Source organism: Mytilus trossulus, chromosome 3 (assembly GCF_036588685.1).
Source record: "Mytilus trossulus isolate FHL-02 chromosome 3, PNRI_Mtr1.1.1.hap1, whole genome shotgun sequence".
Classification (NCBI taxonomy): Eukaryota; Metazoa; Mollusca; class Bivalvia; order Mytilida; family Mytilidae; genus Mytilus; species Mytilus trossulus.
In genome coordinates, this window is record NC_086375.1 from 33115432 (window position 1) to 33181968 (window position 66537).

The following is a 66537-nucleotide window of genomic DNA, read 5'->3' on the forward strand; positions in this document are numbered from 1 at the left end:
AGCTACTGTTTTTGCGACTTGATAATAAAAAGCACAAAGTATTATACATGTACGTCTGTCAAATAACTTAAAATATTTGTACGAATTGTTCTTGAAGAAGAAGTGAATCAAATACTTTTTCAGATAAGACTTTTGCTAATATTTTATTATAAAAACTAATATTTAATTGTCAAATACATAATATGTCTTGAGATATACCCATTTATTATGTGGCAGGGTTTGATATGTTTGAAGGCGCCAGATTGCCCCATAACCTGGGTCGAAAGTGTAACGACACAACACAAAAACAAACTTCAAGATTGCATGAATGACGACTTCAACATGTTGAACATAAATGTTGTCCTCTGTCATAACGGACAACCAAAAACGTAAAATTTTAGAGAGATGATTTCTCGTTTATCATTAAGAAAAAAGTAAAATCACAAACATACTGAACTCCGAGACAATTCAAAACGGAAAGTCCCTAATCAAATGCCAAAATCAAAATCAAGTGATACACATCAGACGGATGGACAACAAATGTCATATTCCTGATTTGGTACGCGCATTTTCAAATGTAGAAAATGGTGGATTGAACCTGGTTTTATAGTGCTAAAATCATGGATTAGTTAAGATTTTTTTGTATTGAAGAATCCTCGCTAAACGAAATCCTGAAATCCTGATAGGAAACGACAGTTCAAGCGTAGCTTATTAAATTGGAGGCACATATTCAATATCTTGGATATGTACGAATATGTTTGCATGAAAAATGAAAAAAGAACATAGGATGAGAAAATTTAATGGATAGAACGAATACGGTGGATTAATTCATTACACAAATTCACTTTATGTAATTAAAAATTACAAACGTAAAGGACTAACGCTGCTTTCGTAGCTATTATTTTTCTAAGTTATCTCTTTTGACGTTGAGCTTCATTTGTGTTATAATATGTTTCGAGTTAAATTGCTTTAATGTCATCAAAATGATTGCTAAACATAAATATTTAGTTAAGAGGCATCAATTTGTGAATTCAGCGGATAATGTTAACTTATGTGTTAGAATGTCTGCTAAAAGAAACGATTTTATTTTCCGTACGAATGTCAGATATAAGTTTTTTAACCAAAATATTCCGCATAAGTTGAATTGTAAGCCGCATAAATCTAGTATTATCATATTTATCATCTAGATGATGTCAGTTTTCACTATTTTAATTAAATGAATTATTGGGGAAAGGAAAATAGCAAAAATACCGAACTCCAACGAAAATTCTATATCAAATCGAAAAATCACAAGCTCAGACACATCAGACGAATGGAAAACAACTGCCATATTCCTGACTTGCTACATGAATTTTCTTATGTAGAAAATGGTGGTTTTATTGCTGGTTATACCTCTCACTTGTAAGACAGTCGCATGAAATTCCATAATATTGACAACAATGTGTGAAAAACACGCATATTAGGTAGAATGTACAGTAGTCAAAACTGTGTTATAAGCTTAATCACTGTAAAACATACAACAATGTAAAAAAAAATGGTAATCAATGTCAGTACATAGAATCTACACTTCAATACCAACGTCGATTATTTCTGAATTTGATACGGACTATTTATCAACAAAGTATTTGTATGTTTGGGCAGCAGAGACCGGTGAGATTTACTTAGCATGATAAGTAGCTGCAAGCTCTTTAATTCCGATTGAGTTAGAAAATGTATATCCCATATGCAGGTGGAGACGGCATATTTCTACTTAGGTAGGGGCAATTGATAATTTCACAATAAATAGTCTCGTTTGTCATAGAGTCTGTACTGAGATGACCGCTTATGGTAAACAAGAGGCATTAATTTTGGTAAACATCCAGGATAGTTTATGAATCAAATAAATGTTTTGAAAACTTTAACTGCAGACTGTATAACATGTTAACTTGTAGAAAAATAAGTCCATTTATAAGTCAAACACAGATAAACATGTTCGAAATTTTGACAAAATTTCCTACTAGATACTATATCATGACCATAAACAAGCTTCTATCTAAGTTTGGTAGATATCCAGGATAGTTCACGAGATTTATTAAAATTTGAAAATCTTTAACCACAGAGTAAATATTTGTGGACGCCGACAACGAAATGTAGAATCGCTATGTCACGCCTTTTCGACTAAAATCGAAGGATCGACATAAATGGGGCAAAGGAAGCCATGTCTCAATCTCCGGCGCAGAGATCACATATCCGTTCCGTTCAATACTTTGTAACACTACACTCAAATTGGATTGGTAATGAAAAGAACATCAATTCATCAACATATCTGAATGTGCAATTAAATAAATTGGCCTCTGATTTTCTTGTGAATGTGAAATTATATGATCTGGCTTGTTGATCTTCTTATTTTTGACAAGTATCTGAAGGAACTCTGATTTATATAAAAATAAGGAGAGGTCGACAAGAAGAAATACACAGTTTGTTTACATAGGAAACTATAGCTCTTGATTATCGTATCGACTAGGAAATGTATGTTCCATACGCAAGTGCTGCTAAGATGTTGATACATAGAAATTGAAAGTTTACAGAGGAAGATGAGATCATCTCTTTTGTCATAATGCAGTAGTTGAAGACTCCTATTATAAATTTTTAGGTGCAAGTCAAGGGTGAATCAGGCTTATCGATATCTATTTTATCCTTTATTTCAAGTTCGATGAGATACCTTCAACATTGTCAAAAAACTTTGAATTGTTTAGTGAGAGGCATTATCAACATTTCGGAACGTGAAGTTGAAGTATAAGGCTGACTTCTTTTAATTATTCATAAGAAACGTCATATGAATGAAAGAAAATTATGCAGGGAGAGAGGATCAAAGTTGTTTTTTCCTGAAGATATCGATTATTTTTTAATACACGTCCTCCAAATGAAAGAAACACTAACGCTACACCCATGAACGACCATGAAGACAGATCGATCGAAAAACTTAACAGTATAGCTGAGAGTTTGTCTATTAAGAAAACAACGTATGCACCAAAGAGATTGCAACAAAAGGACCGAATCAACACAACGGAATCAAGATTAAAATGTGTTATCTTCAACATAAGATACTTTTGCATGAAAAAATCATAATGAATCCGTATTTCTTACTGTATTTATTACGCTATAAGATAAACAGAGAACATACTGTAGTGTTCAGAACTGCTGAACAGAGCAGTATTACCACCACCACCACCTTTAACTGTTACTTTGTCCCCTTTCTTTAAATGTAACACCATGTTAGCAGTAGCCTCGCTGTAGCCAGTACCAGGATACAATCCAACTGTCTTATTCCCATTATGCCAAATGCGAACATGCACAGTTTTTCCATGCGTAGACATGACTGTAGTTGAAACATGGTATAGGCCTTCTCTTGGAGCTTTGAAAATTCCCGTTTTAGGATTGTAGTGGTTACCATTGTTCGTCCAAATTTTATCAAACTTTACTACATCATTAGCATTGATTGTCTGAGAAGCTGATAAAGATGCAGTAAAGGCAGGAATATCTCTCCATTTTCTGTAGTTTCTAAATTCTATTGAAATATAAACTTTTAATTTAAATTATTCGCGTGTTTCTTTCCTAATTTGAAAATTACAATTCCGCATGTTTAATAGAGTAATACTTTCCAACATATCTGAATACCTGTATGGGTTGTGAAGTTTTGCAAATTTGCAGATTTGCAGATGTCTTTACCTTCTTTGAATATATTTAATTTGGGTTTCAAATTAAGAAGTTTGATTTGAATTATAAACAAGTGATATTTCATATGTTTTGAATAAATATGGCCAAACAAAAAGAGTTATCAATCAGTAAAAACTATAATGAGCATCAACACTAAAGAAACACTTCAAACATGTATCGAACTGTTCGTCTAAAACGAATACTTTTCGGACAAAAGTAATCATTTAAAAAGACAGTACCACCTTCATAAAAAATTGACAGAAAGTTTGATAAATTATATAAACAAGTGAAATATCACAAGCTGATTAAGTAAAAACTACTTTAACACATGTGTTCACTTCCCCTATACTTTTTTAGATCTACTAGAACACACCCGTGAAATCGCAGGTCCGTAACTGAATTAAAGTATATAACTATGTGTAAGCTTTATTTTAGTATTGGTATTGTCATTTGATAAAGTCATGCCGATTATAAGATACACAGTTTTCTCTGCTTTCAAACTCTTTCTGTGTGAACCCGGCGGCCTGGAACTTATCAATTATTGGTAATATTAATTATTTGGAAAACAAAAGGTCATGGAATGGAATATTCTTTAATCAACAGCATTGTCCTATATTAGTTATAAATACAGTTGATTCTTTGATTCGCTGCTTTACGTCATGCCCGCTAACAAATTGAGAACTACCTTAGTCTATAAGCATTATTTTAAGTCCAGATGTTTAGTATTCGAAATGTTATCATAGAAAGTCTTACTAATTATAAAACTACAAAAGGGAACAATTTGACAATGATTGAATTTAGTAGTGTCAACCCTGTGATTATGACCCGTGTATAAAGCAAAATCCTAAATACACCGTTTGGTGGTGAACCTGTCAGATGCGGAACGTACAGATAAGATAAAAAAATAACAGTTGATATACTTTTGGTATCGGTATCGGAATCGACCCGGAACTTGTTAAGTATTGCCAATATTACGAAAGGGTCTGGAGTGGTGTAATTTTTAATCTACACCATTGTCCGATAATAGCTTTATAAAATTCTTCGATTTGTCGTTTTTACCCGATGACGGCTGACAAATTGGACCTAGTTATTTTAGTATTATAGATAATCCATTCTACTGTAAAATTATCGTTTAAAAATAAATAACTTACCAGATCCTCCTTTATATTTAACTAGCATTGTAAAAAGGTCTTCAACTACTGCATTATCTGTAAAGATAAATTTTATGATATGAAAATACTATTGATTGGCAACTGGTAACTGAAAATGTTTCCTTACAGCAGACAGGTTTTATTTTGAAAATAAAATGTCTTAAAATTAATGAAATCATAATGACATGTGAAACGTTCATTTACAAAAAAATGTTGATCATGTGTATTGTTTGAAATGTGGTATCTTTGAAGTTGGATAATAAACCTACCAAGTTTTGGACTGCAGTCTGATGTAGCCATCATCATAAGTTGAAAGAAAACAAGTCCAAAAATAAAGATCATCTTCTTTGTTTACAGGGAAAAACTTAGTTGATACATTGAAACACATATCACTTATTTTGTATGAATTCTTGAAACTGTTGTCACCTGTTTTTAGATTTCATGACAACGTTTCATTTGTAATTCAATATGGTAAATTGCCTTTTATCACGAAGGATATTAGTTACCAGACAGATTGGGCTAAAACCTTTTTCTTGACAAGTAATGTTTCCATGATAGTTTTACTCTGTAATATGATGATATCTGAGCTTAATTATGAAAAAATATGCAAATGAGGTTGTTGCAGGAAAAATTTGAGATCTGTGTTTACCGTCAATAGTTTAAATGATAAAGATACCAAGGGGGCATAATTCACTATCATAATAAACTCTATACATCATATGACTCTTCAGCTTCACTTCAATTCAATGCGTTAACAGGTAAATATAAGGGTCAATTATCTGTACACTGCACACAGTACGAAAACATTTCTAACAGCACATACAGCAACAAACTCTAATCGGACCACTGAATTATATAAGTTCAAAGTCGGAGTATAACTCGTTGCACACAAACACACTTCGAATAATCAATTTACACATCATTATTGTAGAGCAGTTAAAGAATATATTGAATAAAAACTTTGACCTGGCCACTTATGGATATAAAGGAAGTCAATGTCTGCTACCATGAAATGAATGGAATTCTTGTTTGAAAAAAGTAACATACCAAATTTTGAACACTCTGATATGTCTCGCCTGTTTTACTGTGTATGATTAAATTTAAGCTTTTTTTCGTAGTCCGAAAAACGATAGCCATTTACCAATTTCAATTGATTTGTCTTTATACTCTGTGCTTAGCGTACATTATAACAGACTTGATTTTCCTCCACCAATACTGAGCCAGATGGAAACGACAAAAATCAGGAGAAAGGAGTTATATCCATGTTATAATTGACAATTCATGTTTACATATGTACTTCTGGCGAACAGAAGAGGTCAGTTGTGATGATAAATAAAAAAATAATTTAACTTTAATTTACCTTTTCACAATTGGCGCAAATAAAAAAATCAAATTGGCGCAAATGAAAAATCGAAAATTTTAAAAATCGGCGCAAAGTTCATACGCTCGAAACTCCTTTTATATAATTAAATTTATTCAAAATCTTCAATTACAATATGTCTATGTCTGATATTTGATATGTTTTGCACTTTGAATGCAATAACAAATTATCTTCAATAGAGTCAGTAAAAATATGAATGAAATGAAACATGTATAAATAAACTCATCATAGATACCAGGACTTAATTTTGTTAATACGCCAGACGTGCGTTTCGTCTACAAACTAATTGTTTTATATGTGTCGGAGAAAACCAATTCAGTGACACTTAGTAAATGATATAACGTCAAGTATTTTATAAATACATCAGACTTTGGAAAGGAGATAATATTTGTTATCTACAACACTTCCGTTATAACTGCCATATCCTTAAAAACCACAGTTCATAATAGTTTCTTCCCAAAGTATCTTTGCTGGAAATTCTAATATATTTATTAAGGTAAGTGTCCTAATTTTACCGTGTCAAAGATGGCAGGCCCCCTGAAAAGATGTTTTGCTAATATTTGAGGTGTTTCTGCAATGTACCAATGTCTTTCCTCATTCACATATAGTAGTTTATATTAATTCAAATCAACTTCTTTTTAATATAAAAAAAAAGAAGATGTGGTAGAATTGCCAATGAGACAACTCTCAACAAGAGACCAAAATGACACAGCAATTAACAACTATATGTCACTGTATGGCCTTCAAAAATTTGCAAAGCCCATACCACATAGTCAGCTATAAAAGGACCCGAAATGACAATGTTAACAATTTATACGAGAAAACTAACTGCTTTATGTATGATCAAGACTCATTTAAATGAAAACAAAATGGCTTTGCTTGAATATTTTTCGGCTAGAAAATAAGAAACTTTCTGAATATGATGCGTGTGTTGGACGCTAAATCAGGAACATGACCGTTGTTTTTCTTACGTTTGATGTGTTTAAGCTTCTGATTTTGCCGTTTGATAAGGAACTTTCCGCTTTGAATTGTCCTTGATTTTCATTATCTTTATTATTTTACTTTTCTGACGCTTCAAAAGGCGTCCAAATAATGTAAAATGAAATTTTTTCACTTAATTGTATTGTCAAAGGAATTGTAATTTTTGTTGATCCCTCGATGGAAATACCTAATGTAGTTTACAACTTATTTAGCTAATTAAGACGACCTAACTAAGTGACAAGTAGGGACAGATAGATGCAACCATAGTAATAATTAAATTAGGGTCATCATACGGCTTGGCTGCTGAAGACAATGTATTTGATACGGAAGATTTCCTTTAGTTGTTCCTATTTGATTCAAATATTTAATATTTTTTCAAATTCCATCCCTAGAATATTGAACAAAATTAACGGTACCAATTTTCTTGCACCAGATGCGCATTTCTACAATTCATGTCTCTTCAGTGATGCTCGTGGCCAAAATATTTGAAAGCCAAAGCTTATATAAAAGATGAAGAGCTATAATTCAAAAGGTCCAAAAAGTATAGCCAAATCCGTGAAAGTAATCAGAGCTTTTGCATGAGGGATATACATTCCTTAATTTATAATAATTTCTAATATTTTGTAACAGCAAATTTTAATAACACAAAAAAATCCGTATTTTCATGCCAGTACCGAAGTACTGGCTACTGGGCTGGTGATACCCTCGGGGACTAATAGTCCACCAGCAGAGGCATCGACCCAGTGGTAGTAATAAAATTAACGGTACCAATTTTCTTGCACCAGATGCGCATTTCGACAATTCATGTCTATTCAGTGATGCTCGTGGCCAAAATATTTGAAATCCAAAGCTTATATAAAAGATGAAGAGCTATAATCTAAAAGGTCCAAAAAGTATAGCCGAATCCGTGAAAGGAATCAGAGCGTTGACCTTATATCAATTATCAACGAGAAATACGAGCTGGTGGATCCAGCCTTTTTTTTAAAGGGGGCTCCCAACCAAGGAGAAGGTGTGAGTCCGACCCTCGGACCTTCCTCTCCCTAATCCGCCTCTGAGTTGGACATGATTCCTGAATCGAGGTTTAGGAATTAGTGGAAACTTTTATATAAATTTCAGTAATTTCATCTTCTGGTTTATCAAAGTACATAAGCATATGTTTATATTTTGTCTATCGTTTCAGGATGGCATCTAAGGCGCTGATGTGTGACCCATGTTCTAGACTGAATAAATCCTCTGGCGTCGTAAAGTTTTGTACAGATTGCGACGATGCGCTATGTATAGATTGCACTGCTGCTCATAGTGCTCTGCAAGTTACAATTTCGCATAATGTAGTTGAAGCGTCTGCTTTAACCGGTCGTTCATTCAATTTGAAAAAAAGCTGCACCGATCATCAAGATATGCCTTTAGAGTTTTTCTGTACAGATCATGATTGCTTAGTATGCCGATCATGTATGGCTGATACTCATCGTACTTGTTCAAAGATTCTACCTATAGATGTCGCGGCTAAAGGGATAAAGTCTTCAGTCATGTTTGATGATATTAGTAAAGATATTGCAGCTATACGGAAGTCGGCAAAGGAATTAGTAGAGGATAGGCAGAAAAACAAGAACCGAGTCGGACAGACCAAAGAATTGTCACAACAAAAGATTACAAAAATCAGACACGAGATTAATAAGCATCTCGACAAATTGGAAAATAAACTTTCTTCTGATATGGATACTATGGAAAGAGAACTTGATGAAAAAGCGTCCACAGGTCTGTCTAAAGCGAAAACAACAGAAAAAGATATAGAAGATATATGGGAACATATCAATTTTCTTACCAAGCATGGTTCCGAACGTCAGATGCTTATCATACTCAACTCAGTCAGATCAGAAGTTACTAAACATTCCACAAATCTTCAGGAACTTATTTTGTCCCAAGTAAAGAATGGCTTAGATTTTGAACAGGTAGATATGATATCTGCCTTTAGCTCCATGGGGTTAGTGAAACAGACATCTACACCATGTTCTGTGTCATACCAGCCTCCTAAACAAATGCAAGCCCAGATACAACAAACACAAAGGAAGGTACCAACAAAGTTCGAGTTTGAAAAGAAAGTTACCATACCCTTGGGTAGAATCTCCTGTATAGCTGTAACTGATGACAATAGATTCCTTCTTTGTAATGACATGGTCAGTCCCTTTAAAAATAATATAATAGCATGCAATGATACAGGTGAGCAAATTCAAGCGCGCACTATTTCCAAAAGGGTATATGGTATAGCTATAATTCCACAAACAGAAGAAGCAGTTGTTAGTTTGCCTGATGTCAAGATTATTCAATTCGTTAATATAGTAAGCCTGGTTCCTGGAAGACAACTTCGAGTTTTTATTGAGGACAGTTCCATTTATGGTATTGCAGTAGTTCGTGATTCAATAATTGTCGGTGGCAGCTGTGGTAATGTGCATTTCATCGAGAAAATGAAAGGGAAATGTCTAAAAACGATTAAAATCGGTACACGTACTATATCTTCCCTCGTGCCATTTATTAGCGCTAAAGATGACGTAATATACTGCTGTGAATATAGAGGTAGCAAGAAAGTTTACTGTATGAAACTGGATGGAACATTAATTTCCAGTTATGAACTAGACGATCCAATGGGTATTTCACTAGACTCAAAAAGAAATATGTACGTCACATGTCACAATTCTCATGATCTGCATCGACTATCATCAGATTGTAAAATCGATAATATCTTGCTAAAAAAATCAAATGGACTGGACCAACCAATGAGTATTGCTTTCAACAAGACATATAGTAAGCTGTACATTTCAAACAGTGGGTACGATACCAGTCTTCTGGTTTTCAATTGTAAATGAAACAGATGACAAAATATGTATATGTAACATTTCTTATTAGTTAGCTATTATCAATTAAATGTAACGCGAAGTCACAAAAGGTTGAAAGAAGGTTACAAAACATGAAATCCAGCGTTAACTTGTCAATCAGTTTTCAGACTAGAACTTCTTTTTATTACGTAGGCTGTTAATACATACTCTGGCATTTCCTTCTTTAAATCTGTTCTAAATGTCAAATAGTATTGAGATGACCCATGTTGTCACTTGTCAAAGACTTAAAGTATTTGCCAATGGTTTGCGCTTCTTTTCTCTCGTAACAATCCCTTTGTTTCTATTTTAAACTATAACAATAAGTCTTTTTTTCGAAACTACAGCCGTGCACATTATCAGGATTTTGATATTTGTCACTGTTTAAAATTGACAAGATGGTGAACTTTGTCGTATGTATGTGTAGAGTACATGGTTAGTTCGTCTTACTCATCTTATAATTTTCAGGTTACAACTGATATACTAATGCAGACTCTTTGTACATTACATATGCTAATAATAATATGTTATTAGATTTTCGATTTGTTTTTTATTTCAGATTTTTTATTTTTTGTTTTTGTTTATTTGTGCATGGAGGGAACATGCTTTGTCCAGTAAATATATACTTTTCAAGCTATTTTATGCAGTGTTTCTACATATATTAAAGGTGTTTATATGACGAACGATTTTCCAAATTTAACGCAAATGACAGCATGTTGAACTCAGTCATAACCAATTAAACATGCACTTATGGCAAATTTTAATGTTCAGTCCATCCCACATCAACCAAATGCGTTTTGTTTTGCTGACTATGGCATTTGCTGTTAACTTTGCAAATATTTAAGTTTGAAAGGAATATAATCAATACATTTGAGGGAAGGGGGGGGTTGAATCTCATTGAATCAAATTCAAACTAGGCCTTTTTTTGAAAATCTTAAACATTCACTTACCAGAATTTCGCAGTGTTTCGGCATTAAGTAAGTATTCTACATCACATTGGATTGATTTGGTTACCTCCTTTGGCCTGGCTCGGAATATATACATCCCACCATTACTTTTTGGTGCAATCATAAAGGAACAATTTATATTCTTGTCTTTCATTTTAGAATATGTACTTAAATATTGTGTCTATAGAATGTCTAATATGCCATTTTGTTTGCTGTTGCTCAAAATTAACAGTTACAGCTTAAAGATTTCTTACTGTAAATTACAAAATACCGATATACTAGAAAAAAATTTAACAAAGGGCAAAATCAAAAGCTCAAACACATCAAACGAATAGATCAACAGTAAGATCCCCAACATAAACAGGCATTTCTTTATTACGAAAATGGTGGATTAAACCTTGTATTGTAGCTAGCTTTACTACCTACTTGTTTGATAGTGGCAAACAATTCCATTGTATAAGCGAGATATGCAGAATATTTGACATTTCAATAAATAATGTTCAAAAAGTTAATTTTTTGGAAACAAGCAAATTACAGACTTGATTTTAATATGACGTGCTTCTTTTGCTTTGTAAATAAACCCATGCTCGAAATAAAATAAAAAATGTTTGCACATGCGTTTATTGACTACTGCAGAAACATGTTTTTTTTTCAAATTTGCATGCATTAAATATATTTCATTAACTTAAAACACTTTCAAATTCGCAATTAAAATATTTGACCTAGATACGACAACGATTAGGCTGGCTATCCTTCCCTCTGATAAATCACATATATAATTATGACCAATTGTTTCGTTGTTTACAAACAAAAAAAGTGAGGTTCTTGGAAGAGCCTACACAAACGCAGTTGACAGGGGGTATAGGAATTTGGCTGTAACTATGATTACTGTATTGTGGTAATTTTGGGTAATTGAACCCTTGCTAAAGAAGGAACAAGTTAGGCAGAGCCAGTACTCATGAGATGAATTATGGAAAAAAGAATGTAAATCACGCGAATTCAGGAAGAATCATGAGCACCTCTCTACATTATTTGACTCTTAAGTTTGAGTCCATTTCAATGCATTACCGAGTATAGGTGTCAATTATCTGTTAACTGCACACACTTAAAATATGTCCAATAGTATATACAGCTCTTAAATAAGATGTCAGCAACAATCTTATTTTAGACCACTGAATTATACGTGTTTAAAGTCGGTATAATAACTGGCTACACATATTCACACGTCCAACCAGTACTTTACACATCATTATTGTAGAGAGATTAAAGAATATGTTGAAACGAAACCAAACATTTAAGCTGGCCACTAATGGGTAAAAATTAAGTCAAGGTATGTTACCAAGGAATGAATAAATTCCTTGTTAAAAAAAAAGACATTCCTTTTGTAGATTGATCTCCTATAAAAATGTTTTACAGCGAAAGAGAAATTAGAGTTCAAACGCTGACATGTTTCGCCTGCTTCACTGTTACCAAATAGTTCGTTTCTATGTTGCATTGTCGTTTGATTTTATTACACTTCGATGTTATGCCGTTGTTTTCCTCTAATAGTTGATGTGTTTTCCTCGGTTTTGGTTTGTAACCCGGATTTGTTTCCTCTAAATCGATTTATTACTTTTGAATAGCGATATACTACTGTTGCATTTATTCACTGATCGATCGTGATTGATTTTTTTTGCGACAGCCTATCCAAAATATATTTTAATGCTTCTAGTATCGCATAAACTTATCGTTATACATTATTCTTGAACACGAGGTACAGGGCAGATTAGTCCATACATAAAATAAAGTTAACTTATTAATCAAAGTGTCTGAGTAACTTACCCAAATACGGAATTAAACGTTGACAGAGGAACCATGAAAATGAGGTCAAAGCCAAATGATTGTGCCAGGCAATCATGCATACCTTGTACACCTTGCAATCATTCCTCACACTGGATATAGTTGACTTATTTATATATATATAGTACATGAGAAATATTCATCGACCAATAAGCTATGAAAATGTGTCAATATGGGATGAACTCTGCCATACAGATATGTAGACTTCTTTAATAAAAAAAATTCACCAATTATAATTTACATATTTCGTTAAACATCTTTTAATGTTCAGCTGAAGTGTACTACTACGCAATATAATAAATCCTAATAAAGCTTGACAAGGGCCTTACCATTTTTTTTAACTTCTAAAAAACAATGAATTAATCGTTTAAAGGTCATCAGAAATGGTGTTTTTTAGAAATTATAAAAACTCGCAGTCACAGTTGACCTAATTCGTACCTATTTATCTGCATACTTTGTTTTATTTGTTTGTTGTCGCATATTTATATGTATTCGGTGAGAAACCCACAAAAACTTGCCCAAATATTTGTCAATTTGCCGAATCAAAACAAAGTTTTACCTACTTACTTCTAGAAAGAGCTGTCAAATGAGGACCTTCAAAAGTTTTAAAGCAGGGCAAAAATAGATTAAATACATTTGATGTTTCCAGGAATTGGATATTCCTATATGAAACTTGCAGAACTTGGTTAGAATAATAGAATTAAGGCGACAGTAGGTCAATTGTGTGTCGAATTTCGCAGATCGATTCAAACACCTAAATCATATTTGATACGCTTCACCCATTCCTCCATATCAATCAATACTAAACAATTTATTATAACAAGATAGAAAATTTTCAACATCGTCCAAACTAACCTTGGAACAACCTGTGAGAATAGAAGAGGTTTATCTCAAAATACAGAATTTTGTTTCTATTTCATGAAATATAAAATGCACAAATTTATTTATTCAGTTTTTGACATACCTTAAGACTTTTCCATGTTCACAGGTTTGTCTATACTCAAATTAAATTAAGTTGAAAAAAATCGTATTTGTAAATTTCTTCTGATATTCTAGATTCCGCTGCTTGGGAAAAATCATTTTATTTATCCTCTTTAATTTGAAAATTAAAATATAAATTGGGTTAAAATATACATTAAAATCAAGTATTTTGTATTTTCAAAACGTAAACAAACGCATATTTTTCATGGTCCTTTTTATCAATAATACTAGAGGGTTTGGATGGGGTTAAATGATTAAAGAATAATGCCCTTAAAAAATGAAGATTAGAGAATAATGAGCCAAAAAATAGAAGATTAGAGAATAAAAGGGTTAATTTTTGGAAGTTTAGAGAAAAAAGGGGTTAATTTTTTAAAGATTAGAGAAAAATGGGGTGAAAATTAAATGTTTACAGAATAACAGACCCCCCCCCCCCATCCATACCCTCATACTAATTCTCGTAAATGCCAGTGAAAATGTGAAAATGTAAACACTGATTTTTAACTTTTTTAATGGAATGTTTTGCGACATATCAATGAAGTAATTAATATCCGGAATCATAACATTGTTTGTCTGATTTGTTTCCCCCCCCATATAAACGCAAAAATAAATTACCTGTTTAACGGTCAGTTTAACGCATAACAATTGATAATATAAAGTTATTTGTTTTAACAACTGTCAGGTTAAACTATGGAAGGGAGATAATTTGGTCCGTCAACAATACTTCCGTTATACCTTTCTAAATATATCCGTGATTTAACCAGGTAGATATCACTTTATATATCTTCAGTCCAACGTAGCTTTGCAGAATATTTACATATACATAGTAGGTAAGTTTTCTAACATTAAACCATGCTAACGAAAATATTTCCCTCAAAATATGCAACTGTGTGCTGTGTGCTGTGGTAATTGTGTAGGTGAATCGTTTTCGACAGTACACGTACCAGGTAAGTAATTTCCTTCCTCTTTCAGTTCATGATGAAATAACATTATTTGACAAGAATTACATATGTTCATTCAGTTAGAAAAATAATCGGTAGTAATGATATGTTTTTCTGCTACTGAAGGTGGCAAAAAAAAAAAGTAAAAATTGTATTTTAATGTATTGCGATAGTAACTATGTTGTTTCCATTGATCTCCGGTCAACTAACTTATAAAACTTCCCAATTCAATGGGAGATTTTTATAAAGTTCCACTTTTTCATACATCTGTTAATCGCTTCATTGTGACAGGAAAGCAAACAATTTGAAGAACTTACACCAGGGTGTTGAATACGACCTTATCACTTGTTATTAATCTGGCTGCGTCTCGTTTGACTTGTATGACTTGTATAGCAATCAGATAATAAAACAAAATGACAAGGATCTATTTTACTATTAAATTGAAAAATACGAAACATTAATCTAGAGATGGACTAATAGTGGGTTGTTTTTAAATTAGAAATTATATTTTAACAAGCATTATGCGAGTCTTGCATGTCAATATGTATTGTATGTACTATAGTCCTCTTGTTAAAAAAATCATTGTATGTGAACACAATTATCTGATCTAGTCTTTGTCATGATGTAAACTATCTATTAACAAATGTCACGTCAATATATTTAGGCATGCAGAAAAAATATGTTGAAAACTGATTATTTCAGTGAATTTTCGAATGTAATGCCAATAATTGTGAATTAAATTATCAGACCAGAACAAAAGTCGAACTTGATCTGTAACTTGTCATGATAAAACTATATACTTATTTTCAAATCAATATTTTCAAGCAAGACGAAAAAAAGTCCATAAAAACTGATTATTTGAGCGAATTATCTATTTCCAATGACTTTAACTCTGCACAAAATCATCAGATTGGAATAGAATTCAAACTTGAATTGAAAGTTGTCATGATAAACTATATACCAATTATCAAATTATTATGATCAAGAATGACAAAATAAAGTGCTGACACTGATTATTTTAGTGAAGTTTTTAAGCCATATGCCAAATTCTCATCATTCTGGAAAAAATCGAACTTGATCAGTAATTTATCATGATCAGCAAACTATTTTTTTGTTATAGTACAACGACATCAATCGCATTAAGAAAGACTGAAATATTTTTTTCTGTCTATGAAGGAATAACATAAAAAAAAATGTGGTGCACACTGAATATCTCGTGTAGAGGGTTATTTTAAAGTGTGCATCACATTTTTATGCTTTTTTGAATAGACAGAAAAAATATTACAGTCATTTCTTATAATTTAATACTTCATTGTATTTTAACGAGGAGTAAATCATGAAAAAAACCATTAGTGACGTCACGATCACATGACAAATTTATGTCTTTGATCTGACAAATAAAACAACGTCAGCCAATCAGAAGACGTTAACATAAAAAAAATTGAATTATTCACATTTAAAACAAAACACCTATCTACGCAAAAAAAATATAACAGAACATTATATAACTATTTCACAAGTATTAAGTTAAGAGTTACCGAGTATAAATAACTTTAATCGAAGTTTGATGGTACAAGGGAAATAGTTTAGCGCAACTATAACACTTTACGTTGGCGCAGATGAAATATGAGTGACATATTAAATGCCCATCGACATTTATTCTTATTTGGAATCTTTAAGTAAAAAAAGTAAATACTCATGGACAAAAATATATACCAAAACAAAATTATTTTTCTACATTGGCTAGAGGTATAGGGGGAGGGTTGAGATCTCATAACATGTTTAACCCGGCCGCATTTTTGCGCCTGTCCCAAGTCAGGAGCCTCTGGTCTTTGTTAGTCTTGTATTATTTTAATTTAAGTTTCTTGTGCACAATTTGGACATTAGTATGGCGCCCATTATCACTGAACTAGTATATATTTGTTTAGAGGCCAGTTAAAGTACGCCTCCGGGTTCGGGAATTTCTCGTCACATTGAAGACCTGTTGGTGACCCTCTGCTGTTGTTTTTTCTATGGTCGGGTTGTTGTCTCTTTGATACATTCCCAATTTCCATTCTCAATTTTATACAATATATATTTATGAGCCGAAGCGCTTTTCAGCAAAGCTTCTAAACAAGTTTTAGTAATTATGTCTGCCGGTATATCTTCATTGATAAATCAACAAAATTAAATGTAACCATTTAGTCTATCGTTTTAGGATGGCATCTAAGGTGTTGATATGTGACCCATGTTCAAGACTGAATAAATCCACGGAAGCCTTAAAGTTTTGCACAGATTGTGACGATGCACATTGTTCAGACTGCTCTACTGTTCACAGTGCTCTAAAGTTTACTATTTCGTAAACGTTGTTGATGCGTCTGCATTAACTGCTCGTGCATTCAATTTAGAAAATGTCTGCAACGATCATGAAGAATTGCCTTTAGAGTTTTTCTGTTCAGATCACGATTCCTTACTATGCCGATCATGTATGGCTAATGCCCATCTTACTTGTGGCAAGATTCTACCACTAGATGTCGCGGCAAAAGGAATAAAGTCTACAGTCATGTTTGATGATATTTGTAAAGATATTGGTTCTTTACGGAAGTCGACAAAGGAGTTAGTAGAAGATAGAGAGAATAACAAAAAACACGTAGGAGGGACCAAAGATTTAACACTTCAAAAGATAACACAGTTCAGAAAAGATATTAATAAGCATCTCGACAAATTAAAAAAGAAACTATCCTCTGATATTTATATAAAAGCGAGAGAACTTGATGAAAAAGCATCCATAGGGCTATCTGAGGCAGTAACTAGAGAAAAAAATATAGAAGACATATGGGAACGAGTCAATTTTCTTTCAAAACATGGTTCCGAAAGTCAATTGCTTACCCTGCTGATTGAAGTAAGACCGGAAATTACCAAACAATTAATAAATTTTCAGGAGATGATTTTATCTCTAGAAATGAATGGCTTGGATGTTGAAAAAGTAGATTTGATATCTGCCATAAGTTCCATGGGATTAGTGAAGCAGACGTCTTCCCCATGTTCTGTGTCATACCAGCCTCCTAAACAAATACAAGCTCAAATACAACAAACACAGGAAAGAGTACCCACAATGTTCCATTTTGAAAAGAAAGTTACCATACCCTCAGGTAGAATCTCATGTATAGCTGTAACGGACGACAATATATTACTTATATGTAATGACATGTTTGGTATATTTAGAGATAATGTATTAGCATACACGGAGGCAGGTGAACAGGTTCAAGCGTGCACTATTTCCAATAGGGTATTTGGTATAACTATTATACCACATACAGACGAAGCAGTTGTCATTTTGGCTGATGTCAAGGTTATTCAATTTATCAATATATCAAGCATGACTCCTGGTAGACAACTTCAAGTTACAATGCAGGACACTGTTATAAATTGTATTGCAGTAATTCGCGATACAATAATTGTCGGTGGGAGCTCTGGAAATGTGTACTTTATTGCGAAAACAAATGGAAAATGCATTAAAACTGTTAAAATTAGTACAGGTAGTATAACTTCACTGGTGCCATTTATAAGCGATAAAGATGAAGTGCTATATTGCTGTGAATTTAGAAGTAACGGGAAAGTTCATTGTTTAAAACTGGATGGAACTCCAATTTCCAGTTATAATTTACAATATCCAATTGCTATTACACTAGACTTAAACAGAAATATTTACGTCACATGTTACTATTCTCATTCTGTGCATCGCCTGTCATCAGACTATAAAATCGATGATATCTTGTTAAAGAAATCAGATGGACTTGACGAACCAATAAGTGTTGGTTTCAACAAGACATTTAGCAAGCTGTACATTTCAAACTCTGGTTCTGATAGTAGTGTTTTGATTTTCAATTGCAAATGAACAATAAAAAAATTACAGATTTAAAAAGTAAAATTATATTTAGCATAGTATTAGTTTTTTTTAAGCATGAAAATTAATGAAAGTCACAAAAGATTGAATGAAGACTACAAATCATGAAATCAAGGAAATGATTTCATTCAGTTTTCAAAATATAATTTATCATGCAGGCGGTTAACAAAGCTTATAGTAAGCTTTACATTTCAAACAGTGGCTCCGATGCCAGTCTTCTTGTTTTCAATTGTAAATGAAACAGATGACAAGATAATGTTATGTTATTAGGACTTCGAATTTTTTATTTTTTTTAATTCAGACTTTTGTTTTCTTATTTTCTATTTATTTGTGCATTGAGGGTACATGATTTGTCCAGCTAACGTATACTATTTAAGCTATTTTATGCAGTTTTAATATATATATATTAAATGAGTTTATCCGACCAGAACTTAGATTTTTGCAAAATTTTACGAAATTTTAGGATGCTGAACTAAGCCGCAATCAAGGTTATATGCATTAATGATCAATTTTATGTTCAGTTTGTGTATTCACATCAGTCCAACATTAACCAATATATTTTATTTTACTTTATGAGACACTTGTTATCAACTTTAAAAAAAAATAAGTAGTTTGAAATGAATATGAACAATTCACTAGAGGGGAAGGGCCATCGTATATCAGTGAATCAAATTAAAATATTAGGCAATTTTAAGGAATCTTAAACATTCACTTTCTAGCATTTCGTAGACTTACAGCTTTAGGTATGTATTCTACCTCACACTGAATTTATCTCGTCATTTTGGCGTGGCGCGGTATTTATACATTCCACAATGGTGTGTAGCTCCTGTAGATACACATAAACATTTCTGTATTAGTTTGAAGTGACTGTGAATGGAATAAAAATGTTGATAATCTGATGGAGAAGACGTCAAAACAAGTAAATGTACGGAGGAAACTAAAATTTAGACTAAAAAGGGAATATCTTGAAAAGATTTATATAATTTCTATTCGTCCCATTTTGAATATTCATCTGAAGTTTGGGACAATTGTGGGCAAATTAATTCTGAAAGTTTAGAAAAGATTCAGATTGAAAATGCACGTATAGTTACCGGTTTAGTTTGTTTCCCCGATTTTGTTTTTTGTCCATGGATTTATGAGTTTTGAACAGCGGTATACTACTGTTGCCTTTATTTACCATGTTATGCTAGTATCAATAGATATAGGAAGATGTGGTGTGAGTGCCAATGAGACAACTCTCCATCCAAATAACAATTTAAAAATTAAACCATTATAGGTTAAAGTACGGCCTTCAACACGGAGCCTTGGCTCACACCGAACAACAAGCTATAAAGGGCCCCAAAATTACTAGTGTAAAACCATTCAAACGGGAAAACCAACGGTCTAATCTATATAAACAAAACGAGAAACGAGAAACACGTATATATTACATAAACAAACGACAACTACTGTACATCAGATTCCTGACTTAGGACAGGTGCAAACATTTGCAGCGGGATTAAACGTTTTAATGGGCCCAAACCTTCTCCCTTTTTCTGAAACAATAGCATAACATCACAACATATAAAAACATACGATAAAATATCAATTAGCAGACTTAACTCAATCAAAAAACGTATGATTACACAAAGAACGAATAAATTTGATCTGCGATATCTGAATACAAATGCACAGTTAATTAAATATTAGAGACAAACAGTCATGACCAAAAGGCTATCAAACAAATTCAAACACACTGAGAAATATTTAACCAATCAATGTTCACTTTAGAAAAAAACCGGTTTTTTATAATCTTGAAGTTTATACAAATGTTGTAAGAATAAGTGAAAAATTGAAGATATAACAAATAATCAAAGCTGGTATACAGCCAAGATCCATATAAATAAAAAATGACAAAAAAGCATTATAAACAGTATCAACAGGTCGAATTAACAAGAAAATACGATTTGAGAGTACTCGCAGTTACTGACAGCTAGTTAAAAGCCAAAACCAATTAATAGTAAAAAATCATGCATCAGAGACTAAAATCGACTAAAACACATCACAGGGATTTAGTATTTTAACGTCATTAATAGTCAAAGAAGACATGACTTGTGCAATGCCAAAAATAAATGTATCGACAGGTAGTAGTATAGTGAAGAGCGACTTCTATAGAAATAAAAGTTAACGTGGCTGTGTCCCCTATACATCTCGCCTCAAAAGATAATGAAATTTAGTTATGTTTTAATTTGCTAATGACAAAATCAATATTAGTGCCAATGTGAACTATATTCAGAGATCTAATTACAATATTGGTACGATAACCCTTACTTATAAGTTTGTTTAAAGGTTCGATGAGTTTACAAGGATCACATAGTGATTTCCTCGCTTTAAGTACAATATTACCATAAAATTTAGGATGAGAAATACCATCTTTAATAAGCTTTCTACAGGTATAGCCAAATTTACTAATCAAATCTTTGTATCTATGAAAGAATTTAGTAAAAGTTTTAAGTAATTTATGGTATCGAAATCCCTGACACAACAATTTACCAGTGATGCATTGATTACGTTCGTTAAAATCTATGACATCAGAACACACACGGGCAAACCGAACGAGTTGCGATATATAAACACCGTATGATGGAGCCAAAGGCACATCGCCGTCTAAAAAAGGAAAATTAACAATAGGAAATGAAAAATCGTCTCTTTTGTCGTAAATTTTAGTGTGAAGTTTCCCGTTTGAAATTGAAATGTCTAAATCTAGAAAAGGACAACTGCTGCTGTTTATGTTAGATTTAGTTAAAGTAAGTTCGTTTGGGTAAATTTCTGAAGTATATTTAGAGAACTCTGGATTATTCAACGAAAAAATATCATCCAGATAACGGTAGGTATTTTTGAATGTATCAACCAAATGTAACAATGATGGGTCTTTACTGAGTTTGGTCATAAACTGAGATTCATAGCAATATAGAAATAAATCTGCTATTAAAAGGGCACAGTTGGTGCCCATAGGAATACCTACTACCTGACGATACACTTTATCGCCGAAACGTACATAAATGTTATCAAGCAGAAAGTTTAAAGCTTCAATCATATCCTCACATTTCCACTAAGTGTATCTAGCATACTTTCCTTTTTCGTTACAGAAAAAGGCCTTAAACTAGTTACAGCAAATAAAATTACAATGAGATTTTTTGAAAGACCATTTTATCAAATACAAAAACTTTTTCTTTATAAGATTGTGTGGAAGTGTAGTGTACAGAGTAGAAAAATCATAACTGTCAACAGAATTGTAAGGACCATTGAAAGCATGTATTTTATCTAAAACCTCTAAAGAATTTTTAACACTCCAAAAATAATTAATACCATTATTTTCATAAGCTTTATTACAAAAGTTTATAACCAGTTCTTTGATAGTAGTAAGGGAGGTGGTTAGAAGCACTGATAGATCAGTAGTAGAACACTTACTCGAAGCGGAGATGAAACGGAATTTAAATGGTTTTTTGTGTAATTTCGGTAACCAGTACATGGTAGGGACTTTCAAATGTTCGGAAGATGCTTTAAGCTTGGCAGTGGCAGTGGTATGCTTGTTAACGATTTGACTCTCTGTGGTGCGCACTGACCTGAATGTAGAGGAATTTATTATTTCGTTTTGAAGAACTTTCGTGTAGTATATGCGTCACACTACCACTATATTATTTGCTGCCTTGTCTGCCGGTACGAACACAAACCGCTCTGCGAGTACCTTGAGTTTGTTTTTTATTCTAGAAATGGGTATATCATGGTTCCTATTATTAATTTCAGAATTGTTTTCTAAATGAGATATTCGAATATCAACAGTATTCATAATTTTATTCAAATAACTGTCTAAAGATTTTTTATAGAGAGACGGGATGGGAGAAATTAAGTGTCTGAAGGGAAGTTAAAAAAAAACTGACCATGTTTTATAAAATTGTAAATAACCAAACACCGGATTATTTACAAGTATTGGTTCCTCCGTATGTATCAGATACTAATAATTATAACCTTCGAAATAGACATAACATTAATATACCATTGAAACGTCTATCAGTTGATCAACAGTCTTTTTTTCCATCTTCTATTACATTGTGGAATGAATTAAATTTGAATATTCGTCAAAAATTCTATTTTTCTTCTTTCAAGCTACAATTGCAACAACTGTATTTTCTTAATGTAAAACCTCCTAAGTACTATTTTTATGGAGATAGACTGCTATCAATATTACATGCAAGGCTACGCAACAAGTGCAGTGCACATAGCGCAGATTTAAACAAGGGCAATTTAGTATTTGATGCATATTGTGCATGTGGTTACACTAGTGAAAGTGTTGAACACTATTTATTATATTGTTATAACTTTGCATCACAAAGAAATGTTATGCTTACTGAACTGACCCACTTAGACATGATTTGTTATTGTTTGGTAATTACAACTTAGATACAAAAGACAATTTTGTAATATTTTCTGCAGTACATAAATATATAAAAGAAACTCAACGTTTCTCACTCTGATAACAACCTTGCTGGTTATTGTTTTATTTACTAGTCTACAGTACAGACGATTCATTGTTCGAATGATCGATTTGTTGTTCATAACGGTTAACATAATGTTTCGCCTCAATGAATTTCAATTATTGAAGTTAATACAAAAACGATACTTACATTAAATTTATGTTCTTGTCATCCCTTTTTCCGTATTTTTAACGTCAGAATTTAATGTCTGTATCACAATTACATTTGAAAATGTATTTACAATTACATTTTTCAACATTTGAAAATGTCTGTACCAAGTCAGAAATAATACAGTTCTTGTCCATTCGTTTTTGATGCGTTTTGTTATTTGATTTTGCCATGTGATTATGGACTTTCCGAATTGATTTTCCTCTAAGTTCCGTATTTTTGTGATTTTACTTTTTATATATATTCACAATAGTGCACGTTACCTTTTACAACTCAAGTCACAGTAGATGTTTTCCCTTTAGACCGATCGTTTGGGTGTGTTTGATTATTCAAAATAAGAACGTTTGATATCAATTGAGCCGTTACTATTATTTTTTTGAGTATAAATATTATAATAACAATAGTTGTGATATATTTAATTATTTTTCATGCATTCATGCTTATTAGAAAATTACAAATTTATGTAATGTGCTATATAAATATAAGGTATATTCATACATATTATGGAGAAGACGGAACAAAGTTGAAAAACTTTGTGTCTAATCCATTTGTTTTGAACAATAAAATATGTTTAAACTAGTTGTTTTATTTAATTATTTGTATTCTTACTGATGTGCTTATATATTGTGTCTCTAGTGTGTCAACATGTCAATTTATTTTCCATTGTTGACTATGATTATATATTTGACTGCTGTACCCCAATTTTTACATTTTTACCTATTATGGTTAATGTCCTCACATAAATAATCGAATAACTCTTACATCAATCACACCGTCGTTTCAGCTGAACAAAATCACTGCCCCTACTTTATTTACTTGTACTGAAATAAGTAATATAACAAGCCGTCTTCTGATTTCCCGAACTAACTGGTCAACTTATCAAAATCAATTTGACGTTTTTATTGTTTATATGTTTCTGATATCACTGCAAGATATTTTTCTCTCATATCTAAAAGTTCTTATGTATTTTTATATCAACATTTTTAAAAGTTCTTATGCATTTTTAGATCAAAAATTTTAAATGTTCTTATGCATTTTTAGATGAAAACAGCTTTTTGCACTCCTCTACACCATATATAATGTGGCTTGGTGAAACATGTTTGAAGGCACCAGATAGCCCTGGGTCAATGGTCAAACTTTAAGATTACATGTATGACGAATTGGACATATTGAACTTAACTGTTGTCATCTGTCATAACGGAGACTTTAGTGTTTTTTTGTAATTAGAAATCCTCTCTGAAAGAAATCCGGAAATCATGATAGGAAACGAATTATTAAATTGGAGACGCATACTCATTACCTAGGATATGTACGAATTCTTTTCCATGAAAAAATTCTAAAAAATATAGGATGAGAAAATTAGAATGAATATTTACAACAGTGCGGGAACAAAACAAAGAAACGGAATAGATAAAATGTCAAAACTGTGTTATAATCTTTATCACTATAACACAAAGATGATAAAACACGTCAGTACCTAGAGTCTACACTTTAATTCCATCATGGATTATTTCTGAAGGTCTTTGCACCTTCTGACGAGCCTTTTGTTGGAAAAAGGTAGAGACATTCTTTGATTTAGATTTTAAACATATTTTAATCATTAAAATATGAAAAGGATTGAGCAACAACCACAGCCTATAACAGCTCTCTCCACATTACATGTATAAGGTATAATTCAATTATATCAACTGTATTTAAAGAATCATTCTTTGCCATAATCCTGGTTCATCAACTTTCTGCTTGGAGACTGTTAAGTTTTTACTAAGTCTGAGTAACAGCTGCAAGCTCTTGAATACCGAATGAGTTGGTGAAATATATATCCCATATTATATGCAGGTGAAGTTGGTATAATGCTACTTAAGATAATTTTAAACTAAAATCGTCTCGTTCGTCATGAATTCTAGTACTGAGATTACCTATGTCAAATTCGAGGTATTAGTCTAAAATAGGACAGAAGAAGCCGTGTCTGTTGTTTCTTTAATTTCTAGTTTTGGAGAATATCTTAAAAGAACCCAATCAGAAATGTTTGGATTTGAAATGAAAAAAAAAACATGATCAATATATGTTAATGTCAAATTAAATGATCTAGCTTCCTTGATCTTCTTGATTTTCACAAGTGTCTGAAGGAACTCCGATCATATAAAATAAGAAGAAGTCGTCAAAGAGAAGTGCACAGTTCGTTCATATAGGTAACTCAAGTTCTAGATTATCGTATCGACTCGGAGATGTGTGTGTTATACACATGTGCTGCTTAAATTTTGCTTCATAGAAATAGAAAGTTTACAAATAAAAAGTTGACATCATCTCTTTTGTCGTAAAGCTTTGTATCTATGGTATCCTTTATTACAATTTCGAGGGGATACGTTCCGCATAGTCACAAAACTTTGAATTCTTTAGTGAGAGGCATCTATATAGCAGAACGTGAAGTTAAATGATAATGCTTGCTTCTTTTCTTTATTCATAAAAAGCTTCATATGTGAAAGAATAGTCTGAAGGACAAGGATCACAGTTCGTGTTTCCTAAAAGTTCGGTTGTTTTTTCTTGAATACACGTCCTCCAAATGTAAGAAACAATAAAGCATCACTCAAGAAGACAGATCAATCGAACAACTTATCAGCCGTATAGCTGAGAGTATGTCTATTAATAAAAGAACGTAAAGGGAATACACAAAAGAGACTTCAAACAAACTACCCCATCGACACAAAGGCATCAAGAGGTGTACACATTTTTATATGTAAAATGTTCACTTTTGCATTGGAAAATAACAATGATTTAATATTAATATTTGTAAGTATATTTATTGTGCTATAAGATAAACAGAGAACAAACAGTAGTAGTCATTACTGCTGAACAGATCAGGTTGGCCCCCACCTCTCACTGTAACTTTGTCGCCTTTCTTTAAATGTAATACCATGTTAGCAGTAGCTTCGCTGAAGCCAGTGCCAGGGTATAATCCAACCGTCCGTTTCTCATTCTGCCAAATGTGAGCATAAACCAGTTTTCCGGCTGCTGACATGAGTGTGGTGGATACATGATACAGCCCTTCTCGTGGAGCTTGAAATATTCCGGTGTTAGGATCGTAGTGGTTTCCATTGTTAGTCCAAACTTTATCAAACTTTACTACATCTTTAGCATTTATATTCTGAGAAGTTGATAAGGATGCAGTAAAGGCAGGAATATCTCTTAATTTTCTGTAGTTTCTGAATTCTATTGAAAACATTCAATTTAGAATAAACACTTGTTATTATTTACAATTTAGTATGTTTAACAGAGAATACCACTTCAAGTTCATATATTAGGGTGTTTGCGTTTTATATATGTTGTGTCTTAAATAGGGAATGTGTTTGATCCTATTTCCAGGTAATCAAAACAGATTGCACGAAGCAAAAGTAAAATGTCTTTTTGCAAACTCACAACATAAGTGAGAGCAAATAAAAAAATCCATCAGATTTAGCTATGTTATACTGATGTTAATTGTGTTATAAAATAGAATGAAAATTAGGAGGGACAACCATTAGGATTTATAAGTTATGCATGCTCTCCTCATTCTATGTTTGGACATTGTCTTAGAAATTTTGCCGAATATCTCACCTAAACATGCTTTGTTTATGACATTGTTTTATGAAACAAATAATAATAAAGCGTATCTGCTCAAGAAAATAACATTTACATTGAATTTAAAAACAAAACAAAATTGACTGTAATGAAAGTTTTGTTTCCAATCTTAAAGTATAATGACTTCAACATTAAATATTGACCTCGTGAACAGCTGTATATGTTGTGAAATTTTGCTGATTTATTCACCTTGATTTAATGCATGCATGTAGTTAAGGTTTCAAACTCATACATTTGATTTGAATAATGACCAATTAATATTTCATATAACAAAAATAACTGCTGGTCAAAATGTTAAGAATTATTGAATCAAATGGACACCATACAATCTAGACAACTGTTCGTCTAAATGAATGCTTCTGGGGCAAAAGTTTTCATTGTAAACAGACAGTATCACATTCATTAAACTATAAACATTAGAATTGACAGTAATTTCTATAAGATGTAAAACCAAATGAAATAACACAATCGAATTCAGCAAAACACTTCTTTTTATTCTTTTATACATGACAATATCTATAGGCCATTTTTAAAGGCTACTACTATAAAATGAACATTTATATAGATAACTTACCAGATCCTCCTTTATATCTAATTAACATTGTTAAGAGATCTTCAACTACTGCATTATCTGGAAATACAAAAGATTACCGAATAAAATTCTACTGATTAACAACAATGAACTAAAACAGTCTCCTTCCAACATGTATTTTTTATTCTAGAAATACAATGTGTGAGGATTAATATAATCAAAATGAAATATAAAACGTTCAATCACAAACACAAAAAAATGTTGATTGTGTGTATTGTTTTAAAAGTAATATCGTAGAAGTTAGATAATGCACATACCAAGTTTTGGACTGCAGTCTGCTGTAGCAATGACCATAAGTTGACAGAAAACAAGACCAAATATAAACATCATTTTCTTTCTGAACAATGGGAAATTACTCCGTGTATACATTGAAACACAGCACTTATTTTGTATGAATTCTTGAAACTGTTGTCGCTAGCTTTTTTTTTTTATTTAGATCGCATGACAACGTTTCATTTGTAATTCAATATGATAAATTGCTTCTTGTCATGAAGTATGATATTTACCGACGAGATTGGGCTACAAACTTTTTCTTGGCAAGATAATATTTCATGAAAATTTTACTCTGTTATGTGATGATATCTGCGCTTCATTATGGGACGAATGTAAATCGGGTTGATGCAGGAAGAACTTGTACCCATGTATCGGTTTACCATCAATATTTACAATGTTAAAGATATGAAGGGGTATAATTCACTATCATCATTAACTCTTCACATCATAAGACTCTTTAGCTTGACTCCACTTCAATGCATTATCGAGTATAGGTGGCAATTAGTGATAACTGCCCACACCAAAAACATTCAAATAACATATACAGCTACTGAATAAGATGTCATTAGCAATGATAAATCGGACCACTGAATTATTTAAGTTTAAAGTCGAGAGTACAACTCGTTGCACACATACACACTACCAATCAGTAATTAACACATAATTGATATAGGGCAGTTAAAGAATATATTGAAACCAACTTTAGTCTGACTACTAACAGGTTAAAATGAAATCAAGGTCTATTACCAGGGACTAAATAAATTTCTTGTTAAAATAATTTACATGCTACATTTTGTAGATTTATCTCCTATAAATTGATTTACAGCAAAAACCAAGAGTGCACACGCTTATATCTGCCAACATATCAAACACTTCATACTTAAATCAAAATGGTGGCCGTCCTTTCAACTCTTCTAGCATTTCGATTATTGTCAACGAATTATTCGAACGCTCATGAAACGCATTCGAGTACCGTTCGAGCGTTTTACAGCCAGTCAACCATCTAGATAGATAAATACTACAATCCCCTACGTCACATCCGGATGCCTACAAAAAAACGATTGAAAAAAATATTCCTATGAATTTGATTTTGAGGAAATTAATTCTACATTTCATTGCAGTAAAAAAGATCTGAGTCAAAAACTTGGATGTTGAAACGCCATTATTTTGATCATTTGGCGTTCCGACATTTTGGAAACTTAAGGTAACATGGTCATGGTTACATAAGTCAAAACATTTACTAAATTTTATCATCGGTATAGGGACATCATTCGTAAATATAGCTCAACATGCAGACTTCTTATACATTCAGGTATTTCACATCCAATTTGTTTATGGAAATATTCTTTATCAAGCACAAAGGTGTCAGTATCCACCTCAGAAACTAACAAAACCTTTGAATAGACTTATTAACAAGGAATGTAGTTACGATACTGGTGTCAGATCATTTGGCGTTAATATTGATTGATTTATAGGGTCTTTGCATTGGAACTAAACACATTTATTCAAAATCTAGTTGTTGGCATGACATGGGTTATGTTCTTCTCATATATGTTATGATGGTATGATACTAAAACCCTAACGGGAAGGATTGTGCCTGATGTTCCTATGATGAAATCATAACCTTTCAGTCAGTTTAATTGAAGTCTGGAGCTGGCATGTCAGTTAACTGCTAGTAGTCTGGTTTTTTTTATATGTATTATTGTCATTTTGTTTGTTTTCTTTGGTTAAATCTTCTGACATCAGACTGGGACTTCTCTTGAACTGAAATTTTAATGTGCGTATTGTTATGCGTTTACTTTTCTACATTGGCTAGATGTAAAGGGGGATGGTTGAGATCACACAAACATGTTTAACCCCATCGCAGTTTTGCGCCTGTCCCAAGTCAGGAGCCTCTGGCCTTTGTTAGTCTTGTATTATTTGGATTTTAGTTTCTTGTGTACAATTTGAAAATTAGTAGGGCGTTCATTATCACTGAACTAGTATATATTTTAATTTAGGGGCCAGCTGAAGGACGCATCCGGGTGCGGGGATTTCTCGCTACACTGAAGACCTGTTGGTGACCTTCTGCTGTTGGTTTTTTTTCTATGGTCGGGTTGTTGTCTCTTTGACATATTTCCCATTTTCATTCTCAATTTTATTGCTATATCTTGTAAACAATTTAAAAAATGTGACAATTTGTTTGGTTAATTTCTTGGGGTGGTTATTTTCTTAAATACAGTGAAATGTAAAAGTTTGTCTATAATACTGGACAGGATAAAATATTACTCTTGCCAAGTATTTCTTCATTTGAAACAAAGATAAATTATTGAAAAATCAAATTTAACAAAGACTAATAGGGGGAAATAATATTGTTATTATCCCTCATTTTCTATTTTTGAGACGACACAATGAAAATTACCTTAAAATGCTTTACACCTTAAAATATGTACAAACATTGTGAATACGAAAGGGATGTCAAAATTGATTCCTACTAGGCTAATTCGATTCATTCTGTATTATTTGAAGAAAAAAATGCTGGGGGATAATTTCAATTTGATGTGGATAAACGTATGCGGCTTTTACATATTTTGCGAGGGGTACACTATATTATTAGTAAACCTTGGTAATAAACTAAAAAGAAGCTTTAACAAAATATTTTTTACGTAGAAATGATTTTTCCTTTTCTACAAAGACGGGTTTTTCGTTTCTAGCACACGATGTGTGTATCTACGTTGATTATTCTTTTTTTAATAATCCAAGACAAAGTTATCCTTTTAATCTGTCTTTGGCTTTAGAATGGGGAATACTTGTGTTAAGAGTATACGAAAGGAACTTTTAAACCACTAAGTCGCAAATAAAGTGACAACATCATTGCTAACAAATACGAAAACCAACAGACAAAAAGACAAAAAGTAGTACATAAAACACAACATAGAAAACTAAAGACTGAGCAACACGAATCACACCTTAAACTGAGTGGTACAGATATCAATCAACAGACATGTTTATACTACTGCGTGATTAGAGGATCGTAGATTGTTTTTATACTGTTCAACAGATTTAGAAATATGTATGACTTTTTGTTTGAAGGTCACTGGTGATTCTATCAAAGAAAAAAACCCACTCGTTTGACGTAAAAAATGTTACTCTTAGTATTTATGATGATTTTTTATATAGATATCCTTACATGAAAAAACGGTTGAAGTCAAACAACTTCTACTTTAAAGACAATTTACTTTGGCAATTATTTATAACTTTATAACTTGAGTAAATATACGAATCGTTCGTATTATTAGAGTTTATCATGAAATAGATTTAAATGAGTGAATGAGTGAATGAATGCATACTTAATTGCAAAAAGAATTGAATGTGCTAAAGCAACAAAAGAATAGTTACAACTTGACAAATACAAACGATAAACTCCATAGCCCTATACATAAATGCATAATAAGAAAACAAACAATATTGATTAATTAAATGGTATATCTGATTAACCATAAAAATTTCAGATGATTACAGAATGTATTTTTAATGTAGAACAGACGTATATTTTAATAAAAACTGTAATTATTCATGATTGGCCAAGAAGAATAAATTAAGGCAATTTTTAAGACTAATTGATCTGTTCACAGTAGATGTTATTTTCAAAATGTAGTATTTTTTTCAACACTGCACAAAAACCTTTTGCAAACACGTAAAAACTTAGTCAGATGTGTACATCTCCCTATTTTAATGATCAGCTGAAGTGTACCACTAAGCCATTTACTGCAGCTGAATCCTAATGAAGCTTGGAAAAGGCATGCCAGTTTTGTTTTAACTTTTGATAACAATAGATTGATGCGTTTTAAGGTTCACCAGAGCTAGTAATTTTATAAATAATAAAAATTATAGATTGGTATCATTTACGGTCTTGATTTTAAAGTCGAAAATCATCATCTATTCTATATTCTGTCTAAGTGCTTCATTTATGTGCTTAGTGCTTCAACTACGTGCTTATAGTGCGTCAATTATGTGCTTAGTGCTTCAGTTATTTTTTTAGTACTAGAAGTCATCGTTGAGTTGTTTCGTACCCATTTAGTTCACCAGAGCTTATTGTTACCCATATCAATACTAAACATTCAATTGTAACAAAATGAAACATTTTCAATATCTTACAAACTTGGAACCTTCTGTAAAAAAAAACCCCAGAAAACAGGAAAAGATAACCTCAAAATACAAATATTTTATTCATATTTTCTGAAACATAAAAGGCACACATTCATTTATTCAGTTCTTGTCATGCTCTAAAAAATTTTCAAGGTTCACAGGCTGAAACAAAATGCTTGCAATTGCAAAATTCTCTGATATTCAAGTGTATGCTGCTTGGAAAAAAACACTTTTATCCTCTTATCATTTGATAAATAAAATTCATATACTAATGAATTGTGTTAATAACATTAACGGTACCAATTTTTCTGACCAGATGCGCATTTCGACAATACACGTCTCTTAAGTGATGATCGTAGCCAAAATATGTAAAATCCGAAGCTTATATAAAAGATGAAAAGCTATAATCCAAAAGTTACAAAAAGTATAGCCAAATCCGTGAAAGGAATCAGAGCTTTGCATGAGGGGAATACATTCGTTATATTATGATAATTTTTTTATATTTTGTAACAGCAAATTTAATAACAAGGTGATACCCTCGGGGACTAACAGTCCACCAGCAGAAACATCGACCCAGTGGTAGTTATTACATTACCGATACCAATTTTTCTGCACCAGATGAAAATATACATTCAAATCAATTATTTTGTATTTTCAAAACGTAAACAAAACACATACGTTCCATCGTCCTTCATTCAATAATACTATTACTCGTAAATGACAGTGGAAATGGCAACGACGATTTTCAACTTATTAATGGTTATTGTTACGACATTTTCAATAAGATAATATCCGAAATCATAATATTTTTTGTCTTATTTATTTTTTTATTTTTCCCCCCATTTGAACGCAAAAATAGATTATCTGCTTTACGGTCAGTATAAGTAAAAATTAAACCAATTTAGAGACGCAAAGTGAGTGAAAACATAATGTTATCCTTTTTATCAACATTTAAGTTAAACTTTGGAAGGGAGATAATTTGTCCCGTCACCAATACTTCCGTAATACATTTCTAAATATATCCGTGCATTTTAACCAGGAAGATATCACTTTATTTTTCTTATAGTCCAAAGTAGCTTTGCAGAAGTTTTTCATTTACATAGGAGGTAAGTTTGCTGACATTTACCATGCAAAAGAAGATATTTTCCTCATAATATTCAATTGTTTGCTGTAGTAATTGTGTAGGTGAATCGTTTTCGACACGTACCAAATAAGTAATTTTCTTTCTCTTTCAGTTATTGATGAAATAACATTATTTGATAAAAATTACATATGTTTATTCAGTTAGAAAAATAATCTGTAAGTGATGATATTTTTTGCTACTGAAGGTGGCAAAATAGAGTAAAAATTGACAAATTGTATTTTTATGTATGGCGATAGTAATTATATTGTTTCCATTGATCTCCGATGAACAAACTTCTAAAGTTTCACAATTTAAAATGGAGATTTTTATATAGTTCCATTTTTAATTGCTTCATTGTAACAGGAAAGCAAACGATTTGAAAAGCTTGCACCAGTCCATTGAATACAACCTTAGCACTTGCTATTAATCTGGCTGCGTCATTTCTTACTTGTATAGTAAAGGCAACAGTAGTATACCGCTGTTCAAAACTCATAAATCCATTGACAAAAAACATAATCGGGGTAACAAACTAAAACCGAGGGAAACGCATTAAATATAAGAGGAGAACAACGACACAACACTAAAATGCAACACACACAGAAACGAACCAAGCATCAGACAAAATCCCACAAAAATAAACAAAATACATGAATTTTGGATAGACAAGTACCGTGACACGTCTTATCACAATGTGAATTTACACTAAAAAATAAGAGAAAACAACGTTAAAATGTAACACACACAGAAACGAACTATAAAATAACAATGGCCATATTCCTGACTTGGTACAGGACATTTTTAAAGGAAAAAATGGTGGGTTGAACCTGGTTTTGTGGCATGCCAAACCTCCCTCTTTTATAGCCATGTGAAATATAACATCAAAATGATAACACAACACCACAGGAATACAATATAAATAAGATTGGAGAACAAAATTGACAAAGAAACACACAAACAACAGCCAACAAACGGCAACAAGTTCAAAATTTTCATACGCGAGAAGTGCATTTTGTCCACACAAGACCTACAAGTGACGCCCATATACAGAAGTGTGAAAGCCTTAACAAGTACAAAGTTGAACAGTATCGATGACCAAAAGATCAAAAAAGTTGTGCGAAAAACGGCAAGGGTTTTCTGTTAGTTACCAGAACATTCCTATTATTTACAATAATTTATACTTTTGCAAACAGTAACTTTTATAAAATGACTATACAAAAGATATACATGATAAAACTGCAGTATTAACTAATTACAGGAAACAACTGAAATACATTACATAACCAATCATTTGCAACACAAAAAGTAGACAAATCCGAATAAGTTTAAACCTTAGCGCCAAGTGACGTCATATTTGAAATTGTAAAAAATGACAAAAAAGTTACGACATTTGAATTTGTGAAACAGATCATCAAAAAATTAAAAATGACGTCACATTTGAATGAATAAGTTAGAATAAGGATTGATTTAAGATTATATTTGAACTAAATACTGATATTGCATTTAATAACAATGCACATTCCAATACTTATTAATAGCAAACTAAGGTAGCAATTAACTATATAATAAAGTTATGTCCGGTTTGTAATGAATCTAATTTCAAACGTAAAATATCGTACTGATTACGTTGAACAAAATCAAATCTAATAAATGAAGGCGGTGATTAATTTTCTTTACCATAACATAAATATAATAAAAAAGACGTCAACACATTTGACAAATTCCGATGAGAATTACAAATATAACATTAAACATTTAAACTAAATACATGAATTTGGGATAGACAAGTACCGTAACAATCAGATAATAAAACAAAATGACAATGATCTATTTTACTACAAAATTGAAAAAAAATACGAAACATTAATCTAGAGGTGGACTTATAAGGGAACCGTTGATAATATACAGGGTTGTTTTTAAATTAGAAATTATATGTTTACAAGCATTATGTGAGTATTTCATGGCAATATATATGTAATATAATCCTCTCCCGTTAAAATAATCATTGTATGTGAACACAATTATCTGATCTATTGCTTGTCATGATGTAAAATATCTAACAAATATCAAGTCAATATATTTAGACGAAAAATATGTTGTAAACTGATTATTTAAGGGGGCTCGCGGGTGTAAATATTTTTTTTTAAATTGTAAATAGGATTTTGCTATATTTTTCTATCAATGAACTTGATCTTATACTTAAGAAAAACATGAGGTTACCGTTAATTTACACTCACAATCTGCATCGAAAGAAGCATTCAATTTTGTTAATGCCATTTTTTTCTGTTGAACTAATAGGAGAAATAGAGGTATATCGAAATAAAAAAAAAACTAAATGACAGAAATTGCTAAAATTTTACAATTGTTCAGTTTATGTACAGCTTATTCGAAAACAACAATAAAAAATATAGGTCACCGATGAGTTAAAACAGATATTTAATTTTTATGCCCAAAAATGGCATTTTTGCACCAAAGGGAGATTTTCGAATCTAAGGCCCATAACTGTGAATTAAGTCATCAGAACGAAACAAAGTCGAACTTGATCTGTAACTTGTCATGATAAAATTTTATACTTATTTGCAAGGACTTTAACTCTGAGCAAAATCCAGATGGGAACAAAATTCAAACAGACAGACATACCTAGATAGGGGACTAATAAGAACAATCTGATCAGTCTTGTTTTTTTACGCTAATGTGGACTTCTTAATGCCATTTAATCATGTTAAAAACCAAACAGCCTATTCAATTCTACCAGTGATTTTTCCATAAAATTGTGTATTCGGGTATTTCTAAGGTACATTAGAAATACCCAATCGATCTAACGCCGTCATGGGTCTAACTTATAACTTTTTGTTATAATACACAAGATCAGTCACATTAAGGAAAGACTGTAATATTTTTTCTGTCTATGAAGAAATAACAACAAAAATGTGGTGCACACTGAATAACCCGTGTAGCGGGTTATTTATAAGTGTGCACCACATTTTTATGCTATTTTCAATAGACAGAAAAATATTACAGTCATTTCTTATAATTTTATTTTTAATTGCAGTTTAAACCGGATTGAAATTATGAAAAAACGTTAATGACGTCACGATCACATGACAGGTTTATGTCTATGAGCTGAGAAACAAAACAACGTCAGCCAACCAGAAGACTCGTTACATCAAAAAAATAAATTATTCATATTTAAATTAAACATTTATCTACGCAAAAAAAAATTACAGAACATTATATACTATTTCACTTATCAAACAATTGTTACGTTCTGAGTTACCGATTATGAATAACTTGAATCAAAGTTGGATGATGCAAGGGTAATAGTTTAGTTTCAGCAAAAGAAATAAATATTGATCTACTAAAATATATATTAAAACCAACACAATATAAATTTATGAGCCGAAACGCTTTTCTAAATTAGCTTCTAAACAAGATTTAGTAATTTTGTCTTCAGGTATATCGAAGTACATCAACAAAATCAAATGTTAATATTTAGCCTATCGTTTTAGGATGGCATCTAAGGGGTTGATATGTGACCCATGTTCTAGACTGCATAAATCCACGGACGCCTTAAAGTTTTGCACAGATTGTGACGATGCACTTTGTTCAGACTGCTCTACAGCTCACAGTGCTCTAAAGATTACTATTTCGCATAACGTTGTTGATGCGTCTGCATTAACTTGTCGTACATTCAATTTGAAAAAAAATTGCACCGATCATCAAGATATGCCTTTAGAGTTTTTCTGTTCAGATCATGATTGCTTACTATGCCGATCATGTATGGCTGATACTCATCGTACTTGTTCAAAGATTCTACCAATAGATGTCGCGGCTAAAGGGATAAAGTCTTCAGTCATGTTTGATGATATTAGTAAAGATATTGCAGCTATACGGAAGTCGGCAAAGGAATTAGTAGAGGATAGGCAGAAAAACAAGAACCGAGTCGGACAGTCCAAAGAATTGTCACAACAAAAGATTACAAAAATCAGACACGATATTAATAAGCATCTCGACAAATTGGAAAAGAAACTTTCTTCTGATATGGATGCTATGGAAAGAGAACTTGATGAGAAAGCGTCCGCGGGTCTGTCTAAAGCGAAAACAACAGAAACAAGTATTGAAGATATATGGGAACATATCAACTTTCTTACCAAACATGGTTCAGAAAGTCAGATGCTTATCCTACTGAATGAAGTTAGGTCGGAAATGACCAAACAATCCTCAAATCTTCAAGAGCTCATTTTGACCCAAGAAATGAATGGCTTAGATATTGAACAGGTAGATTTTATATCTTCCGCAAATTCTTTTGGATCTGTTAAGCGTGTGTCTTCGCCGTGTTCCGTGTCATATCACCCTCCTAAACATATACAAGCACAAATACAACTAACGCATGAAAAAGTACCAACTAAGTTCGAGTTTGACAAGAAAATCAAAATACCTTCGGGTAGAATCTCATGTGTAGCTGTTAATGACGACAATAGAGTACTTCTGTGTAATGACATGCATAGTAACTTTAATAATAATGTAATATCATGCACGGAGACAGGTGACCAGATTCAAGCGTGCACTATTTTCCATAGAGTATTCGGTATAGCTATTGTACCACATACTGAAGAAGCAGTGATTAGTTTGGCTAATGCCAAGATTATTCAATTTGTCAATATATCAAGCATGATACCTGGTAGACAACTTCAAGTTACTGTGAAGGATATCTACATAAATGGTATAGCAGTAGTTCGTGATACAATAATTGTCGGTGGGGGCTCTGGAAATGTGTACTTTATTGAAAAAATAAACGGGAAATGTCTGAAAACTGTTAACATAGGTACAGGTACTATAACTTCATTTGTGTCATTATTAGGTGGAATAAATGGTGTTTTATACTGCTGTGAAAATTGGGGTAAAATGCAGGTTCATTGTATGAAACTGGATGGAACATTTATTTCAAGTTTTGATGTAAAAAATCCAACGGGCGTGACATTAGATTCGAAAGGAAATTTGTATGTCGCATGCTATGGATCTAATGAATTATGTCGCTTGTCATCAGACTATGAAGTACATGATATCTTGTTAAAGGAATCAGATGGAATTGACCAACCAATGGATGTTGCTTTCAACAAGACATATAGTAAGCTGTACATTTCAAACAGTGGGTTTGATAAAAGTCTTTTGATTTTCAATTGCAAATGAAACAAACATACTGAACAATAAAAAAAATGCCAGATTTAAAAAATAAAATTATATTTAGCAAACATATTAGTTTATTTTAAGCCAACAAAAAAGTCACAAAAGATTGAAAGAGGATTACAATTTCCTTCAGTTTTCAAGCTAGAATTTTTCTTATCATGCAGGCGGTTAATACATTATTACCTTTCCTTCTTTTTGTTTGTTCAAAATAAAACAAAACTATTAAAATAATTTTGTGAAAACCCATGTTGTCACTCATCAAAGACTTAAGTTTTTCTCTATCACGAGTGTCGTTCGGTTTATCGAGAAAAAGTATCGTGGAAGAATATCTGACGATGGTCAAGTATTGCGAGACGATCATGAAAGGTCTGGTACCGGATCGTGAAAGAAATCTAATCGAGAAGACATATGAAAATTATATTAGTAACACAGAAAAATTCACAACAAAATAAAACTGTCTGTCAAAATGGTTCAACATGATAATCAGTATGTGAGAAAATCTTGTTTCAACAAAACAGCAAAAGGCAGATTGCTCCTCGACATCAAAAATGTAAACAAACATGATGTCAATTGTATTTGATATATTGAAAAATAGTAAGATGCCTATGTCTGGCTGTGGGTCAGGGTTCATAAACTTTCGACCTTATGTTTCGAATTAGTTGGTTAATTACTTTTACATTAAAAAAACAGAAGATGTTGTAAGATTGTCAATAAGACACCTCTCCACAAGAGACCAAAATGACACAGAAATTAACAACTATATGTCACCGTACGGCCTTCAACAATAAGTAGAGCCGATACCGCATAGTTAGCTTTAAACTGCCCCGAAAAGAAATACACTATCGACACAATACCGTTTATTAGCACACAAGAAAAGTGCAAAACAAGAATATAAATAATTGTATAAAACAAAAGCGGAAAGTATGAATAGCGAGCCATGCCAAAATGACATTCTGAATTAATTCATCTTGAGGTAGAATACATACTTAAAAATGTAACAATACGAAATTTTGGTTAGTGAATTCAGATTCTTAAAATTGGCCCTAGTTTGAATTTTATGCCTCCTCCGCTGAAATTTATTGATGATATTTTCAAACTACTTAAATAGTAATAAAGTAAACATCAAGTGCCCCATCCAGTAAAATAAATTATCATTGTTTAATTTTGGACTGTTGTGAAAACACAAAATGAACAGTAATTTATATGCACAAACACCGCTTAAAATAGTTTGAAAAGTATATGTTACCTGGAAAAACCTTGTACCCATATTTGCATTAAGACACAAAAAAAGACAAAAGCCAGAACTAAAAAAGCATAATTATATGAGTTGTAGCCTGATTTTTATGTGATGGTTTACGGACAAACCATGTGCCATACACATACATAAATGAGAATGAAACGGCAAAGTTCAACATATTGTCAAAAATCAAGAATATGCACTACTGATAGTTTAAAATCCAAACTATGGGATTTTTTATAATAAACATAAAAGCGTTTGCTTTAGACACGGGTGTCATTCTGTTTATCGAGAAAAATGATCGTGAAAGAATATCTAAAGGTGGTCAATTATTGCGAGAAGGTCGTTAAAGCTCTGGTACCGGATCGTGAATGTAACAAAATGTAAATTCTACTTCAGAGTCTGTGAAAAAAATCGCTGAGTTTTAAAAACGTTAAACAAATCCGAACAAAAATTTACGTCTGTCAATAAACTCATCATAGTAGGACTATCTTTTGTATATACGCCAGACGCGCGTTTCGTCTACAAAAGACTCATCAGTGACGCTCGAATCCAAAAAGTTAAAAAGGCCAAATAAAGTACGAAGTTGAAGAGCATTGTGGACCAAAATCCCTAAAAGTGTTGCCAAATCCAGCTACGGTAATATATGCATAAGGTAAAAAAAAAAAGCCTTAGTATTTCAAAAAATTCAAAATTTTGTACACAGTTAATTGAAAAATATAATCATATCAATGATAATTCATGTCAGCACAAAGAGTGCTGACTACTGTGCTTGTGATACCCTCAGGGAAATAAATCTCCATCAACAGTGGCATCGACCCATTGAATGTAAAAATAAACTCATCATAGATACCAGGACTAAATTTTGAACATTCGCCAGACGCGCGTTTCGTCTACAAAAGACTTATCAGTTACGCTCGAATCCAAAAAAGTTAAAAAAGGACTACAAAAGGGACAAAGTTGAAGAGCATTGAGGACCAAAAGATTGAACTGTGTATCGAGCTACATTTTATGTTAATTGCTTTTAGGCATGTAATAAGATTAGTAAGTAATTTTCTTCCTTGTTCATTATAGAGGAGCGGCGAATGTTGAAAAGTCGCTTAGTTACCGAGTTTAAATTACCTAAATACCTCATGGAATTTTAATGGCTTAAAATGTCTATCGATTATTCAACTTCTGAAAAATGTTTGTCGTCAAAATCAAATGTGGTACAAATGACGTTAAAAATAGCCTTAACTGACGTTACCCAACATGCATCGCATACCCCACTGCGGATTCGGTACTCATATTTCATATCAAACACGTTCTAAAAAATAATTTGTGAACGAAATTGGTAAATATAGTTATTCTTGAACGTCATACAATTTAAGAGCATTTTCAAATAGTCCTATATGGAAAGCACAATGCATCTGAAAATGGTTGAAAATAACACTGAAAAATCGTCCTTTTTCACCTAGCATAATTTGCACGTGCAGTATAGGTGTATTTTAAAGGCACAACAATAAAGCCACCGTATAATACTTTGAATGCCGAATATTTGTCACAAATTTACCGACATTGTTGTGGTTTCTATTTATAGTCCAATATTTAAGGCTGATTGTAGTCGTTTTCAAGCATATTTCTTTTTTCATTTTGTAATTTCCGAAGCTTTGTGATTAATTTATATTGTTTGGTATTGTTGTGTATTAGTTTTTGTTGAATTCAACGGGAAAAGTTAATATCATTGTAGGGTTGGTTTGGTTTTCAGGTGTGTTTGATTTGTTTTTTATTTCATCAAATGGACAATTTATCAGTCTCTTTAACACAAGTCCCGCCGGATGCCAAAAAATGGAGAGTGGAAGTTGGTGTTGACAATTGCATTATCTGCAGTTCTGTTGATGATGAAAATTTAATAACATCAACGGAATCTGGAAGAAAAAGCTTGATAAATGCTGTAGCAAGGAGACTTGATGATTTGTTCAGTTTTTTTTAATGAATTCTCATGAAATATCTAGTGATTTACCCGTATTTAGGTACCATAGGTCATGTTTTAAAAGCTACAAAGTAAACATAATTTAGAATGAGTAGCATGCTCTTTAGCTCAAAAGGAGCCACCAGATACCAATTACGATTTATCTAATTCTTTGGTGCCTGGAAATAATGATCACCCTCTAAATACATCAAAGTGTATTATTTGCAGCAAAATGTCACATAAAAGGGTGAAAACATTACCTACCATTTTATCTGCTGAACGGTTAGCAAATCTTAAAGATGCTGCTGTTAGAGCATGCGACGCTGAAATGATTATTCTAATAGAGAAAGAGAATTTGCGCAATAAAGCAGTGTATCATGCAGCATGTCTGGTCTGACTACATACTTGGCATATAGACCAAAATCAACTGATAAATCAGCGTATGATTTGGCATTTGAAAGAGTGGTTGAAATTATAGACAGATACCTCATTTGTGACAAAAGGTTTCTTCTATTGACATCACTCTTGACAATGTACCAGTCTTTTTTACCTGATAAAATAAGTAAGACCTACTGTAATTCCTCCGAGCTTAAGGTTAAACTTGAGAAGCACTACAAGGATGCCATTGTATTTTTTGCTCAACAAGGACAGAGTAAATCTAGCGACATTTCCATTGGTTAACACACGATGATGTTGATAGTGCGGTAGTTGCTGCTTTATACGACTCAAATTACAAATTTAAGAAATATCACAACCATTTAAATTTTCTGAGACATCAATAAAGATAAAAGTCTTATAAAGCTTCCGCCATGTGAATCCGTATTTAAGCAACACGTACTGCGTGCAATGTGGCAAAGCAAAGTTTGGGTGTCGGCATATTTTGCCAACCCGAATAATGGTTCCCCATGTGCTTTTGGTAGGAAAACTGCATAAAATGACAAGTAAGGGCCAGTTTGCTTTGAGGGACAAATGGCATCAGACTTTCTACAAGATCTTATTTGTTCGTGTAAGGGAAACAAACATGCCAGGAAGCATGTGTTTGCAAGGAGCATGGTCTTCCATGCACTAATTTATGTTTCTGCCAAAATGTAGAAAGTTGTACTAAGGTTTCAACTCCCTCAGGCAAAGTTGGCTTTAGATGAATTTGGCTATTTATTTTAGGTATTTTTTATATATAGCTCTTCAACGGTTTCGGTACTTATACATCTTTGGATTTCAAATGTTTGGCTTTGAGCGTTCCTGATGAAGGTAAATCCAGAAAAGCGCTTCGGACGCAAGAAATTAATAACGTGTTGTTTTCAATATTGTAATAATGTCCAGTATCCGATGACATAGCTGATGACACGGATGAAATATCATGAAAATAGTTCTTGTTACAATATTGATAGCTTTTTTTTTTGGTTTGCTATGTTTTTTTCCACGTTTTATTTTTTATGAAATTAAACTCATTATAGATACTAGTACCAAAACGTTCATGTCTTAATGTTTGAATAATTGCCTCAAAATGCTTGCTCTCATTGTGTAGTTTACCATTCCAATAATAGTTATATCAAAAGGTATCTTGTATTGAAAAAGTTCATTTAAGGAAAACTCAGTGACATATCTAATCCTTGAAAACTGAAAGGAAATTTAGCACGGTTGCAAAATTTTTATTGTTTGATTTATAAACTATGCATTTCGAATACTCTTTTAAAAACTTTTATCATAAAGTGTTCAAGAAATGCTATTTGTTGAGGTGAAATATCAAGGTTATTATACTACTGGTTTTTATTAGGCTTTAAAATTTGTATACCACTGACTACCTTCAAAAAAGTTAAATATAACGTTGTTTTGACGTCAAGTCCAAATAAAAAAAAAAAAATTTGTATGAACTGACGCATTGATACATATTAATACTCATTTAATTTATTGAATAGATTATTAATTTTGAAAAGTATCAATGGTATTGTTTCTCGAGATGAAAATATTAATATTTTAAGTGATGACCTTTGACCTTGATTTTCGGCATAATGGTACCAGCTTTCATATTGACAACACATATTTTCAAAAAGTACACGATTTCAGCTTTCCAATGAGCTATTAAAAATCCATGAGGTATTTAGGGAATTTAAATTTCTGAAATTGTCCTCTCCACCGCTCCACTATTAACTATAGTATTGATCAACATTAATTCATTTGAGTTTAATATATGTTAATTCAATTAGAAAAAAAGGGAGCGTTGGATTTTTTCGATGCTACAGAAGGTGTCAAAATAAAGAAAATAAAACCGAATTTAATTGCTAGTATTGTGATAGTAATTCAATTATATGGTTTCTTAAATTTTTGATGAAAATAACTGATATTGTAAAAAGCTTCATACTTTAAAAGCTCGATTTTGGTGTTACTCTTCTATACTATACACCTCCTGATCGCTGAAAAATTTAATAATGGTATGATCCAACATCAGTGCATAAAATTCGAACCCATAAACGTTATTATTCGACATCAGAACTTGTCATTAGTCTGGCTACGTCTACTTGGACTTATTACGGAAAGTGAGATAACAGGAATACTGAACTCCGAACGGAAAGTTTCTTATCAAAATGCAAAATCAAAAGCTGCAAGACATGGACAACAACTGTCATATTCCTGACTTGTAACAGGCGTTTTCTTACGTAGAAAATGGATGATTATAGCAAGTTAAAATTCTAAATTGTGTGCCAGTCGCGTAAAAGTTCATTATATTGACAACGATGAGTGAACAAGACAAACAGACATATATAGGGCTACAACGGTCAACATTGCGTTATAGTCTTACGCACTGTAAAAATAAACAAATATGTCAACAAAGAACACACAACTTGTAAACATTGCTAATCTTGCAACAACATTTATATGTTATTATGTATAAAAGTTGAGCCCTGTCTATCTATTGATAATGTGTGTAAAACTGAATTACAAAACTTGAGTTCATATTTTGTACAAACAAAGCAAGCAAGTCAACCAAACTAAACTTGCTAGCGCTAGGATAAGAGCTTTAAAATTATTATTTGCGCGTAACAAAAAACCACACAAACCATTGTACAACTATTTCACTCCACAATTTGTACCTCTGTGATATTTTATCCAGGGGAGAATTTGTCACATCAATTTTTTTCCAGTCTTGGTGTTTCAGGAATAGGTTTTATCCAAAGGATAAACTTCTAATGGATAATATTTAACAGTAGATCTTGTCCATTCCATATATTAAGTAAGTATGTGAAGTACCGGTTGATATTTCATCCAGATAGAATTTTACTTTACATATTGTTTTTTATATAATATAAGCAAAATGAGGATGTTAAATTTGATGTACTAGTATGCCTTTTTGTGCTTTTTCGTTACATTTGTTGTTTTTTTAGTGATTAAGATAACACAATGTTAACTGCTATATCTCTTCTTCTGACATTTGTACCTATTGTGTTTGTTTGTTATGTTCACGCAACGTTGACAATGTAATGGAATTTGATGAGACTGTCATTCAAGTAAGAGGTTTAGCTTGCTATAAAACCATGTTCAATCCACCATTTTCTACATACGTCAGGAATATGACAGTTGTTATTCTTTCTTATGATGTTTTTGAACTTCTGATTTTGCTATTTGATTTGGGACTTTCCTTTTTGAACTTTCCTCGGAGTTCAGTAATTTTGTGTTTTTACTTTTCAGATAAAATAAATACACAAATTTTTTTCGATGCAAATAACCGCGTGAACTTACACTGCAATGTGTACTTTGGTACTGACCACTGAGCTGACAGATTTTCTCCAGAAATAGAAATGACCCAGTTAAAAAAAAAACTTATTATAAATAGTATGTGTACCGTGTCGGAAGTAACAATAAGTCTTTTTTCGAAACTACAGCCGTGAATTATTATCAGGATTTTGATATTTCTCACTGTTTAAAATTGACAAGTTGGTGAACTTTGTCGTACGTTTTTGTAGAGTACATGGTTAGTTCGTCTTACTCATCTTACAATTTTCAGACTACAACTGATATACTAATGCATACTCTTTGTACATTACATATGCTAATAATAATATGTTATTCGATTTTCGATTTGTATTTTAATTTCAGATTTTTTACTTTTTATACCCCCGCTTTAAAAAAAGGGGGGTATACTGTTTTACCTCTGTCTGTCCTTCCGTCAGTCCGTCAGTCCGTCAGTCAGTCCGTCCGTCCCATTAATATTTTTTGTCGCATTTTTCTCAGGAACTACAATACAGGGATTTCTGAAATTTGGTTTCAGGATTTATCTCAGTCAGCTATACCGTGTGATGCGTTTTCAGATTGATCACTTGACAACTTCCTGTTTACCGAACACTTGTATGATTTTACACATGATAGCCAAGTTGAAAATTTTCGTCACATTTTTCTCAGGAACAACAATACAAGGATTTCTGAAATTTGGTATCAGGATTTATCTCAGTCAGCTATACCGTGTGATGCGTTTTCAGATTCATCACTCGACAACTTCCTGTTTACCGAACACTTGCATATTTTTACACTATTAATATTATCCACTTGCGGCGGGGGTATCATCAGTGAGCAGTAGCTCGCAGTTTCACTTGTTTTTAGGGTTATTTGTGTATGGAGGGTACATGATTTGTCTAGTTGATATATACTTTTCAAGCTATTTTATGCAGTGTTTCTACATATATTAAAGGTGTTTATATGACAAGAACGATTTTCCAAATTTTACGCAAATGACAAGATGCTGAACTTAGTCATAGTCAATTAAACATGCACTTATGACAAATTTTAATGTTCAGTCCATCCCATATCAACCAAATGCGTTTTTTTTTTGTGTGTGCTGAATATGGCATTTGCTGTTAACTTTGCAAATATCTAAGTATTTTGAAAGGAATATCATCAATACATTTGAGGGGAGGGGAATCGAATCTCATTGAATCAAATTCAAACTAGGTCTTTTTTGAAAATCTTAAACATTCACTTACCAGAATTTCGCAGTGTTTCAGCATTAGGTAAGTATTCTACATCACATTGAATTGATTTGGTTACCTCCTTTGGCCTGTCTCGGAATATATACATCCCACCATATTATTATGTTGTGCAATCATTAGGGAAAAATTTATAGTCTTGTCTTTCATTTTAGAATATGTACTTAAATATTGTGTCTATAGAATGTCCAATATGCCATTTTGTTTGCTGTTGCTCAAAATTAACAGTTACAGTTTAAAGATTTCTTACTGTAAATTACAAAATACCGATATATTAAAAAAAATAACAAAGGGCAAAATCAAAAGCTCAAACACATCAAACGAATAGATCAACAGTCATATCTCCAACATAAACAGGCATTTCTTTATTACGAAAATGGTGGATTAAACCTTGTATTGTAGCTAGCTTAACTACCTACTTGTTTGCTAGTGGCAGAGTGGAAAACAATTTCATTGTATAGACAAGATCTGCAGAATCGGTGCAACAAGCAAATTAAAGACTTGATTTGAATATGACGTGCTTCTTTCGCTTTGTAAATAAACCCATGCTAGAAATTAAAAAACATTTTTTGCACATGCGTTTATTGACTACTGCAGAAAAATTATATTTTTCAAATTGGCATGCATTAAATATATTTCATTAACTTATAACACTATTTTCAAATTCGCAATTAAAATATTTGACCTAGATACGACAACGATTACGCTGGCTAGCCTTCCCTCTAATAAATCACATAACCAATTGTTTTGTTGGTTTACAAACAAAAACAGGAAGGTTTTTGGAAGAGCCGACACAAACGCGGTTGACAGGGGCAAAGGAATTTGGCTGTAACTATGATTACTGTATTGTGGTAATTTTGGGTAATTGAACCCTTGCTAAAGAAGGAACAAGTTAGGCAGAGCCAGTACTCATGAGATGAATTATGGAAAAAAGAATGTAAATCACGCGAATTCAGGAAGAATCATGAGCACCTCTCTACATTATTTGACTCTTAAGTTTGAGTCCATTTCAATGCATTACCGAGTATAGGTGTCAATTATCTGTTAACTGCACACACTTAAAATATGTCCAATAGCTTATACAGCTCTTAAATAAGATGTCACCAACAATCTTCTTTTAGACCACTGAATTATACGTATTTAAAGTCGGTATAAACACATATTCACACGTCAAACCAGCACTTTTCACATCATTATTGAAGAGAGATTAAAGAATATGTTGTAACAAAACCAAAAATTTAAGCTGGCCACTAATAGGTAAAAAAAAGTCAAGGTATGTTACCAAGGAATGAGTAAATTCCTTGTTAAAAAAATGACATTCCTTTTGTAGATTGATCTCCTATAAAAAATGTTTTACAGCGAAAGAGTAAGAGTGCAAACACTGACATGTCTCGCCTGCTTCACTGTTACCAAATAGTTCGTTTCTATGTTGCATTGGCGTTTGATTTTATTACACTTCAATGTTATGCCGTTGTTTTCCTCTAAGAATTGATGTGTTTTCCTCGATTTTAGTCTGAAACACGGATTTGTTTTCTCTAAATCGATTTATGACTTTTGAATAGCGATATACTCAGTCTATGGAAGAAGCGTATCGATAAAAACTTTTCTTATATCAATGAGCGATATTGTCTAATATCAATTGTAAACATGCAGACATTTCATGCGGAAAATGTTGTTTTTGGCGACGAAAAATTAAGTAAATAATAACTTTTAAACTTATTGTTCAAATATAAACAACAATTGAGTCTAAATATACATTCAGAAGTTAGCTAAACGCTAACGTTTATGACCGTGTAAAATTTGAAGTGCTGTGTTTTTCTTATATACATAAATAAGCAATGCGATTCTTTTAAAATATCAATGCGATACTTTTAAAATATCATAGCGGTGTTTTTGTTATATCAATATTAGTACTTATTAGTATCAATATTTGACTGTTGTACCCATATTTTTACAATTTTACCCATTATGTCTGTTTTGTTTACGCAACGTTGTAAATATGACAGAATTTGATGAGACTGTCATACACGTGAGAGGTTAAGCGCTATAAAACCAGGTTCAATCATCCATTTTCAAAATGTTAAATTTCCAGTACCGATGTGGTTAAATAAACAATATCGTAATCAAATTGCTAAGTATCAAATTATTGTTCACATACTATATAACATTATTTTTTAGCAATTTTATAATGAACGCACTGAAATAATATATATCGGATATGCTCGTAATGCATGTAAGACTTTCTTTATTGATAAAAATGAAACTAACTTGTGACAAAGATGAATCATACTGTTATCGTTCAGATTGATTCGACAAAATCTGACCTGTATTTTTGAATATCCTTTTGGTATACAAATTAGACCGTTGGTTTTCCTGTTTGAATGGTTTAACACTAGTATTTTTTTTTTGTTCCTATATAGCGTAGTGCTTGCTGTGAGCCAATCCTCCCCTTTACCTCTAGCCAATGTAGAGATCATATATGCATTCTTTATAACTAAAACAAACTGCGAAATATAAAAGCTCAAGCTTGTAATTCCACATGTAGGAGATGTTACCCGGAGTCTGTACGCTGCGGGCCTTTATAATTTATCAAAATGGCTTATTAAGCAACCTGTCATAAACAAAAAAAACAAGAAAATCCAGAAGATATGCGCACCTTTCTAAAACAGGTACACAATTAAAACCTGAAACAAAAAGACTATCAAGTGTGGGATTGACGGTCGAATTAACACGGGTGAAACAATATAATGTTGCGTGCTCTATTAGTTTCAAGTGGCGATTTTGAATTGTAGGATTGATTGCTGGTAACTTTACATCCAGTGGCAAATATTTTATGCATGTTCAAGACGCAGTTAACAATAAATAATACATCCCGCACAGCCAAATGTACGCCTCACTTTGAATCATTTTACTGCCGGTCGGAAGAAGACCAAGTGATCATATTTTTATCCCTATTCACCCTATGCCTTGGGGTGTAAATTGTAGGATATAAACAAAATATAAAATTATGTGCAATATACATTGTCAGAATTATAAAAGGTTTTTGCACTCGCTTCGAAACAAGTGGAAAGCTCGGCGAGTCTCGCTTTCCATCGTGTTTCTAAAGCTCATGCTAATACTTTTTATACTAGTATTACAATATACATACAAGGTTTGGATCCATTAAAACGTTTAATCCCGCTGCAAATGTTTGCACCTGTCCTAAGTCAGGAATCTGATGTACAGTAGTTGTCGTTTGTTTATGTAATATATACGTGTTTCTCGTTTCTCGTTTTGTTTATATAGATTAGACCGTTGGTTTTCCCGTTTGAATGGTTTTACACTAGTAATTTTGGGGCCCTTTATAGCTTGTTATTCGGTGTGAGCCAAGGCTCCGTGTTGAAGGCCGTACTTTAACCTATAATGGTTTACTTTTTAAATTGTTATTTGGATGGAGAGTTGTCTCATTGGCACTCACACCACATCTTCCTATATCTATGTATATGATTTTTTTTTATATATTATATTTATCCACAGAAAGAAATGCATACAGTTATTTTTTACATGTATATAGATCTACATGGAAGTTGCATGCTTGTTCTAAAACCTCCTTTAATACTGTGAAACTCCTCGGGCTTTTCCCGACGATAAGGCAGCAACCATTTGAGTTTTTAGGCTATGGATTTTCTTGGAAAAAAGTTTTTTTTCCAGTTTTTGGTGAAAAAAATAATTTGTTTTTGACCCTGAGAAAAAAAAATTGTTTGTTTCACCCTCAGCTGCAACTATATGTTATGCTAACATTGAAAGAAAAAAACTTGTTTTCGACTTGTCGCCAAAAAAATAGATTGTCTTTCGCCGAAGGCGAAAAAAAAAGGTTTGTCCAGAAAAAAAATCCATAGCCCCCCTCCCCCTCAGAAAATCAAATGGTTGCTGCCTAAGTATGTGAGCAATATGTCCCTCAGGGCCTAAAAAGGCAATTTTGTTAATTCTCTTTCAGTCGTGTTGTCACCGAACTTGTACATGTACATTATTTCCACCTCAAATCACACAAAAAAAACACACACTACCACCAAATTCCGATGCAAGCGTAAGTAACACGAAAATAAAATCTAAAGGATTTCAAGATCTAGCTATTTCAGTCTCTTTTTTCCGCTTGAATAATAATTAGTCAGTCGTTTGATTGTAACCAGTCTGACTATAGCCAGGCCCGACTATCAACTTGCGTTTATATGCGCAAGTGGCAACTTGGGGATGGCTTTAATCAGACTGTCACGGGACCTGCTTTTTTCGTTTTATTTTTGCCGAATCAAGTTCCCGTGTATTTCTCAGCCTACGTTAACTTTTTCAGGCTTTACCGTTAAAAATGTCACATAAATACCCAATATTTTTTTTATAATTTTATCACTTTGTGATTGCAAAACCTGATGCATTGGCTTGATTGTGTGAACCGGTATTCGATAACGTCAGGAACGATAACTCGTGGCGTAACGTCATTCGGTATCGTGTTACCTTAAGCGCAGACTCAGAGGTGTACAATATACTTTCCGCGTAAATCTACATGCATTGGAACCTATTTGCAGACCCTTTGCCGATTTTATTGTTTTAAAAAGTGCAATTGAAAAAAAACAACTATTATTCTTATTTGGATGCATAATAAAAAGAAGTAATGCACTTGTAAGAGCTCGGAGAAATCAACAGGATAAAATTCGAATATCACGGCCCAATCCATGTGTAAATTTCCAACAATCTATGGCTTCCCTGAATTATTTCTAAAATATAGAAAATATGTATACACATTTGGATTCGAGCGTCACTGATGAGTCTTTTGTAGACAAAACGCGCGCTTGGCGTTTACATCTTATATATTTGTTTTCTAAACATTTTTTTTAGCATTCATTGTAAAAATGAATTTATAACAAGCGATACGGATTGTTATGTTGCACTAAGAAATGTAAGCGTATTTATACGATCGGTTACTAGTCAAAAAACTAAGGTCAAATCTCTGGCAACAATACAGCGGAATGTCCTCGCTGTTGTCGCGATGTAAAAACATTAACGGTACCAATTTTCCTGCACCAGATGCGCATTTCGACAATACACGTCTCTTCAGCGATACTCGTAGCCAAAATATTTGAAATCCAAAGCTTATATAAAAGATGAAGAGCTATAATTCAAAAGGTTCAAAAAGTATAGCCAAATCCGTGAAAGGAATTAGAGCTTTGCATGAGGGAGATACATTCCATAATTTATAATAATTTTTAAAAATTTGCTACAGAAAATTTAAATAACACAAAAAATCCGTATTTACATGCCAGTACCAGTACCAAGGAACTGGCTACTAGGCTGGTGATACCCCCGGGAACTGACAGTCCACCAGCAGAGACATCGACCCAGTGGAAGTACACATGTAATAACATTAACGGTCCCAATTTTCATGCACTAGATACGCATTTCGACAATACAGTGTCTTTGAAGTGATGCTCGTTGCCAAAATATTTGAAATCCAAAGCTTATATAAAAGAGGGAGAGCTATAATCCAAGGTCCAAAATATATAGCTAAATTTGTAAATAAGCTTCCATGTTGATAGACAGTTTCTGTTTCACAAGATTTTTGATTTTCGTTCGATCTGAAGTTGTTCAATTTATAGTCTGAGGCTACTCAGTTGGTTTCTTCAAAGGACAACAGCATTTGTACATTTTAATTTGTTTGGAATATTTATTTTACCATTTGAATATGCATTGCTGTATTGAATTGGATTGTTTGAATGAATGTTTTTTTTTTCTTTTAAGTAATGATTTTTTTTTTATTTCGATATTACCAATGTGGATAGGCTATAGGAGTGTGACCTCAAGGGCGGATTCAGTCGTTTCTAAAAGGTGGGTTTCAAACCCAGGAAAAAGGGGGTTCAACCATATATCCCCATTCAAATGCATTGATCGGCCAAAAAAGGGGGTTTCAACCCCCGCCCCCCCTCCGGATCCGCCACTGGACCTTTATTAGAATCGAATAGGTCGGTAGACTATTTACAACCGCATTCAAATTCCGCCATTGCATCATCACTTCAAATAGAATTTGTCGGTTAAAGCATGTGATTGCAAAACAATAGACTGAACAGGTTGTTAACACTTTCAAATATTAATAGGGTCAAGCAACATTTTAAAAATGATAAGATCGTGTAAGCGTTAATTTTGGTACAGAAACGAAATTTTAGTGATATTGATCCTCAAACATTAAGCCGGTCATGAAATAAGTTTGTGAATTATGTTTGCGGTTCTTTTGACATGCATTGTGACGTATCACCGTATTAATTCTATATTAGAAAACTACAGCAGTTATATTAGAAAAGTATCGCATTCATAAATTTTTGATATTAAAAAAATATCGCTATGATATAAGACAAACATCGCATTGATATTTTAAAATATAGCAGTATCTTTGACTTTTAGGCGATTTTGGCTGATCCAACAATCTAATTCATCTCGATTGCATTCCACATAATTTGCTACATGACATTAATTAAATTTGTACATCTACAAATGATAAATCGTGCATGTATGTCTCATTTATTCAACAATTCAATTTTCTCGTTTAAATACATCTTGCTTGGTATAACTTAAAATAATTCATGGAAATTATACAGCAGACGTATGTCTTGTTAAATGTCAGCCTGGTTTAAGAAAAGAATCATTACTTTATACCGAGAAATCTTCGTTCCTTCATAAAAATGTAAACATTCGTCTGAGATTTCCCACAATGCAACTCGTTGATATAAGACAATATCGCTCATTGATATAAGAAAAGTTTTTATCGTATCGCACCTTCCATAGACTGATACTACTGTTGCATTTATTCACTAATCAATCGTGATTACTTTTTTTACGACAACGTATCCAATTTTTTTTTAATGCTTCTAGTATCGCATAATCTTATCGTTATAAATTATTCGTGAAAATGAGGTATAGGGCCGATTAGTCCATACATGAAATAAAGTCGACTTATCAATCAAAGTGTCTGAGTAACTTACCTAAACACGGATTAAACGTTGACAGAGGAACCATGAAAATGAGGTCAAAGCCAAACGATTGTGCCAGGCAATCATGCACACCTTGTACACCTTGCAATCATTCCACACACTGGATAACGTTGACTTTTTATATATAAAGTATATGAGAAATACTCATCGTCCAAAAAACTATGAAAATGTGTCAATGTGGGATGAACTCTACCATACAGATATGTAGACTTCTTTAATAAATGTTTTTCACCAATTATAATTTACATATTTCATTAAACATCTGAGAAAAAAGACAAAACCATAAAACTTAACATTTGCCGATGGACAACGAAAAGAGTTGGGATCATCTAAATCTGCCAGAATAACATGTACGCTTTCCAAAGAAAATATCCAGCATGCGTACGAGGCAACGAACCTTAAACCATGAGTACTGATCCATAAAATGAGGTCAAAATAATGTAACCCTATCTAAGTCACTACAAGTTCTTGCAAATACCCAGTATACGAAATACAAATATGTTATTTTTTATTATAAAAAGTTGCATGCGACAACAAAACTATAGTTCCTTAAGCAGTCACTTAAGTAGCATCTTGTTCCTCCGCTTTTTCTACGTTCAGTGGACCGTGAAATTGGGGTAAATCATCTTTTTTGCATTAAAATTGGAAAGATGAAGGGAACATATGTTCTAAGTTTCAAGTTGATTGGACTACCTTGACCAAAATTTAACCTTAAGCGGGACAGACGGACGAACGAGCTAACGAACGGACGAACTGACACACACTAGAAAAACATTAGGCCCCTCTTCTATCGTAGGTTGGGCATAAAAACAGACTTTGAAAAAATAAACACTGTAATTCAGTAATGCTTGACCAAGGAGAATACAATTCAACAATTGTTTAGGCCCAATTGATCTGTACACAGCGAGCGGTACTTACAAAAAGTGATATTTGTTTTCTACACTTAAAACAAACTTTTGCAAACACGTAAACATCTGGCCATATTTGTAGAGCAACCTCTTTTAATGTTAAGCTGAAGTGTACTACTACGCAGTATAATAAATCCTAATAAAGCTCGACAAGGGCCTCACCATTTTTTTAACTTGTAAAAAAACAATAAATTAACCGTTTAAAGGTTCATAAGAAATGGATATTTTTTAGAAATAATAAAAACTATAGATTGGTATCATTTACTGACTTGATTTTAAAGTCGAAAATCATCGCCTCTTTTATAGTCCGTCTTAGTGCTTAGTGCTCGCAGTCACAGTTGACCTAATTCGTACCTATTTATTTGCATACTTTGTTTTATTTGTTTGTTGTCGCATATTTATATGTATTCGGTGAGAAACCCACAAAAACTTGCTCAAATATTTGTAAATTTGCCGAATCAAAACAAAGTTTTACCTACTTACTTCTAGAAAGAGCTGTCAAATGAGGACCTTCAAAAGTTTTAAAGCAGGGCAAAAATAGATTAAATACATTTGATGTTTCCAGTTATTGGATATTCCTATATGAAACTTGCAGAACTTGGTTAAAATAATAGAATTAAGGCGACAGTAGGTCAATTGTGTGTCGAATTTCGCAGATCGATTCAAACACCTGAATCATGTTTGATACGCTTCACCCATTCCTCCATATCAATCAATACTAAACAATTTATTATAAAAAGATAGAACATTTTCAACATCGTCCAAACTAACTTTGGAACAACCTGTGAGAACAGAAGAGGTTTATCTCAAAATACAGGATTTTGTTTCTATTTCATGAAATATAAAATGCACAAATTTATTTATTCAGTTTTTGACATGCCTTAAGACTTTTCCATATTCACAGGTTTGTCTATACTCAAATTAAATAAGTTGAAAAAAAATCGTATTTGTAAATTTCTTCTGATATTCTAGATTCTGCTGCTTGGGAAAAATCATTTTTATCCTCTTTAATTTGAAAATTAAAATATAAATTGGGTAAAAATATACATTAAAATCAATTATTTTGTATTTTCAAATTTTCATGGTCCTTTTTATCAATAATACTAATTCTCGTAAATGACAGTGAAAATATAAACACTGATTTTTAACTCATTTAATGGAATTTTTTGCGACAGATCAATGAAGTAATTAATATCCGGAATCATAACATTTTTTGTCTGATTTGTCCCCCCCCCCCCCCCCCCCCCCCATATAAACGCAAAAATAAATTACCTGTTTAACGGTCAGTTTAACGCATAACAATTGATAATATAAAGTTATTTGTTTTAACAACTTTCAAGTTAAACTATGGAAGGGATATAATTTGTTCCGTCAACAATACTTCCGTTATACCTTTCCAAATATATCCGTGATTTAACCAGGTAGATATCACTTTATATATCTTCAGTCCAACGTAGCTTTGCAGAATATTTACATATACATAGTAGGTAAGTTTTCTAACATTTACCATGTTTACCATGCTAAAGAAAATATTTCCCTCAAAATATGCAACTGTGTGCTGTGTGCTGTGGTAATTGTATAGGTGAATCGTTTTCGACACGTACCAGGTAAGTAATTTCCTTCCTCTTTCAGTTCATGATGAAATAACATTATTTGACAAGAATTACATATGTTTATTCAGTTAGAAAAATAATCTGTAGTGATGATATTTTTTTCTGCCACTGAAGATGGCAAAAAAAAGTAAAAATTGTATTTTAATGTATTGCGATAGTAATTATATTGTTTCCATTGATCCCGGTCAACTAACTTATAAAGCTTCACAATTTAAATGGGAGATTTTAATATAGTTCCACTTTTTCATACATCTGTTAATCGCTTCATTGTAACAGGAAATCAAACAATTTGAAGAGCTTGCATCAGTCTATTGAATACGACCTTAAATTAGCACTTGTTATTAATCTGGCTGTGTCTCTTATGACTTGTATAGCAATCAGATAATAAAACAAAATGACAATAATTCATTTTACTACAAAATTGAAAAAAACACGAAACAGAGGTGGACTAATAAAGGAACCGTTGATAATAGACTGGGTAGTTTTTAAATTGTATGTTAACAAGCATTATGTGAGTTTTGCATGGCAATGTGTATGTACTTTAGTCCTCTCCCGTTAAAAAAATCATTGTATGTGAACACAATTATCTGATCTATTGATTGTCATGATCTATCATTATCTAACAAATATCAAGTCAATATATTTAGACATGACGAAAAAAATATGTTGAAAACTGACTATTTTAGTGAATTTTCGAATCTAAGGGCCATAACTTTGAATCAAATCATCAGACCGGAACAAAAGTCGAACTTGATCTGTAATTAATCATAAACAGCCAGCATGAAGACAAAAAGTGTGGAAAACGGATTTGTCGGACTGGCGGACAGACAGACCGATCGACCGACCGACCGTCCGTCCGACCGACCGACATAGGGAATAACAAGAAAAATCTGATCGGTATGGTTTTTCGCACACATGTTGACTTCTAAATGCCTTTTTCTTTAAAATTGTGTATACGGGTATTTCTTGGATACATAAAATACACCCATCCATCTAAGGGAGCTACCATTTGATTTTAAAGGGGGGTTCTAGGATGAAAAATTTTGTCCTGCATTTTTTTTTAGTTATTAACTCTGTCCTGCCTTTTTATTTTTCACTCTATCCGGTCCTGTTTTTTTTTTTAGTTTATCCTGACTTTTTTTACATAAATTGTCATCCTGACTTTTTTTTTTTTGCAAGTGTCTCATCCTGCCTTTTTTTTTTACTCAAAACTCCTGTCCTGCATATTTTTTTCAAATTTCATCCTAGCCCCCCAATAAAAATCAAATGGTAGCTCCCTAACGCTGTCATGGGTGGAACTTATAATTGATTGTATGAGTACAACGAGATCAACCTCATTAAGGAATGACTGCAATATTTGTTTTATGAAGGAATAACATCAAAAATGTGGTGCACACTAAATAACTCGTGTAGCGGGTTATTTTAAAGTTTGCAACACATTTTTATGCTATTTTACAGTAATTTCTTATAATTTAATTCTTAATTGCATTTTAAACCGGAGTAAATTATGAAAAAAGGTTGATGACGCCACGATCACATGACAAATTAATGTCAATGAGCTGAGAAACCAAAAAACGTCAGCCAATCAGAAGACGCGTTACATTAACAAAAATAAGTTACATGTATTCACATTTAAAATCAAACATTTATCTATACGCAAAAAAAATGACATAACATTATATAACTATTTCACTTATCAAACAAGTATAACGTTTAGAGTTACCGATTATAAATAACGTAAATCAAAGTTTGATAGTGCAAGGGTAATAGTTTAGCGCAACTATATCATTTTACGTTGGCACAGATGAATATGAGTGACGAATTAAATGCCCATCGACGTTTTATTCTTATTTGGAATATTTCAGCAAAAGTAGTAAATACTCATGTACTAATATATATACGCGACGTTTTATTCTTATTTTGGAATCTTTCAGCAAAAGTAGTAAATACTCATGTACTAATATATATACCAAAACCAACACAATATATAAATTTATGAGCCGAAGCGCTTTTCAAATATGCTTCTTAACAAGTTTTAGTAATTTTGTCTTCAGGTTTATCTAAATTAAATGTAACTATTTAGTCTATTGTTTCAGGATGGCATCTGAGGTGTTGATATGTGACCCATGTTCTAGACTGAATAAATCCACGGACGCCTCAAATTTTTGCACAGATTGTGACGATGCACTTTGTTTAGATTGCTCTACTGCTCATAGTGCTCTAAAGTTTACTATTTCGCATAACGTTGTTGATGCGTCTGCATTAACTGCTCGTGCATTCAATTTGAAAAATGTCTGCAACGATCATGAAGAATTGCCTTTAGAGTTTTTCTGTTCAGATCACGATTCCTTACTATGCCGATCATGTATGGCTAATACAATCTTACTTGTTCAAAGATTCTACCACTAGATGTCGCGGCAAAAGGAATAAAGTCTTCAATCATGTTTGATGATATTTGTAAAGATATTTCTGCATTACGGAAGTCGACAAAGGAGTTAGTAGAAGATAGAAACAAGAACAAGAAAAATGTAGGAAGGACCAAGGATTTAACACTTCAAAAGATAACACAGTTCAGAAAAGATATTAATAAGCATCTCGACAAATTAAAAAAGAAACTATCATCTGATGTTTATATAAAAGCGAGAGAACTTGATGAAAAAGCATCCATAGGGCTATCTGAGGCAGTTACTAGAGAAAAAAATATAGAAGACATATGGGAACGAGTCAATTTTCTTTCAAAACATGGTTCCGAAAGTCAATTGCTTACCCTGCTGAATGAAGTAAGACCGGAAATTACCAAAAAATTAATAAATTTTCAGGAGACGATTATATCTCTAGAAATGAATGGCTTGGATTTTGAACAGGTAGATTTGATATCTTCCATAACTTCCATGGGATTAGTGAAGCCGACTTGTTCCCCATGTTCAGTGTCATATAAGCCTCCTAAACATATGCAATCCAAGATACAACAAACACAAGTGAAGGTACCGATAGGGTTCGAGTTTGAAAAGAAAGATACCATAACCTTGAGTAGAGTTTCATGTATAGCTGTAACTGACGACAATCGATTACTTCTTTGTAATGACATGGTCAGTCCCTTTAAAAATAATATTACAGCATGCACGGAGGAATGTGAACAGGTTCAAGCGTGCACCATTTTCAAAAGGGTATATGGTATAGCTATAATACCACACACAGAAGAAGCAGTTATCAGTTTGGCTGATGTCAAGATTATTCAATTCGTCAATATAGTAAGCCTGGTCCCTGGTAGACAAATTAGAATTGTTATTGAGGACAATTCTATTTATGGTATTGCAGTTGTTCGTGATTCCATTATTGTCGGTGGTAGCTGTGGTAATGTGCATTTCATTGAGAAAATGAAAGGGAAATGTCTAAAAACTATTAAAATCGGTCCAGGTGCTATACGTTCCATCGTGCCATTTATTAGTGCTAAAGATGACGTTATATACTGCTGTGAACATAGCGGTAACAAGAAAGTTCATAGATTGGAACTGGATGGAAGTTTAATTTCAAATTGTGAGCTAGAAAATCCAATAGAAATGACATTAGATTCAAAAAGTAATGTTTACGTCGAATCTTACGACTTTGGTGAACTATACAATCCATTGGGTATTACACTAGACTCAAAAGGAAATATTTACGTCACGTGTTACGAGTCTCATTGCCTACATCGACTGTCATCAGACTGTAAAATCGATGATATTATGTTGAAGAAAGCGGATGGAATTGACCGACCAATGAGTGTTGCTTTCAACAAGACATTTAGTAAGCTGTACATTTCTAACTCTGGTTCTGATAGAAGTGTTTTGATTTTCGATTGCAAATGAACAATAAAAAAATGACAGATTTTAAATATGAAATTATATTTAGCATAACTATTAGTTTTTTTAAGCATGAAAATAATGAAAGTCGCAAAAGATTGAAAGCAGACTACAAATCATGAAATCCAACAAATAACTCCATTCAGTTTTCAAGCTTAAATTTATCATGCAGGCGGTTTATACATATTCTAGCATTTCCTTCTTTTTATCTGTTCTTTATATTAAAATAAGTTTGTCACAATGTTGTCACTCATCGAAGAGATAAAAGTATTTTCTATTGTACTCTCTTTATTTTTGTTGTAATAAGCCCATTGTTTTGATTTTAAACTATTAAAAGTAGTTTGATTTCCCTAACTACACCGTGCATGTTCTTGTTGTTGACAAGATATATAACTTTGTCGTTCCGTTCTGCAATTATATATGTGATTGGCACATGGTTTGTCCGTAACTCATAGTACAAGTGTCAGAGAATAAAAGTTTGTCCAAGGAAGCATACAAATTAGGTCAAGGTCAGATGATTCTTCCATGCAGACATGTACACCTTTCAATCTTTCCACACGCTGGACATAGTTGACTTAATTATAAATAGTATATATGAAATTGAAAAAAATCTTAGCATTGACAAATAAACTATGAAAATTTGAAAATGTAAAATGAACTCTGCCGTACAGATATGTAGACTTCATAACTATTCCTTTCGCTATTTATAATTTTACATTTTTCGTAAAACATCTGAGAAAAAAAACAAAACCCTAAAGCTTAACATTTAGCGATGTACCATACAAAGATTCGAGATCATCTAAAACCAGCCAGCATAACATGTACACCTTACAAGGAAAATATCCAACATGCGTACGGGATCACGAAACTTAAACCGTGAAAACTGATTCATAAAATGAAGTCAAAATAATGTTAACCCTGTCTAACTGACTACGAGGCCTTGCAAATACTTCGTATACCAAATGACATTATGCTTTTACTCAAAATAAGTTGCATGTGATAACAAAACTATAGTTCTTCAAGCAGTGAAAATATAATCATGGACAATGAAAATATAATCATGGACAATGAAAATAAAGTAGACGGAAACTACGTTACACAATGCATCTGCATATAATGTATGAAGCATCTTGTTCCTCATCTTTTTTAAAATAAAAAGCCGCAACCATTGTTCTACCATCCCCATGACCTGCGTTATTTGTTGCGGACGACACAAAAATTAAATGTTTTACACATTAAAGCTGTATCATGAAAATATATACATACTCTATGGTCGGGTTGTTGTCTCTCTGATACATTTCCCTTTTCCATTCTCAATTTTATACATTGTGAATACGCACTGTAAGTCAAAATTGAAAATTCCTACTAGGGTTATTCGATTTATCCTTATTAATCGAAAAAAAACTAAATGCTGGAGGACAATTTCAATATTATGTGAAAAACATATGCAGCTTTACATATTTTGTGGGAGGGTAAACTGAATTATTGTAAACCCTTTGTAATAAACTGAAAAGAATCTTAATTAAATTTAACAAAATTTTCTTCAGGTATAAATGTTTTGTCTATCCTAAAAAGACGGATTTTGCCCTTCTAGTACACGATATTTGTATCTACTTTGACTATTCCTTTTTAAGAATCCAAGTTAAACTTATTCTCTAAGTCTGTCTTTAACTCTAGAATAATGAATAACTGTGTTAAGAGTAAAAGAGAGGCGAAAAATACCACAGGGACATTCAAACTCATAAGTCTGAAATAAACAGACAACGCAATGGCACAAAAAGATTGTTTGTATGCTCACAGAAAATTTATATATATCACTTCCGATTCGCGCACGGCCATAGAGACGGCTTTTTTCCATAGAAATAAGAACGTTACATTGGGGATAGAATAGATGGTAATGGTTTGGAAAAAAAGATTTCTACGTTGCATTTGGTGAAATCGACCAAATCAGTGTGATTAACCAAATATGATTGGCAAACTGTTATTATGCAGGATTAAAAAGGATATAAATTTTTAACAGAGCAGTTAAGCCTATCCAGAAATCGCACATTTCTCAGGGTTGTCGATGTAACCATACAGAGGTTTTCAAATTATATATGTGTACACCGATGTATCTCGCTGGAAAGCTCAGAAAATATCATCTTGCACATATTTGTTCTGAATCATGACTGCAAATAAAGCTTATAATCTGAATAATTCAAGTGACTAGAATTGCATCAATATAAAATAAACAGTATTGTAAAAAGTCTTGCAAGACCTTTATTTTATGTGAAAAATAAACAGTATTTTATACATATCGTAATCAAAATGAATTTAAATAATATCGAGATCAATATAAAATGAAAAATAATTTGTTTTTACCCAAAAATAAATTGCCGTAGCTGCATTTACGAAATCCTTATGAAAATTTTGGTTTTTCAATGCTCTTCGACTTCTAACTTTATATGGCCTTTTTAATATTTTGATCTGAGTGCTACTCATGATTCGTTTATAGAACAAAACAGTGTTTGACGTATATTATTTTAATTCTGATATTTTTGATGATTTTTAATATAAATATCCTTACATGCAAAAGTTTCAGGTCAGACAACTTAGGCATTATATAAAATAACATACTTAGCATCTATTTATCACTTCAAAAAACGCATAACTCGTTCATATTAATTAAGTTTAAATATAATATAGTTTTAAATCTGTGAATGAATAAATGAATACTAAATTGCAGAAAGAAAACATTATATATATACTATAGCAACGAAAGCATTTTTACAAATTGACATATGATACATCATAGACCTATAGATAAATGAATTATAAGAAAACAAAACAACATTGATTAATAACAGGTTATCTGAATGACCATGCAGATTCAATATGATTATAGGAATTTATTTACAATGTTAAAAGGTTAAATTTGAATAAATACTGTATCAATTAAGTGATGCTTGGCCAAGAAGGATAAAATTTCGGCAAGTTTTGAGGCCCAATTGATTTGAAGACAGGGAACGGTATTTATAAACTGTAGTATTTGTTTTCAAACTGCATAACTAATTTTTGCAAATAAAGTCATCATAGATACCAGGATTGAAATTTTATATTTGCGCCAGACGCACTTTTAATATACATAAGACTCATCAGTGACGCTCGAATCAAAAATTGTTAAAAAGGCAAAATAAAGTACGAAGTTGAAGAGTATTGAGGACTAAAATCCCTTAAAATTTGCCGAATATAGCTATTCAGGTAATTTATTCTTGAGGTAGAAAAGCCTCAATATTTCAACGATTAAAAGTTGTGTAAACAATTTATCTATAATTATGACCATATCAATGATATGTATAATGTCAACACAGTAGTGCTGACTACTAACACGTCAATATCTAGCCATATCAGCTTATCATCCTCTTTCTATGTTCAGGTGAAGTGTACCACTACGCAATTTACTAAATCCTAATGCTTGGAAAGGGCATGTCAGTTTTTTTATTTAACTTGTAGTAACAACAAATTAATCAGTTTTAAGGGGGCTCGGGGGTCTAAATCATTTTTTTTAATTTAATATAAAATTTCGCTACATCTTTCAATAAATGAATTTTATCTTACACTTAATAGAAAAATTATATAAAAAATGGGGTCACCGTTCATTTACGCTCACAATTTTTGTTAATGTCCTTTTTTTCTGTTGAACTTATAGGAGAAAAAGCGGTAATATCGAAATAAAAAAAGAACTAAATTACATAAATCGCTTAAATTTTACAATTATTTAGACTATGTATAGCTTATTCGAAAAGAACAATCAAAATATAGGTCACCGATGAGCTAAAAAAAGAAGATATTTCTATGTTACTGCCAAAAAATGGCATTTTTGCACCAAAGGGAGATAATTTGGAGCTTTTTCAATGATATCTACATTTTAAAAGTCACCTGGGGCTAACACGTATTGATTTTTTGGAATGATTTTTGTACCATATGATAAAGTAACAACTACTTAAAGGTAATTGATAAAATGTGTAACGAAAAATAAATGTTTCATTTTTTTCTGAAAATCTGCTACCCGCGAGCCTCCTAGGCTTAAGGTTCATCAGAGTTGGTACTTTTTAGAAATTGTCTGTCGTAGTGCTTCACTTATGTGCTTAGTGCTAGCAGTCACCGTTGAGCTGTTTCGTACCGATTAATTTGCATACTTTGGTTTTTTTTTTGTTATTGCATATTTTTTTGGTATTTTGTGAAACATCACTAAATTTGGGTCAAATGTTTGTCAATATGCCGAATCAAAACAAAGAGCTGATAAATGTGGACCGTCAAAAGTTTATATATATATGACAAGACTGGATTAAATGCATTTGATGTTTCCCGGATTTGGAAATCTGATTTCGAAACTTGTAGAACTTGGTTAAAATAGTAGAATTGATGCCTTAACAGATCAACTGACTAATCCTCTCACTCAATTACATGCTTAAATGAGATTTTGATACCTTCTAATAAATTTCGGAAATGCTGGGGTCTGCACTATCACTTTCATCTACCACACTGGTTTACTAGAGATACAGGAAAGCTACAATAACCGCAGTGTGGCAATTTGGGCAATGGAACCCTTTCCAGAGAGGGGAAATGCTCGGCTGAGCCAGTCAAAATGAGATAGTATATAAAACGAACTTAGTTATGTAAAAAATTATGTAAATCAGATGGATGCAGGAAAAAGTTCTGAAAAATAGCTGTTTACCATCAATAGTTGAAATAATAAAGATACAAAGGGGCATGATATATCATAATCAACACAATACATCATATGACTCTTAAGCTTATCTCCACTTCAATACATTAACGAGTACAAATAAGTGACGCGTAGTAAAATATCGTATAAAGTTATTTCTTGGGAAGGGAGATAATTTTTTCCGTCACCAACACGATAAATATATATGTGCATATCGACCAGGTACACAACAGTTCATATACCTTAAGTCCAAAGTTTCTCTGCAGAAGATTGTCCTTTACATAAGAGGTAAGTTTGGTAAAATTAAACATGCCAAAGAAAAGAGGTCCCTCAAAAGATTGAACTGTGTATTGTGCTACTTTTTTATGATAATTGTTTTTGGCATGAACCAAGTACTACGTAATTTTCTTCCACGTTCATTTACTGAAGTAATGAAAAAAGATCGATATTATTTCATAAGAGTTAGATATGTTTATTCAGATTCTGTGAATTTTGCATTGTTTCGTTGCTACAGAAGGTTTAAAAAAACAACAATAGAAAGTGAAAGTAATGATATTGTTTCCTTTTATCTTCGATGAAAATACCGTAAGTGCTGTATAAACGCATATTTTGGCGTTAATATTGAGTCACTGATAAGGGATTTGCATCGGAACTAAACACATTTATTCTAAAAACAGTTGTTGGCATGACACGGGTTATGTTCTTCTCATATATGTTATGATGATATAATACTAAATCCCTAACGGGAAGGATTGTGCCTGATGTTCATATGATGAAATCATAATCTTTCAGTCAGTTTAATTGAAGACTGGAGCTTGCATATGTCAGTTAACTGCTAGTAGTCTGTTGTTATTTATGTATTATTGTCATTTTGTTTATTTTCTTTGGTTACATCTTCTGACATCAGACTTGGACTTCTCTTGAACTGAATTTTAATGTGCGTATTGCTATGCGTTTACTTTTCTACATTGGTTAGAGGTATAGGGGGAGGGTTGAGATCTTACAAACATGTTTAACCCCGCCGCATTTTTGCGCCTGTCCCAAGTCAGGAGCCTCTGGCCTTTGTTAGTCTTGTATTATTTTAATTTTAGTTTCTTGTGTACAATTTGGAAATTAGTATGGCGTTCATTATCACTGAACTAGTATATATTTGTTTAGGGGCCAGCTGAAAGGCGCCTCCGGGTGCGGGAATTTCTCGCTACATTGAAGACCTGTTGGTGACCTTCTGCTGTTGTTTTTTTATTTGGTCGGGTTGTTGTCTCTTTGACACATTTCCCATTTCCATTCTCAATTTTATCATAATTAAAAGTATGATTTTGATGTTATTCTACCTGTTATTATACTATTATACACCTGCTGATCGCTTGTCATAAGAACTCAAATTATGGGAGAAGCCTACATCAGTACATCATAAAATTCGACCTCATAAACGTTATAATTACTCGACCTCAGAACGTGTTATTACTTGGACTTATTAAAGAAAAATAAGATTACAAGAATACTGAACTCCGAGGAAAATTCGAAACTGAAAATTCCTTTCAAATGACAAAATCAAAATCTAAAATACATCAAACGAATGGATATATATCAACTGTCATATTCCTGACCTGGTACAGAGATTTTCTTATGTAGACACTGATGATTTAAACATGCTTTAACCCCGCAACATTATTTATGTATGTGCCTGTCTCAAGTCAGGAGCCTGTAATTCATTGGTTGTCGTTTGTTTATGTCTTGCATATTTGTTTTTCGTTCATTTTTTTACATAAATAAGGCCGTTATTTTTCTCGTTTGAATTGTTTTACATTGTCTTATCGGGGCCTTTTATAGCTGACTATGCGGTATGGGTTTTGCTCATTGTTGAAGGCCGTACGGTGACCTATAGTGTTGTTAATGTTTGTGTCATTTTGGTCTTTTTGTGGGTAGTTGTCTCATTGGCAATCATACTACATCTTCTTTTTTATATTCTAAAGCTACCTAAGCCTCTTAATTGTGTGTCAGTCAAGTATTAGTTCATTGTATTGACAACGATGTGTGAACAACACA

The 66537-nt window shown here is 32.4% G+C and overlaps 6 protein-coding genes across 11 annotated transcripts in view; 4 read left to right on the forward strand and 2 right to left on the reverse strand.

The window, feature by feature from the left end:
- LOC134711288 (uncharacterized transmembrane protein DDB_G0289901-like) overlaps nucleotides 1-75 on the forward strand; it is a 21043-nt gene extending 20968 nt beyond the window's left edge. Inside the window, exon 17 of one of the 2 annotated variants that reach the window (XM_063571813.1) lies at nucleotides 1-75. This exon is cut by the window's left edge and continues 140 nt beyond it. The gene's annotated coding sequence lies outside the window, so the exon portion shown is untranslated. The other variant, XM_063571814.1, reaches the window with a different exon arrangement.
- A 3032-nt stretch (nucleotides 76-3107) lies between these two features.
- Nucleotides 3108-55668, reverse strand: LOC134711289 (complement C1q-like protein 2). Of its 4 annotated transcripts, none has more exons than XM_063571818.1 (3): nucleotides 55601-55668; nucleotides 4827-4883; nucleotides 3108-3526 (listed from the first exon to the last, which is right to left on the reverse strand). In XM_063571818.1, the coding sequence occupies exons 2-3, from the start codon at nucleotides 4852-4854 to the stop codon at nucleotides 3114-3116; spliced, it is 441 nt and encodes a 146-aa protein (XP_063427888.1). In that variant the 5' UTR covers nucleotides 4855-4883; nucleotides 55601-55668; the 3' UTR covers nucleotides 3108-3113. The 4 variants fall into 4 exon arrangements, with proteins under 4 accessions (XP_063427888.1, XP_063427887.1, XP_063427886.1 ...); XM_063571817.1 differs by lacking the exon at nucleotides 55601-55668 and adding an exon at nucleotides 14555-14670; XM_063571816.1 differs by lacking the exon at nucleotides 55601-55668 and adding an exon at nucleotides 14435-14548.
- On the forward strand, nucleotides 8586-10049 carry LOC134710690 (uncharacterized). Its single transcript, XM_063571076.1, has one exon. It carries the CDS (start codon nucleotides 8586-8588, stop codon nucleotides 10047-10049), a length of 1464 nt encoding a protein of 487 aa, XP_063427146.1.
- Nucleotides 26126-27887, reverse strand: LOC134710691 (complement C1q-like protein 3). The gene is made up of 3 exons (XM_063571077.1): nucleotides 27793-27887; nucleotides 27518-27574; nucleotides 26126-26535 (listed from the first exon to the last, which is right to left on the reverse strand). Exons 1-3 carry the CDS (start codon nucleotides 27863-27865, stop codon nucleotides 26126-26128), a joined length of 540 nt encoding a protein of 179 aa, XP_063427147.1. The 5' UTR covers nucleotides 27866-27887.
- On the forward strand, nucleotides 32943-38268 carry LOC134709370 (uncharacterized). The gene is made up of 2 exons (XM_063569538.1): nucleotides 32943-33042; nucleotides 36566-38268. The coding sequence occupies exon 2, from the start codon at nucleotides 36567-36569 to the stop codon at nucleotides 38244-38246; it is 1680 nt and encodes a 559-aa protein (XP_063425608.1). The 5' UTR covers nucleotides 32943-33042; nucleotide 36566; the 3' UTR covers nucleotides 38247-38268.
- Nucleotides 55669-55727: 59 nt separating the features above from the next.
- Nucleotides 55728-59969, forward strand: LOC134709371 (uncharacterized). 2 transcript variants are annotated; one of them, XM_063569539.1, is made up of 2 exons: nucleotides 55728-55815; nucleotides 58038-59969. In XM_063569539.1, exon 2 carries the CDS (start codon nucleotides 58383-58385, stop codon nucleotides 59787-59789), a length of 1407 nt encoding a protein of 468 aa, XP_063425609.1. In that variant the 5' UTR covers nucleotides 55728-55815; nucleotides 58038-58382; the 3' UTR covers nucleotides 59790-59969. The 2 variants fall into 2 exon arrangements, with proteins under 2 accessions (XP_063425609.1, XP_063425610.1); XM_063569540.1 differs by lacking the exon at nucleotides 55728-55815 and adding an exon at nucleotides 55855-55935.
- The last annotated feature ends 6568 nt before the right edge of the window (nucleotides 59970-66537 follow it).

Coding starts and splice junctions, on each gene's coding strand:
- LOC134711289 (XM_063571815.1), bottom strand. CDS start 5,168: ATGATCTTTATTTTTGGACTTGTTTTCTTTCAACTTATGATGATGGCT. Junction 4,884..5,095: donor AGACTGCAGTCCAAAACTTG/GTAGGTTTATTA, acceptor TTATCTTTACAG/ATAATGCAGTAGTTGAAGAC. Junction 3,527..4,826: donor TAAATATAAAGGAGGATCTG/GTAAGTTATTTA, acceptor ATATTTCAATAG/AATTTAGAAACTACAGAAAA.
- LOC134710690 (XM_063571076.1), top strand. CDS start 8,586: ATGCCTTTAGAGTTTTTCTGTACAGATCATGATTGCTTAGTATGCCGA.
- LOC134710691 (XM_063571077.1), bottom strand. CDS start 27,865: ATGATGTTTATATTTGGTCTTGTTTTCTGTCAACTTATGGTCATTGCT. Junction 27,575..27,792: donor AGACTGCAGTCCAAAACTTG/GTATGTGCATTA, acceptor TTGTATTTCCAG/ATAATGCAGTAGTTGAAGAT. Junction 26,536..27,517: donor TAGATATAAAGGAGGATCTG/GTAAGTTATCTA, acceptor TGTTTTCAATAG/AATTCAGAAACTACAGAAAA.
- LOC134709370 (XM_063569538.1), top strand. CDS start 36,567: ATGGCATCTAAGGGGTTGATATGTGACCCATGTTCTAGACTGCATAAA.
- LOC134709371 (XM_063569539.1), top strand. CDS start 58,383: ATGTTTGATGATATTTGTAAAGATATTTCTGCATTACGGAAGTCGACA.